The sequence below is a fragment of the Pseudophryne corroboree genome, chromosome 8 (assembly GCF_028390025.1).
Source record: "Pseudophryne corroboree isolate aPseCor3 chromosome 8, aPseCor3.hap2, whole genome shotgun sequence".
In the NCBI taxonomy this organism is placed as follows: Eukaryota; Metazoa; Chordata; class Amphibia; order Anura; family Myobatrachidae; genus Pseudophryne; species Pseudophryne corroboree.
Window position 1 is genome coordinate 173,893,948 of NC_086451.1, and position 67,281 is coordinate 173,961,228.

General features: G+C 41.6%; 7 non-coding genes and 2 pseudogenes across 7 annotated transcripts; all 9 read left to right on the plus strand.

Moving 5' to 3' along the window:
* The first annotated feature begins 45,365 nt into the window (after positions 1 to 45,365).
* LOC134950546 (U1 spliceosomal RNA) lies at positions 45,366 to 45,529 on the plus strand. The gene has a single exon (XR_010183446.1). It is a non-coding gene; the product is annotated as a U1 spliceosomal RNA (small nuclear RNA).
* A 152-nt stretch (positions 45,530 to 45,681) lies between these two features.
* On the plus strand, positions 45,682 to 45,843 carry LOC134952390 (U1 spliceosomal RNA). Its single transcript, XR_010184926.1, has one exon. It is a non-coding gene; the product is annotated as a U1 spliceosomal RNA (small nuclear RNA).
* Positions 45,844 to 46,517: 674 nt separating this feature from the next.
* LOC134951100 (U1 spliceosomal RNA) lies at positions 46,518 to 46,681 on the plus strand. Its single transcript, XR_010183901.1, has one exon. It is a non-coding gene; the product is annotated as a U1 spliceosomal RNA (small nuclear RNA).
* Positions 46,682 to 46,833: 152 nt separating this feature from the next.
* Positions 46,834 to 46,996, plus strand: LOC134952546 (U1 spliceosomal RNA). The gene has a single exon (XR_010185046.1). It is a non-coding gene; the product is annotated as a U1 spliceosomal RNA (small nuclear RNA).
* Positions 46,997 to 47,667: 671 nt separating this feature from the next.
* On the plus strand, positions 47,668 to 47,822 carry LOC134953167 (U1 spliceosomal RNA; annotated as a pseudogene).
* A 145-nt stretch (positions 47,823 to 47,967) lies between these two features.
* LOC134953407 (U1 spliceosomal RNA) lies at positions 47,968 to 48,109 on the plus strand (annotated as a pseudogene).
* Positions 48,110 to 48,804: 695 nt separating this feature from the next.
* Positions 48,805 to 48,968, plus strand: LOC134951390 (U1 spliceosomal RNA). The gene has a single exon (XR_010184139.1). It is a non-coding gene; the product is annotated as a U1 spliceosomal RNA (small nuclear RNA).
* A 152-nt stretch (positions 48,969 to 49,120) lies between these two features.
* On the plus strand, positions 49,121 to 49,281 carry LOC134952116 (U1 spliceosomal RNA). The gene has a single exon (XR_010184721.1). It is a non-coding gene; the product is annotated as a U1 spliceosomal RNA (small nuclear RNA).
* A 672-nt stretch (positions 49,282 to 49,953) lies between these two features.
* Positions 49,954 to 50,117, plus strand: LOC134951655 (U1 spliceosomal RNA). The gene has a single exon (XR_010184355.1). It is a non-coding gene; the product is annotated as a U1 spliceosomal RNA (small nuclear RNA).
* Positions 50,118 to 67,281: the final 17,164 nt, after the last annotated feature.

Genomic DNA, 67,281 nt, shown 5'->3' on the forward strand with positions numbered 1-67,281 from the left:
CTCGCATTTGTTAAGCACGGTGTTTTCCTCCGCCTCCTGCTAGCCTGTTGCCCTTCCCCCATGGGAGCCTGCACAGATCATGCAGTAGACAGGGAGGGAATGCAGGTCATGTGCAATACACAAACGCCCACTGTAGTACTATTTTGCTCACTTACAGTACCGTACTGTACTGTAGGTTGCATTTAGCGTAAAGAATCGCTCCTGCAGATGTACTTTGATTTATGTGAAACCTGTGTGCATCCTTCCATTGGATGTACTGTATTGGAGAGAATTTTTTTTTTTTTAAAGTGAATGTCACGGGAACACATTAAAAATAAGGTTGGCACTTCCTTCCCATTGGTGTTGGTTTACAGTATGCCGCAGTGTACTCGGACGCTCATGTAATTGCATTTCAAAGGCACAGTATTTTCCATCGTCTCCCCCCTACCCCCATCGCCCTTCCCCCCTGGGGGCCTGCACAGGGAGGAAATTCAGGTCCTGTGCAATACACAAACACTGAAGATCTACTGTACAGTACTGTTTTGCTCAGTTGGTAGCGTCAGAATACACTCATTTCATTCCCGCTGTTTAGGTGCATTTAGCGTAAAGAATCGCTCCTGCAGATGTACTTTGATTTATGTGAAACCTGTGTGCATCCTTCCATTGACTGTCTTACAATGTAAATAAAATAATACAGTGCATTATCACAGAAAAAAAAAAAAAAAAGAAAGAAAGCACATCAGGTCTCGAACCCTGGACTCCCAGCGAGGGAGGTGGGAGCCTTCACCCCTAGCCCACGACGCCTCATGAGAGATTTCCAATTTCATGTGTGAAAGTACTGCAAACAGCGCCCGGCCCCCGCCCCATTGCTGTTGGTTTATGCCTTAGAGGACTCGGACGCTCGCATTTGCTAGTCCTCCATTCCCATTATGCATTAGCGAACTCAGACGCTCATATATTTTAAAAGCACGGTGTTTATACATTGTACTGTACATTCTTCCTTTTACACAATTACTGTAGTTGCGTCTCCATACACATACTGTACAGTACTCCATACTTTTTTCCACCGCCTCCCGTTACGCCTACAGTATTGCCAGAGCTGTAGATCAATCCGCCGCTATACTGTACGATCGAAAGTACTGGATTAGTGGAGCATTAGCGACACAGTGGTGGAGATGTGTAATGCATGATGAGTATCTAGATCGTCTCAACGCGCCTGCCTGTGATGAAACTCAGCTATCGCATTAGCGTGGCTAGACGCCCGTCTCGGCGGAGAAACAGTCAAGATAAAGGTGGCTACATCTGTACCTAGACTATTCAAACATGAAATTCATTTGGCATAATCAGCAAATGCAGTACAACTTGCTGGGATGTGTAGTTCAACGAATCATACCTAGACTATTCAAACATGAAATTCATTTGGCATAATCAGCAAATGCAGTACAACTTGCTGGGATGTGTAGTTCAACGAATCATACCTAGACTATTCAAACATGAAATTCATTTGGCATAATCAGCAAATGCAGTACAACTTGCTGGGATGTGTAGTTCAACGAATCATACCTGTTGAGCACAAAGAGTGATGAGGAGTTGGTTCACAAGTTCACAATTGACAACAGCTGATGATATAACTTGACGCAGGTATAACGCTATTTTTATAATAACACTTTTATGTCAGCACTTCTATGGAAGCACGACCAGCCGACGACTATCCAGCCGTATACTAGACTTCAAATAGGAACAATATCCATGTGAATGCAATGATTGCAAACTCCACCCAAGACCATCCCCCTTTAAACTAAGGCCATAAATTAGCTTAGAAAAACAGACATTACATGCCAATAAGGCAGCCAACTATATCTCTACAAAGAGAAAAACATACAAGAAAAAAAAACAAAAAAACCCATATTCAATATACCTAGACTATTCAAACATGAAATTCATTTGGCATAATCAGCAAATGCAGTACAACTTGCTGGGATGTGTAGTTCAACGAATCATACCTAGACTATTCAAACATGAAATTCATTTGGCATAATCAGCAAATGCAGTACAACTTGCTGGGATGTGTAGTTCAACGAATCATACCTAGACTATTCAAACATGAAATTCATTTGGCATAATCAGCAAATGCAGTACAACTTGCTGGGATGTGTAGTTCAACGAATCATACCTGTTGAGCACAAAGAGTGATGAGGAGTTGGTTCACAAGTTCACAATTGACAACAGCTGATGATATAACTTGACGCAGGTATAACGCTATTTTTATAATAACACTTTTATGTCAGCACTTCTATGGAAGCACGACCAGCCGACGACTATCCAGCCGTATACTAGACTTCAAATAGGAACAATATCCATGTGAATGCAATGATTGCAAACTCCACCCAAGACCATCCCCCTTTAAACTAAGGCCATAAATTAGCTTAGAAAAACAGACATTACATGCCAATAAGGCAGCCAACTATATCTCTACAAAGAGAAAAACATACAAGAAAAAAAAACAAAAAAACCCATATTCAATATACCTAGACTATTCAAACATGAAATTCATTTGGCATAATCAGCAAATGCAGTACAACTTGCTGGGATGTGTAGTTCAACGAATCATACCTAGACTATTCAAACATGAAATTCATTTGGCATAATCAGCAAATGCAGTACAACTTGCTGGGATGTGTAGTTCAACGAATCATACCTAGACTATTCAAACATGAAATTCATTTGGCATAATCAGCAAATGCAGTACAACTTGCTGGGATGTGTAGTTCAACGAATCATACCTAGACTATTCAAACATGAAATTCATTTGGCATAATCAGCAAATGCAGTACAACTTGCTGGGATGTGTAGTTCAACGAATCATACCTGTTGAGCACAAAGAGTGATGAGGAGTTGGTTCACAAGTTCACAATTGACAACAGCTGATGATATAACTTGACGCAGGTATAACGCTATTTTTATAATAACACTTTTATGTCAGCACTTCTATGGAAGCACGACCAGCCGACGACTATCCAGCCGTATACTAGACTTCAAATACTGTAGGAACAATATCCATGTGAATGCAATGATTGCAAACTCCACCCAAGACCATCCCCCTTTAAACTAAGGCCATAAATTAGCTTAGAAAAACAGACATTACATGCCAATAAGGCAGCCAACTATATCTCTACAAAGAGAAAAACATACAAGAAAAAAAAACAAAAAAACCCATATTCAATATACCTAGACTATTCAAACATGAAATTCATTTGGCATAATCAGCAAATGCAGTACAACTTGCTGGGATGTGTAGTTCAACGAATCATACCTAGACTATTCAAACATGAAATTCATTTGGCATAATCAGCAAATGCAGTACAACTTGCTGGGATGTGTAGTTCAACGAATCATACCTAGACTATTCAAACATGAAATTCATTTGGCATAATCAGCAAATGCAGTACAACTTGCTGGGATGTGTAGTTCAACGAATCATACCTGTTGAGCACAAAGAGTGATGAGGAGTTGGTTCACAAGTTCACAATTGACAACAGCTGATGATATAACTTGACGCAGGTATAACGCTATTTTTATAATAACACTTTTATGTCAGCACTTCTATGGAAGCACGACCAGCCGACGACTATCCAGCCGTATACTAGACTTCAAATAGGAACAATATCCATGTGAATGCAATGATTGCAAACTCCACCCAAGACCATCCCCCTTTAAACTAAGGCCATAAATTAGCTTAGAAAAACAGACATTACATGCCAATAAGGCAGCCAACTATATCTCTACAAAGAGAAAAACATACAAGAAAAAAAAAACAAAAAAACCCATATTCAATATACCTAGACTATTCAAACATGAAATTCATTTGGCATAATCAGCAAATGCAGTACAACTTGCTGGGATGTGTAGTTCAACTAATCATACCTAGACTATTCAAACATGAAATTCATTTGGCATAATCAGCAAATGCAGTACAACTTGCTGGGATGTGTAGTTCAACGAATCATACCTGTTGAGCACAAAGAGTGATGAGGAGTTGGTTCACAAGTTCACAATTGACAACAGCTGATGATATAACTTGACGCAGGTATAACGCTATTTTTATAATAACACTTTTATGTCAGCACTTCTATGGAAGCACGACCAGCCGACGACTATCCAGCCGTATACTAGACTTCAAATAGGAACAATATCCATGTGAATGCAATGATTGCAAACTCCACCCAAGACCATCCCCCTTTAAACTAAGGCCATAAATTAGCTTAGAAAAACAGACATTACATGCCAATAAGGCAGCCAACTATATCTCTACAAAGAGAAAAACATACAAGAAAAAAAAACAAAAAAACCCATATTCAATATACCTAGACTATTCAAACATGAAATTCATTTGGCATAATCAGCAAATGCAGTACAACTTGCTGGGATGTGTAGTTCAACGAATCATACCTAGACTATTCAAACATGAAATTCATTTGGCATAATCAGCAAATGCAGTACAACTTGCTGGGATGTGTAGTTCAACGAATCATACCTAGACTATTCAAACATGAAATTCATTTGGCATAATCAGCAAATGCAGTACAACTTGCTGGGATGTGTAGTTCAACGAATCATACCTGTTGAGCACAAAGAGTGATGAGGAGTTGGTTCACAAGTTCACAATTGACAACAGCTGATGATATAACTTGACGCAGGTATAACGCTATTTTTATAATAACACTTTTATGTCAGCACTTCTATGGAAGCACGACCAGCCGACGACTATCCAGCCGTATACTAGACTTCAAATACTGTAGGAACAATATCCATGTGAATGCAATGATTGCAAACTCCACCCAAGACCATCCCCCTTTAAACTAAGGCCATAAATTAGCTTAGAAAAACAGACATTACATGCCAATAAGGCAGCCAACTATATCTCTACAAAGAGAAAAACATACAAGAAAAAAAAACAAAAAAACCCATATTCAATATACCTAGACTATTCAAACATGAAATTCATTTGGCATAATCAGCAAATGCAGTACAACTTGCTGGGATGTGTAGTTCAACGAATCATACCTAGACTATTCAAACATGAAATTCATTTGGCATAATCAGCAAATGCAGTACAACTTGCTGGGATGTGTAGTTCAACGAATCATACCTAGACTATTCAAACATGAAATTCATTTGGCATAATCAGCAAATGCAGTACAACTTGCTGGGATGTGTAGTTCAACGAATCATACCTGTTGAGCACAAAGAGTGATGAGGAGTTGGTTCACAAGTTCACAATTGACAACAGCTGATGATATAACTTGACGCAGGTATAACGCTATTTTTATAATAACACTTTTATGTCAGCACTTCTATGGAAGCACGACCAGCCGACGACTATCCAGCCGTATACTAGACTTCAAATACTGTAGGAACAATATCCATGTGAATGCAATGATTGCAAACTCCACCCAAGACCATCCCCCTTTAAACTAAGGCCATAAATTAGCTTAGAAAAACAGACATTACATGCCAATAAGGCAGCCAACTATATCTCTACAAAGAGAAAAACATACAAGAAAAAAAAACAAAAAAACCCATATTCAATATACCTAGACTATTCAAACATGAAATTCATTTGGCATAATCAGCAAATGCAGTACAACTTGCTGGGATGTGTAGTTCAACGAATCATACCTAGACTATTCAAACATGAAATTCATTTGGCATAATCAGCAAATGCAGTACAACTTGCTGGGATGTGTAGTTCAACGAATCATACCTGTTGAGCACAAAGAGTGATGAGGAGTTGGTTCACAAGTTCACAATTGACAACAGCTGATGATATAACTTGACGCAGGTATAACGCTATTTTTATAATAACACTTTTATGTCAGCACTTCTATGGAAGCACGACCAGCCGACGACTATCCAGCCGTATACTAGACTTCAAATAGGAACAATATCCATGTGAATGCAATGATTGCAAACTCCACCCAAGACCATCCCCCTTTAAACTAAGGCCATAAATTAGCTTAGAAAAACAGACATTACATGCCAATAAGGCAGCCAACTATATCTCTACAAAGAGAAAAACATACAAGAAAAAAAAACAAAAAAACCCATATTCAATATACCTAGACTATTCAAACATGAAATTCATTTGGCATAATCAGCAAATGCAGTACAACTTGCTGGGATGTGTAGTTCAACGAATCATACCTAGACTATTCAAACATGAAATTCATTTGGCATAATCAGCAAATGCAGTACAACTTGCTGGGATGTGTAGTTCAACGAATCATACCTAGACTATTCAAACATGAAATTCATTTGGCATAATCAGCAAATGCAGTACAACTTGCTGGGATGTGTAGTTCAACGAATCATACCTAGACTATTCAAACATGAAATTCATTTGGCATAATCAGCAAATGCAGTACAACTTGCTGGGATGTGTAGTTCAACGAATCATACCTGTTGAGCACAAAGAGTGATGAGGAGTTGGTTCACAAGTTCACAATTGACAACAGCTGATGATATAACTTGACGCAGGTATAACGCTATTTTTATAATAACACTTTTATGTCAGCACTTCTATGGAAGCACGACCAGCCGACGACTATCCAGCCGTATACTAGACTTCAAATAGGAACAATATCCATGTGAATGCAATGATTGCAAACTCCACCCAAGACCATCCCCCTTTAAACTAAGGCCATAAATTAGCTTAGAAAAACAGACATTACATGCCAATAAGGCAGCCAACTATATCTCTACAAAGAGAAAAACATACAAGAAAAAAAAACAAAAAAACCCATATTCAATATACCTAGACTATTCAAACATGAAATTCATTTGGCATAATCAGCAAATGCAGTACAACTTGCTGGGATGTGTAGTTCAACGAATCATACCTAGACTATTCAAACATGAAATTCATTTGGCATAATCAGCAAATGCAGTACAACTTGCTGGGATGTGTAGTTCAACGAATCATACCTAGACTATTCAAACATGAAATTAATTTGGCATAATCAGCAAATGCAGTACAACTTGCTGGGATGTGTAGTTCAACGAATCATACCTGTTGAGCACAAAGAGTGATGAGGAGTTGGTTCACAAGTTCACAATTGACAACAGCTGATGATATAACTTGACGCAGGTATAACGCTATTTTTATAATAACACTTTTATGTCAGCACTTCTATGGAAGCACGACCAGCCGACGACTATCCAGCCGTATACTAGACTTCAAATAGGAACAATATCCATGTGAATGCAATGATTGCAAACTCCACCCAAGACCATCCCCCTTTAAACTAAGGCCATAAATTAGCTTAGAAAAACAGACATTACATGCCAATAAGGCAGCCAACTATATCTCTACAAAGAGAAAAACATACAAGAAAAAAAAACAAAAAAAACCATATTCAATATACCTAGACTATTCAAACATGAAATTCATTTGGCATAATCAGCAAATGCAGTACAACTTGCTGGGATGTGTAGTTCAACGAATCATACCTAGACTATTCAAACATGAAATTCATTTGGCATAATCAGCAAATGCAGTACAACTTGCTGGGATGTGTAGTTCAACGAATCATACCTAGACTATTCAAACATGAAATTCATTTGGCATAATCAGCAAATGCAGTACAACTTGCTGGGATGTGTAGTTCAACGAATCATACCTAGACTATTCAAACATGAAATTCATTTGGCATAATCAGCAAATGCAGTACAACTTGCTGGGATGTGTAGTTCAACGAATCATACCTGTTGAGCACAAAGAGTGATGAGGAGTTGGTTCACAAGTTCACAATTGACAACAGCTGATGATATAACTTGACGCAGGTATAACGCTATTTTTATAATAACACTTTTATGTCAGCACTTCTATGGAAGCACGACCAGCCGACGACTATCCAGCCGTATACTAGACTTCAAATAGGAACAATATCCATGTGAATGCAATGATTGCAAACTCCACCCAAGACCATCCCCCTTTAAACTAAGGCCATAAATTAGCTTAGAAAAACAGACATTACATGCCAATAAGGCAGCCAACTATATCTCTACAAAGAGAAAAACATACAAGAAAAAAAAACAAAAAAACCCATATTCAATATACCTAGACTATTCAAACATGAAATTCATTTGGCATAATCAGCAAATGCAGTACAACTTGCTGGGATGTGTAGTTCAACGAATCATACCTAGACTATTCAAACATGAAATTCATTTGGCATAATCAGCAAATGCAGTACAACTTGCTGGGATGTGTAGTTCAACGAATCATACCTAGACTATTCAAACATGAAATTCATTTGGCATAATCAGCAAATGCAGTACAACTTGCTGGGATGTGTAGTTCAACGAATCATACCTGTTGAGCACAAAGAGTGATGAGGAGTTGGTTCACAAGTTCACAATTGACAACAGCTGATGATATAACTTGACGCAGGTATAACGCTATTTTTATAATAACACTTTTATGTCAGCACTTCTATGGAAGCACGACCAGCCGACGACTATCCAGCCGTATACTAGACTTCAAATAGGAACAATATCCATGTGAATGCAATGATTGCAAACTCCACCCAAGACCATCCCCCTTTAAACTAAGGCCATAAATTAGCTTAGAAAAACAGACATTACATGCCAATAAGGCAGCCAACTATATCTCTACAAAGAGAAAAACATACAAGAAAAAAAAACAAAAAAACCCATATTCAATATACCTAGACTATTCAAACATGAAATTCATTTGGCATAATCAGCAAATGCAGTACAACTTGCTGGGATGTGTAGTTCAACGAATCATACCTAGACTATTCAAACATGAAATTCATTTGGCATAATCAGCAAATGCAGTACAACTTGCTGGGATGTGTAGTTCAACGAATCATACCTAGACTATTCAAACATGAAATTCATTTGGCATAATCAGCAAATGCAGTACAACTTGCTGGGATGTGTAGTTCAACGAATCATACCTGTTGAGCACAAAGAGTGATGAGGAGTTGGTTCACAAGTTCACAATTGACAACAGCTGATGATATAACTTGACGCAGGTATAACGCTATTTTTATAATAACACTTTTATGTCAGCACTTCTATGGAAGCACGACCAGCCGACGACTATCCAGCCGTATACTAGACTTCAAATAGGAACAATATCCATGTGAATGCAATGATTGCAAACTCCACCCAAGACCATCCCCCTTTAAACTAAGGCCATAAATTAGCTTAGAAAAACAGACATTACATGCCAATAAGGCAGCCAACTATATCTCTACAAAGAGAAAAACATACAAGAAAAAAAAACAAAAAAACCCATATTCAATATACCTAGACTATTCAAACATGAAATTCATTTGGCATAATCAGCAAATGCAGTACAACTTGCTGGGATGTGTAGTTCAACGAATCATACCTAGACTATTCAAACATGAAATTCATTTGGCATAATCAGCAAATGCAGTACAACTTGCTGGGATGTGTAGTTCAACGAATCATACCTAGACTATTCAAACATGAAATTCATTTGGCATAATCAGCAAATGCAGTACAACTTGCTGGGATGTGTAGTTCAACGAATCATACCTGTTGAGCACAAAGAGTGATGAGGAGTTGGTTCACAAGTTCACAATTGACAACAGCTGATGATATAACTTGACGCAGGTATAACGCTATTTTTATAATAACACTTTTATGTCAGCACTTCTATGGAAGCACGACCAGCCGACGACTATCCAGCCGTATACTAGACTTCAAATAGGAACAATATCCATGTGAATGCAATGATTGCAAACTCCACCCAAGACCATCCCCCTTTAAACTAAGGCCATAAATTAGCTTAGAAAAACAGACATTACATGCCAATAAGGCAGCCAACTATATCTCTACAAAGAGAAAAACATACAAGAAAAAAAAACAAAAAAACCCATATTCAATATACCTAGACTATTCAAACATGAAATTCATTTGGCATAATCAGCAAATGCAGTACAACTTGCTGGGATGTGTAGTTCAACGAATCATACCTAGACTATTCAAACATGAAATTCATTTGGCATAATCAGCAAATGCAGTACAACTTGCTGGGATGTGTAGTTCAACGAATCATACCTAGACTATTCAAACATGAAATTCATTTGGCATAATCAGCAAATGCAGTACAACTTGCTGGGATGTGTAGTTCAACGAATCATACCTAGACTATTCAAACATGAAATTCATTTGGCATAATCAGCAAATGCAGTACAACTTGCTGGGATGTGTAGTTCAACGAATCATACCTGTTGAGCACAAAGAGTGATGAGGAGTTGGTTCACAAGTTCACAATTGACAACAGCTGATGATATAACTTGACGCAGGTATAACGCTATTTTTATAATAACACTTTTATGTCAGCACTTCTATGGAAGCACGACCAGCCGACGACTATCCAGCCGTATACTAGACTTCAAATAGGAACAATATCCATGTGAATGCAATGATTGCAAACTCCACCCAAGACCATCCCCCTTTAAACTAAGGCCATAAATTAGCTTAGAAAAACAGACATTACATGCCAATAAGGCAGCCAACTATATCTCTACAAAGAGAAAAACATACAAGAAAAAAAAACAAAAAAACCCATATTCAATATACCTAGACTATTCAAACATGAAATTCATTTGGCATAATCAGCAAATGCAGTACAACTTGCTGGGATGTGTAGTTCAACGAATCATACCTAGACTATTCAAACATGAAATTCATTTGGCATAATCAGCAAATGCAGTACAACTTGCTGGGATGTGTAGTTCAACGAATCATACCTAGACTATTCAAACATGAAATTCATTTGGCATAATCAGCAAATGCAGTACAACTTGCTGGGATGTGTAGTTCAATGAATCATACCTGTTGAGCACAAAGAGTGATGAGGAGTTGGTTCACAAGTTCACAATTGACAACAGCTGATGATATAACTTGACGCAGGTATAACGCTATTTTTATAATAACACTTTTATGTCAGCACTTCTATGGAAGCACGACCAGCCGACGACTATCCAGCCGTATACTAGACTTCAAATAGGAACAATATCCATGTGAATGCAATGATTGCAAACTCCACCCAAGACCATCCCCCTTTAAACTAAGGCCATAAATTAGCTTAGAAAAACAGACATTACATGCCAATAAGGCAGCCAACTATATCTCTACAAAGAGAAAAACATACAAGAAAAAAAAACAAAAAAACCCATATTCAATATACCTAGACTATTCAAACATGAAATTCATTTGGCATAATCAGCAAATGCAGTACAACTTGCTGGGATGTGTAGTTCAACGAATCATACCTAGACTATTCAAACATGAAATTCATTTGGCATAATCAGCAAATGCAGTACAACTTGCTGGGATGTGTAGTTCAACGAATCATACCTAGACTATTCAAACATGAAATTCATTTGGCATAATCAGCAAATGCAGTACAACTTGCTGGGATGTGTAGTTCAACGAATCATACCTGTTGAGCACAAAGAGTGATGAGGAGTTGGTTCACAAGTTCACAATTGACAACAGCTGATGATATAACTTGACGCAGGTATAACGCTATTTTTATAATAACACTTTTATGTCAGCACTTCTATGGAAGCACGACCAGCCGACGACTATCCAGCCGTATACTAGACTTCAAATAGGAACAATATCCATGTGAATGCAATGATTGCAAACTCCACCCAAGACCATCCCCCTTTAAACTAAGGCCATAAATTAGCTTAGAAAAACAGACATTACATGCCAATAAGGCAGCCAACTATATCTCTACAAAGAGAAAAACATACAAGAAAAAAAAACAAAAAAACCCATATTCAATATACCTAGACTATTCAAACATGAAATTCATTTGGCATAATCAGCAAATGCAGTACAACTTGCTGGGATGTGTAGTTCAACGAATCATACCTAGACTATTCAAACATGAAATTCATTTGGCATAATCAGCAAATGCAGTACAACTTGCTGGGATGTGTAGTTCAACGAATCATACCTAGACTATTCAAACATGAAATTCATTTGGCATAATCAGCAAATGCAGTACAACTTGCTGGGATGTGTAGTTCAACGAATCATACCTAGACTATTCAAACATGAAATTCATTTGGCATAATCAGCAAATGCAGTACAACTTGCTGGGATGTGTAGTTCAACGAATCATACCTAGACTATTCAAACATGAAATTAATTTGGCATAATCAGCAAATGCAGTACAACTTGCTGGGATGTGTAGTTCAACGAATCATACCTGTTGAGCACAAAGAGTGATGAGGAGTTGGTTCACAAGTTCACAATTGACAACAGCTGATGATATAACTTGACGCAGGTATAACGCTATTTTTATAATAACACTTTTATGTCAGCACTTCTATGGAAGCACGACCAGCCGACGACTATCCAGCCGTATACTAGACTTCAAATAGGAACAATATCCATGTGAATGCAATGATTGCAAACTCCACCCAAGACCATCCCCCTTTAAACTAAGGCCATAAATTAGCTTAGAAAAACAGACATTACATGCCAATAAGGCAGCCAACTATATCTCTACAAAGAGAAAAACATACAAGAAAAAAAAACAAAAAAACCCATATTCAATATACCTAGACTATTCAAACATGAAATTCATTTGGCATAATCAGCAAATGCAGTACAACTTGCTGGGATGTGTAGTTCAACGAATCATACCTAGACTATTCAAACATGAAATTCATTTGGCATAATCAGCAAATGCAGTACAACTTGCTGGGATGTGTAGTTCAACGAATCATACCTAGACTATTCAAACATGAAATTCATTTGGCATAATCAGCAAATGCAGTACAACTTGCTGGGATGTGTAGTTCAACGAATCATACCTAGACTATTCAAACATGAAATTCATTTGGCATAATCAGCAAATGCAGTACAACTTGCTGGGATGTGTAGTTCAACGAATCATACCTGTTGAGCACAAAGAGTGATGAGGAGTTGGTTCACAAGTTCACAATTGACAACAGCTGATGATATAACTTGACGCAGGTATAACGCTATTTTTATAATAACACTTTTATGTCAGCACTTCTATGGAAGCACGACCAGCCGACGACTATCCAGCCGTATACTAGACTTCAAATAGGAACAATATCCATGTGAATGCAATGATTGCAAACTCCACCCAAGACCATCCCCCTTTAAACTAAGGCCATAAATTAGCTTAGAAAAACAGACATTACATGCCAATAAGGCAGCCAACTATATCTCTACAAAGAGAAAAACATACAAGAAAAAAAAACAAAAAAACCCATATTCAATATACCTAGACTATTCAAACATGAAATTCATTTGGCATAATCAGCAAATGCAGTACAACTTGCTGGGATGTGTAGTTCAACGAATCATACCTAGACTATTCAAACATGAAATTCATTTGGCATAATCAGCAAATGCAGTACAACTTGCTGGGATGTGTAGTTCAACGAATCATACCTAGACTATTCAAACATGAAATTCATTTGGCATAATCAGCAAATGCAGTACAACTTGCTGGGATGTGTAGTTCAACGAATCATACCTGTTGAGCACAAAGAGTGATGAGGAGTTGGTTCACAAGTTCACAATTGACAACAGCTGATGATATAACTTGACGCAGGTATAACGCTATTTTTATAATAACACTTTTATGTCAGCACTTCTATGGAAGCACGACCAGCCGACGACTATCCAGCCGTATACTAGACTTCAAATAGGAACAATATCCATGTGAATGCAATGATTGCAAACTCCACCCAAGACCATCCCCCTTTAAACTAAGGCCATAAATTAGCTTAGAAAAACAGACATTACATGCCAATAAGGCAGCCAACTATATCTCTACAAAGAGAAAAACATACAAGAAAAAAAAACAAAAAAACCCATATTCAATATACCTAGACTATTCAAACATGAAATTCATTTGGCATAATCAGCAAATGCAGTACAACTTGCTGGGATGTGTAGTTCAACGAATCATACCTAGACTATTCAAACATGAAATTCATTTGGCATAATCAGCAAATGCAGTACAACTTGCTGGGATGTGTAGTTCAACGAATCATACCTAGACTATTCAAACATGAAATTCATTTGGCATAATCAGCAAATGCAGTACAACTTGCTGGGATGTGTAGTTCAACGAATCATACCTAGACTATTCAAACATGAAATTCATTTGGCATAATCAGCAAATGCAGTACAACTTGCTGGGATGTGTAGTTCAACGAATCATACCTGTTGAGCACAAAGAGTGATGAGGAGTTGGTTCACAAGTTCACAATTGACAACAGCTGATGATATAACTTGACGCAGGTATAACGCTATTTTTATAATAACACTTTTATGTCAGCACTTCTATGGAAGCACGACCAGCCGACGACTATCCAGCCGTATACTAGACTTCAAATAGGAACAATATCCATGTGAATGCAATGATTGCAAACTCCACCCAAGACCATCCCCCTTTAAACTAAGGCCATAAATTAGCTTAGAAAAACAGACATTACATGCCAATAAGGCAGCCAACTATATCTCTACAAAGAGAAAAACATACAAGAAAAAAAAACAAAAAAACCCATATTCAATATACCTAGACTATTCAAACATGAAATTCATTTGGCATAATCAGCAAATGCAGTACAACTTGCTGGGATGTGTAGTTCAACGAATCATACCTAGACTATTCAAACATGAAATTCATTTGGCATAATCAGCAAATGCAGTACAACTTGCTGGGATGTGTAGTTCAACGAATCATACCTAGACTATTCAAACATGAAATTCATTTGGCATAATCAGCAAATGCAGTACAACTTGCTGGGATGTGTAGTTCAACGAATCATACCTAGACTATTCAAACATGAAATTCATTTGGCATAATCAGCAAATGCAGTACAACTTGCTGGGATGTGTAGTTCAACGAATCATACCTGTTGAGCACAAAGAGTGATGAGGAGTTGGTTCACAAGTTCACAATTGACAACAGCTGATGATATAACTTGACGCAGGTATAACGCTATTTTTATAATAACACTTTTATGTCAGCACTTCTATGGAAGCACGACCAGCCGACGACTATCCAGCCGTATACTAGACTTCAAATAGGAACAATATCCATGTGAATGCAATGATTGCAAACTCCACCCAAGACCATCCCCCTTTAAACTAAGGCCATAAATTAGCTTAGAAAAACAGACATTACATGCCAATAAGGCAGCCAACTATATCTCTACAAAGAGAAAAACATACAAGAAAAAAAAACAAAAAAACCCATATTCAATATACCTAGACTATTCAAACATGAAATTCATTTGGCATAATCAGCAAATGCAGTACAACTTGCTGGGATGTGTAGTTCAACGAATCATACCTAGACTATTCAAACATGAAATTCATTTGGCATAATCAGCAAATGCAGTACAACTTGCTGGGATGTGTAGTTCAACGAATCATACCTAGACTATTCAAACATGAAATTCATTTGGCATAATCAGCAAATGCAGTACAACTTGCTGGGATGTGTAGTTCAACGAATCATACCTAGACTATTCAAACATGAAATTCATTTGGCATAATCAGCAAATGCAGTACAACTTGCTGGGATGTGTAGTTCAACGAATCATACCTGTTGAGCACAAAGAGTGATGAGGAGTTGGTTCACAAGTTCACAATTGACAACAGCTGATGATATAACTTGACGCAGGTATAACGCTATTTTTATAATAACACTTTTATGTCAGCACTTCTATGGAAGCACGACCAGCCGACGACTATCCAGCCGTATACTAGACTTCAAATAGGAACAATATCCATGTGAATGCAATGATTGCAAACTCCACCCAAGACCATCCCCCTTTAAACTAAGGCCATAAATTAGCTTAGAAAAACAGACATTACATGCCAATAAGGCAGCCAACTATATCTCTACAAAGAGAAAAACATACAAGAAAAAAAAACAAAAAAACCCATATTCAATATACCTAGACTATTCAAACATGAAATTCATTTGGCATAATCAGCAAATGCAGTACAACTTGCTGGGATGTGTAGTTCAACGAATCATACCTAGACTATTCAAACATGAAATTCATTTGGCATAATCAGCAAATGCAGTACAACTTGCTGGGATGTGTAGTTCAACGAATCATACCTAGACTATTCAAACATGAAATTCATTTGGCATAATCAGCAAATGCAGTACAACTTGCTGGGATGTGTAGTTCAACGAATCATACCTAGACTATTCAAACATGAAATTCATTTGGCATAATCAGCAAATGCAGTACAACTTGCTGGGATGTGTAGTTCAACGAATCATACCTGTTGAGCACAAAGAGTGATGAGGAGTTGGTTCACAAGTTCACAATTGACAACAGCTGATGATATAACTTGACGCAGGTATAATGCTATTTTTATAATAACACTTTTATGTCAGCACTTCTATGGAAGCACGACCAGCCGACGACTATCCAGCCGTATACTAGACTTCAAATAGGAACAATATCCATGTGAATGCAATGATTGCAAACTCCATCCAAGACCATCCCCCTTTAAACTAAGGCCATAAATTAGCTTAGAAAAACAGACATTACATGCCAATAAGGCAGCCAACTATATCTCTACAAAGAGAAAAACATACAAGAAAAAAAAACAAAAAAACCCATATTCAATATACCTAGACTATTCAAACATGAAATTCATTTGGCATAATCAGCAAATGCAGTACAACTTGCTGGGATGTGTAGTTCAACGAATCATACCTAGACTATTCAAACATGAAATTCATTTGGCATAATCAGCAAATGCAGTACAACTTGCTGGGATGTGTAGTTCAACGAATCATACCTAGACTATTCAAACATGAAATTCATTTGGCATAATCAGCAAATGCAGTACAACTTGCTGGGATGTGTAGTTCAACGAATCATACCTGTTGAGCACAAAGAGTGATGAGGAGTTGGTTCACAAGTTCACAATTGACAACAGCTGATGATATAACTTGACGCAGGTATAACGCTATTTTTATAATAACACTTTTATGTCAGCACTTCTATGGAAGCACGACCAGCCGACGACTATCCAGCCGTATACTAGACTTCAAATAGGAACAATATCCATGTGAATGCAATGATTGCAAACTCCACCCAAGACCATCCCCCTTTAAACTAAGGCCATAAATTAGCTTAGAAAAACAGACATTACATGCCAATAAGGCAGCCAACTATATCTCTACAAAGAGAAAAACATACAAGAATAAAAAACAAAAAAACCCATATTCAATATACCTAGACTATTCAAACATGAAATTCATTTGGCATAATCAGCAAATGCAGTACAACTTGCTGGGATGTGTAGTTCAACGAATCATACCTAGACTATTCAAACATGAAATTCATTTGGCATAATCAGCAAATGCAGTACAACTTGCTGGGATGTGTAGTTCAACGAATCATACCTAGACTATTCAAACATGAAATTCATTTGGCATAATCAGCAAATGCAGTACAACTTGCTGGGATGTGTAGTTCAACGAATCATACCTAGACTATTCAAACATGAAATTCATTTGGCATAATCAGCAAATGCAGTACAACTTGCTGGGATGTGTAGTTCAACGAATCATACCTAGACTATTCAAACATGAAATTCATTTGGCATAATCAGCAAATGCAGTACAACTTGCTGGGATGTGTAGTTCAACGAATCATACCTGTTGAGCACAAAGAGTGATGAGGAGTTGGTTCACAAGTTCACAATTGACAACAGCTGATGATATAACTTGACGCAGGTATAACGCTATTTTTATAATAACACTTTTATGTCAGCACTTCTATGGAAGCACGACCAGCCGACGACTATCCAGCCGTATACTAGACTTCAAATAGGAACAATATCCATGTGAATGCAATGATTGCAAACTCCACCCAAGACCATCCCCCTTTAAACTAAGGCCATAAATTAGCTTAGAAAAACAGACATTACATGCCAATAAGGCAGCCAACTATATCTCTACAAAGAGAAAAACATACAAGAAAAAAAAACAAAAAAACCCATATTCAATATACCTAGACTATTCAAACATGAAATTCATTTGGCATAATCAGCAAATGCAGTACAACTTGCTGGGATGTGTAGTTCAACGAATCATACCTAGACTATTCAAACATGAAATTCATTTGGCATAATCAGCAAATGCAGTACAACTTGCTGGGATGTGTAGTTCAACGAATCATACCTAGACTATTCAAACATGAAATTCATTTGGCATAATCAGCAAATGCAGTACAACTTGCTGGGATGTGTAGTTCAACGAATCATACCTAGACTATTCAAACATGAAATTCATTTGGCATAATCAGCAAATGCAGTACAACTTGCTGGGATGTGTAGTTCAACGAATCATACCTGTTGAGCACAAAGAGTGATGAGGAGTTGGTTCACAAGTTCACAATTGACAACAGCTGATGATATAACTTGACGCAGGTATAACGCTATTTTTATAATAACACTTTTATGTCAGCACTTCTATGGAAGCACGACCAGCCGACGACTATCCAGCCGTATACTAGACTTCAAATAGGAACAATATCCATGTGAATGCAATGATTGCAAACTCCACCCAAGACCATCCCCCTTTAAACTAAGGCCATAAATTAGCTTAGAAAAACAGACATTACATGCCAATAAGGCAGCCAACTATATCTCTACAAAGAGAAAAACATACAAGAAAAAAAAACAAAAAAACCCATATTCAATATACCTAGACTATTCAAACATGAAATTCATTTGGCATAATCAGCAAATGCAGTACAACTTGCTGGGATGTGTAGTTCAACGAATCATACCTAGACTATTCAAACATGAAATTCATTTGGCATAATCAGCAAATGCAGTACAACTTGCTGGGATGTGTAGTTCAACGAATCATACCTAGACTATTCAAACATGAAATTCATTTGGCATAATCAGCAAATGCAGTACAACTTGCTGGGATGTGTAGTTCAACGAATCATACCTGTTGAGCACAAAGAGTGATGAGGAGTTGGTTCACAAGTTCACAATTGACAACAGCTGATGATATAACTTGACGCAGGTATAACGCTATTTTTATAATAACACTTTTATGTCAGCACTTCTATGGAAGCACGACCAGCCGACGACTATCCAGCCGTATACTAGACTTCAAATAGGAACAATATCCATGTGAATGCAATGATTGCAAACTCCACCCAAGACCATCCCCCTTTAAACTAAGGCCATAAATTAGCTTAGAAAAACAGACATTACATGCCAATAAGGCAGCCAACTATATCTCTACAAAGAGAAAAACATACAAGAAAAAAAAACAAAAAAACCCATATTCAATATACCTAGACTATTCAAACATGAAATTCATTTGGCATAATCAGCAAATGCAGTACAACTTGCTGGGATGTGTAGTTCAACGAATCATACCTAGACTATTCAAACATGAAATTCATTTGGCATAATCAGCAAATGCAGTACAACTTGCTGGGATGTGTAGTTCAACGAATCATACCTAGACTATTCAAACATGAAATTCATTTGGCATAATCAGCAAATGCAGTACAACTTGCTGGGATGTGTAGTTCAACGAATCATACCTAGACTATTCAAACATGAAATTCATTTGGCATAATCAGCAAATGCAGTACAACTTGCTGGGATGTGTAGTTCAACGAATCATACCTAGACTATTCAAACATGAAATTCATTTGGCATAATCAGCAAATGCAGTACAACTTGCTGGGATGTGTAGTTCAACGAATCATACCTGTTGAGCACAAAGAGTGATGAGGAGTTGGTTCACAAGTTCACAATTGACAACAGCTGATGATATAACTTGACGCAGGTATAACGCTATTTTTATAATAACACTTTTATGTCAGCACTTCTATGGAAGCACGACCAGCCGACGACTATCCAGCCGTATACTAGACTTCAAATAGGAACAATATCCATGTGAATGCAATGATTGCAAACTCCACCCAAGACCATCCCCCTTTAAACTAAGGCCATAAATTAGCTTAGAAAAACAGACATTACATGCCAATAAGGCAGCCAACTATATCTCTACAAAGAGAAAAACATACAAGAAAAAAAAACAAAAAAACCCATATTCAATATACCTAGACTATTCAAACATGAAATTCATTTGGCATAATCAGCAAATGCAGTACAACTTGCTGGGATGTGTAGTTCAACGAATCATACCTAGACTATTCAAACATGAAATTCATTTGGCATAATCAGCAAATGCAGTACAACTTGCTGGGATGTGTAGTTCAACGAATCATACCTAGACTATTCAAACATGAAATTCATTTGGCATAATCAGCAAATGCAGTACAACTTGCTGGGATGTGTAGTTCAACGAATCATACCTAGACTATTCAAACATGAAATTCATTTGGCATAATCAGCAAATGCAGTACAACTTGCTGGGATGTGTAGTTCAACGAATCATACCTAGACTATTCAAACATGAAATTCATTTGGCATAATCAGCAAATGCAGTACAACTTGCTGGGATGTGTAGTTCAACGAATCATACCTGTTGAGCACAAAGAGTGATGAGGAGTTGGTTCACAAGTTCACAATTGACAACAGCTGATGATATAACTTGACGCAGGTATAACGCTATTTTTATAATAACACTTTTATGTCAGCACTTCTATGGAAGCACGACCAGCCGACGACTATCCAGCCGTATACTAGACTTCAAATAGGAACAATATCCATGTGAATGCAATGATTGCAAACTCCACCCAAGACCATCCCCCTTTAAACTAAGGCCATAAATTAGCTTAGAAAAACAGACATTACATGCCAATAAGGCAGCCAACTATATCTCTACAAAGAGAAAAACATACAAGAAAAAAAAACAAAAAAACCCATATTCAATATACCTAGACTATTCAAACATGAAATTCATTTGGCATAATCAGCAAATGCAGTACAACTTGCTGGGATGTGTAGTTCAACGAATCATACCTAGACTATTCAAACATGAAATTCATTTGGCATAATCAGCAAATGCAGTACAACTTGCTGGGATGTGTAGTTCAACGAATCATACCTAGACTATTCAAACATGAAATTCATTTGGCATAATCAGCAAATGCAGTACAACTTGCTGGGATGTGTAGTTCAACGAATCATACCTGTTGAGCACAAAGAGTGATGAGGAGTTGGTTCACAAGTTCACAATTGACAACAGCTGATGATATAACTTGACGCAGGTATAACGCTATTTTTATAATAACACTTTTATGTCAGCACTTCTATGGAAGCACGACCAGCCGACGACTATCCAGCCGTATACTAGACTTCAAATAGGAACAATATCCATGTGAATGCAATGATTGCAAACTCCACCCAAGACCATCCCCCTTTAAACTAAGGCCATAAATTAGCTTAGAAAAACAGACATTACATGCCAATAAGGCAGCCAACTATATCTCTACAAAGAGAAAAACATACAAGAAAAAAAAACAAAAAAACCCATATTCAATATACCTAGACTATTCAAACATGAAATTAATTTGGCATAATCAGCAAATGCAGTACAACTTGCTGGGATGTGTAGTTCAACGAATCATACCTAGACTATTCAAACATGAAATTCATTTGGCATAATCAGCAAATGCAGTACAACTTGCTGGGATGTGTAGTTCAACGAATCATACCTAGACTATTCAAACATGAAATTCATTTGGCATAATCAGCAAATGCAGTACAACTTGCTGGGATGTGTAGTTCAACGAATCATACCTGTTGAGCACAAAGAGTGATGAGGAGTTGGTTCACAAGTTCACAATTGACAACAGCTGATGATATAACTTGACGCAGGTATAACGCTATTTTTATAATAACACTTTTATGTCAGCACTTCTATGGAAGCACGACCAGCCGACGACTATCCAGCCGTATACTAGACTTCAAATAGGAACAATATCCATGTGAATGCAATGATTGCAAACTCCACCCAAGACCATCCCCCTTTAAACTAAGGCCATAAATTAGCTTAGAAAAACAGACATTACATGCCAATAAGGCAGCCAACTATATCTCTACAAAGAGAAAAACATACAAGAAAAAAAAACAAAAAAACCCATATTCAATATACCTAGACTATTCAAACATGAAATTCATTTGGCATAATCAGCAAATGCAGTACAACTTGCTGGGATGTGTAGTTCAACGAATCATACCTAGACTATTCAAACATGAAATTCATTTGGCATAATCAGCAAATGCAGTACAACTTGCTGGGATGTGTAGTTCAACGAATCATACCTAGACTATTCAAACATGAAATTCATTTGGCATAATCAGCAAATGCAGTACAACTTGCTGGGATGTGTAGTTCAACGAATCATACCTAGACTATTCAAACATGAAATTCATTTGGCATAATCAGCAAATGCAGTACAACTTGCTGGGATGTGTAGTTCAACGAATCATACCTGTTGAGCACAAAGAGTGATGAGGAGTTGGTTCACAAGTTCACAATTGACAACAGCTGATGATATAACTTGACGCAGGTATAATGCTATTTTTATAATAACACTTTTATGTCAGCACTTCTATGGAAGCACGACCAGCCGACGACTATCCAGCCGTATACTAGACTTCAAATAGGAACAATATCCATGTGAATGCAATGATTGCAAACTCCACCCAAGACCATCCCCCTTTAAACTAAGGCCATAAATTAGCTTAGAAAAACAGACATTACATGCCAATAAGGCAGCCAACTATATCTCTACAAAGAGAAAAACATACAAGACAAAAAAACAAAAAAACCCATATTCAATATACCTAGACTATTCAAACATGAAATTCATTTGGCATAATCAGCAAATGCAGTACAACTTGCTGGGATGTGTAGTTCAACGAATCATACCTAGACTATTCAAACATGAAATTCATTTGGCATAATCAGCAAATGCAGTACAACTTGCTGGGATGTGTAGTTCAACGAATCATACCTAGACTATTCAAACATGAAATTCATTTGGCATAATCAGCAAATGCAGTACAACTTGCTGGGATGTGTAGTTCAACGAATCATACCTGTTGAGCACAAAGAGTGATGAGGAGTTGGTTCACAAGTTCACAATTGACAACAGCTGATGATATAACTTGACGCAGGTATAACGCTATTTTTATAATAACACTTTTATGTCAGCACTTCTATGGAAGCACGACCAGCCGACGACTATCCAGCCGTATACTAGACTTCAAATAGGAACAATATCCATGTGAATGCAATGATTGCAAACTCCACCCAAGACCATCCCCCTTTAAACTAAGGCCATAAATTAGCTTAGAAAAACAGACATTACATGCCAATAAGGCAGCCAACTATATCTCTACAAAGAGAAAAACATACAAGAAAAAAAAACAAAAAAACCCATATTCAATATACCTAGACTATTCAAACATGAAATTCATTTGGCATAATCAGCAAATGCAGTACAACTTGCTGGGATGTGTAGTTCAACGAATCATACCTAGACTATTCAAACATGAAATTCATTTGGCATAATCAGCAAATGCAGTACAACTTGCTGGGATGTGTAGTTCAACGAATCATACCTAGACTATTCAAACATGAAATTCATTTGGCATAATCAGCAAATGCAGTACAACTTGCTGGGATGTGTAGTTCAACGAATCATACCTGTTGAGCACAAAGAGTGATGAGGAGTTGGTTCACAAGTTCACAATTGACAACAGCTGATGATATAACTTGACGCAGGTATAACGCTATTTTTATAATAACACTTTTATGTCAGCACTTCTATGGAAGCACGACCAGCCGACGACTATCCAGCCGTATACTAGACTTCAAATAGGAACAATATCCATGTGAATGCAATGATTGCAAACTCCACCCAAGACCATCCCCCTTTAAACTAAGGCCATAAATTAGCTTAGAAAAACAGACATTACATGCCAATAAGGCAGCCAACTATATCTCTACAAAGAGAAAAACATACAAGAAAAAAAAACAAAAAAACCCATATTCAATATACCTAGACTATTCAAACATGAAATTCATTTGGCATAATCAGCAAATGCAGTACAACTTGCTGGGATGTGTAGTTCAACGAATCATACCTAGACTATTCAAACATGAAATTCATTTGGCATAATCAGCAAATGCAGTACAACTTGCTGGGATGTGTAGTTCAATGAATCATACCTAGACTATTCAAACATGAAATTCATTTGGCATAATCAGCAAATGCAGTACAACTTGCTGGGATGTGTAGTTCAACGAATCATACCTAGACTATTCAAACATGAAATTCATTTGGCATAATCAGCAAATGCAGTACAACTTGCTGGGATGTGTAGTTCAACGAATCATACCTGTTGAGCACAAAGAGTGATGAGGAGTTGGTTCACAAGTTCACAATTGACAACAGCTGATGATATAACTTGACGCAGGTATAACGCTATTTTTATAATAACACTTTTATGTCAGCACTTCTATGGAAGCACGACCAGCTGACGACTATCCAGCCGTATACTAGACTTCAAATAGGAACAATATCCATGTGAATGCAATGATTGCAAACTCCACCCAAGACCATCCCCCTTTAAACTAAGGCCATAAATTAGCTTAGAAAAACAGACATTACATGCCAATAAGGCAGCCAACTATATCTCTACAAAGAGAAAAACATACAAGAAAAAAAAACAAAAAAACCCATATTCAATATACCTAGACTATTCAAACATGAAATTCATTTGGCATAATCAGCAAATGCAGTACAACTTGCTGGGATGTGTAGTTCAACGAATCATACCTAGACTATTCAAACATGAAATTAATTTGGCATAATCAGCAAATGCAGTACAACTTGCTGGGATGTGTAGTTCAACGAATCATACCTAGACTATTCAAACATGAAATTCATTTGGCATAATCAGCAAATGCAGTACAACTTGCTGGGATGTGTAGTTCAACGAATCATACCTAGACTATTCAAACATGAAATTCATTTGGCATAATCAGCAAATGCAGTACAACTTGCTGGGATGTGTAGTTCAACGAATCATACCTGTTGAGCACAAAGAGTGATGAGGAGTTGGTTCACAAGTTCACAATTGACAACAGCTGATGATATAACTTGACGCAGGTATAACGCTATTTTTATAATAACACTTTTATGTCAGCACTTCTATGGAAGCACGACCAGCCGACGACTATCCAGCCGTATACTAGACTTCAAATAGGAACAATATCCATGTGAATGCAATGATTGCAAACTCCACCCAAGACCATCCCCCTTTAAACTAAGGCCATAAATTAGCTTAGAAAAACAGACATTACATGCCAATAAGGCAGCCAACTATATCTCTACAAAGAGAAAAACATACAAGAAAAAAAAACAAAAAAACCCATATTCAATATACCTAGACTATTCAAACATGAAATTAATTTGGCATAATCAGCAAATGCAGTACAACTTGCTGGGATGTGTAGTTCAACGAATCATACCTAGACTATTCAAACATGAAATTCATTTGGCATAATCAGCAAATGCAGTACAACTTGCTGGGATGTGTAGTTCAACGAATCATACCTAGACTATTCAAACATGAAATTCATTTGGCATAATCAGCAAATGCAGTACAACTTGCTGGGATGTGTAGTTCAACGAATCATACCTGTTGAGCACAAAGAGTGATGAGGAGTTGGTTCACAAGTTCACAATTGACAACAGCTGATGATATAACTTGACGCAGGTATAACGCTATTTTTATAATAACACTTTTATGTCAGCACTTCTATGGAAGCACGACCAGCCGACGACTATCCAGCCGTATACTAGACTTCAAATAGGAACAATATCCATGTGAATGCAATGATTGCAAACTCCACCCAAGACCATCCCCCTTTAAACTAAGGCCATAAATTAGCTTAGAAAAACAGACATTACATGCCAATAAGGCAGCCAACTATATCTCTACAAAGAGAAAAACATACAAGAAAAAAAAACAAAAAAACCCATATTCAATATACCTAGACTATTCAAACATGAAATTCATTTGGCATAATCAGCAAATGCAGTACAACTTGCTGGGATGTGTAGTTCAACGAATCATACCTAGACTATTCAAACATGAAATTCATTTGGCATAATCAGCAAATGCAGTACAACTTGCTGGGATGTGTAGTTCAACGAATCATACCTAGACTATTCAAACATGAAATTCAATTGGCATAATCAGCAAATGCAGTACAACTTGCTGGGATGTGTAGTTCAACGAATCATACCTAGACTATTCAAACATGAAATTCATTTGGCATAATCAGCAAATGCAGTACAACTTGCTGGGATGTGTAGTTCAACGAATCATACCTGTTGAGCACAAAGAGTGATGAGGAGTTGGTTCACAAGTTCACAATTGACAACAGCTGATGATATAACTTGACGCAGGTATAACGCTATTTTTATAATAACACTTTTATGTCAGCACTTCTATGGAAGCACGACCAGCCGACGACTATCCAGCCGTATACTAGACTTCAAATAGGAACAATATCCATGTGAATGCAATGATTGCAAACTCCACCCAAGACCATCCCCCTTTAAACTAAGGCCATAAATTAGCTTAGAAAAACAGACATTACATGCCAATAAGGCAGCCAACTATATCTCTACAAAGAGAAAAACATACAAGACAAAAAAACAAAAAAACCCATATTCAATATACCTAGACTATTCAAACATGAAATTCATTTGGCATAATCAGCAAATGCAGTACAACTTGCTGGGATGTGTAGTTCAACGAATCATACCTAGACTATTCAAACATGAAATTCATTTGGCATAATCAGCAAATGCAGTACAACTTGCTGGGATGTGTAGTTCAACGAATCATACCTAGACTATTCAAACATGAAATTCATTTGGCATAATCAGCAAATGCAGTACAACTTGCTGGGATGTGTAGTTCAACGAATCATACCTGTTGAGCACAAAGAGTGATGAGGAGTTGGTTCACAAGTTCACAATTGACAACAGCTGATGATATAACTTGACGCAGGTATAACGCTATTTTTATAATAACACTTTTATGTCAGCACTTCTATGGAAGCACGACCAGCCGACGACTATCCAGCCGTATACTAGACTTCAAATAGGAACAATATCCATGTGAATGCAATGATTGCAAACTCCACCCAAGACCATCCCCCTTTAAACTAAGGCCATAAATTAGCTTAGAAAAACAGACATTACATGCCAATAAGGCAGCCAACTATATCTCTACAAAGAGAAAAACATACAAGAAAAAAAAACAAAAAAACCCATATTCAATATACCTAGACTATTCAAACATGAAATTCATTTGGCATAATCAGCAAATGCAGTACAACTTGCTGGGATGTGTAGTTCAACGAATCATACCTAGACTATTCAAACATGAAATTCATTTGGCATAATCAGCAAATGCAGTACAACTTGCTGGGATGTGTAGTTCAACGAATCATACCTAGACTATTCAAACATGAAATTCATTTGGCATAATCAGCAAATGCAGTACAACTTGCTGGGATGTGTAGTTCAACGAATCATACCTAGACTATTCAAACATGAAATTCATTTGGCATAATCAGCAAATGCAGTACAACTTGCTGGGATGTGTAGTTCAACGAATCATACCTGTTGAGCACAAAGAGTGATGAGGAGTTGGTTCACAAGTTCACAATTGACAACAGCTGATGATATAACTTGACGCAGGTATAACGCTATTTTTATAATAACACTTTTATGTCAGCACTTCTATGGAAGCACGACCAGCCGACGACTATCCAGCCGTATACTAGACTTCAAATAGGAACAATATCCATGTGAATGCAATGATTGCAAACTCCACCCAAGACCATCCCCCTTTAAACTAAGGCCATAAATTAGCTTAGAAAAACAGACATTACATGCCAATAAGGCAGCCAACTATATCTCTACAAAGAGAAAAACATACAAGAAAAAAAAACAAAAAAACCCATATTCAATATACCTAGACTATTCAAACATGAAATTCATTTGGCATAATCAGCAAATGCAGTACAACTTGCTGGGATGTGTAGTTCAACGAATCATACCTAGACTATTCAAACATGAAATTCATTTGGCATAATCAGCAAATGCAGTACAACTTGCTGGGATGTGTAGTTCAACGAATCATACCTAGACTATTCAAACATGAAATTCATTTGGCATAATCAGCAAATGCAGTACAACTTGCTGGGATGTGTAGTTCAACGAATCATACCTAGACTATTCAAACATGAAATTCATTTGGCATAATCAGCAAATGCAGTACAACTTGCTGGGATGTGTAGTTCAACGAATCATACCTGTTGAGCACAAAGAGTGATGAGGAGTTGGTTCACAAGTTCACAATTGACAACAGCTGATGATATAACTTGATGCAGGTATAACGCTATTTTTATAATAACACTTTTATGTCAGCACTTCTATGGAAGCACGACCAGCCGACGACTATCCAGCCGTATACTAGACTTCAAATAGGAACAATATCCATGTGAATGCAATGATTGCAAACTCCACCCAAGACCATCCCCCTTTAAACTAAGGCCATAAATTAGCTTAGAAAAACAGACATTACATGCCAATAAGGCAGCCAACTATATCTCTACAAAGAGAAAAACATACAAGAAAAAAAAACAAAAAAACCCATATTCAATATACCTAGACTATTCAAACATGAAATTCATTTGGCATAATCAGCAAATGCAGTACAACTTGCTGGGATGTGTAGTTCAACGAATCATACCTAGACTATTCAAACATGAAATTCATTTGGCATAATCAGCAAATGCAGTACAACTTGCTGGGATGTGTAGTTCAACGAATCATACCTAGACTATTCAAACATGAAATTCATTTGGCATAATCAGCAAATGCAGTACAACTTGCTGGGATGTGTAGTTCAACGAATCATACCTGTTGAGCACAAAGAGTGATGAGGAGTTGGTTCACAAGTTCACAATTGACAACAGCTGATGATATAACTTGACGCAGGTATAACGCTATTTTTATAATAACACTTTTATGTCAGCACTTCTATGGAAGCACGACCAGCCGACGACTATCCAGCCGTATACTAGACTTCAAATAGGAACAATATCCATGTGAATGCAATGATTGCAAACTCCACCCAAGACCATCCCCCTTTAAACTAAGGCCATAAATTAGCTTAGAAAAACAGACATTACATGCCAATAAGGCAGCCAACTATATCTCTACAAAGAGAAAAACATACAAGAAAAAAAAACAAAAAAACCCATATTCAATATACCTAGACTATTCAAACATGAAATTCATTTGGCATAATCAGCAAATGCAGTACAACTTGCTGGGATGTGTAGTTCAACGAATCATACCTAGACTATTCAAACATGAAATTCATTTGGCATAATCAGCAAATGCAGTACAACTTGCTGGGATGTGTAGTTCAACGAATCATACCTAGACTATTCAAACATGAAATTCATTTGGCATAATCAGCAAATGCAGTACAACTTGCTGGGATGTGTAGTTCAACGAATCATACCTAGACTATTCAAACATGAAATTCATTTGGCATAATCAGCAAATGCAGTACAACTTGCTGGGATGTGTAGTTCAACGAATCATACCTAGACTATTCAAACATGAAATTCATTTGGCATAATCAGCAAATGCAGTACAACTTGCTGGGATGTGTAGTTCAACGAATCATACCTGTTGAGCACAAAGAGTGATGAGGAGTTGGTTCACAAGTTCACAATTGACAACAGCTGATGATATAACTTGACGCAGGTATAACGCTATTTTTATAATAACACTTTTATGTCAGCACTTCTATGGAAGCACGACCAGCCGACGACTATCCAGCCGTATACTAGACTTCAAATAGGAACAATATCCATGTGAATGCAATGATTGCAAACTCCACCCAAGACCATCCCCCTTTAAACTAAGGCCATAAATTAGCTTAGAAAAACAGACATTACATGCCAATAAGGCAGCCAACTATATCTCTACAAAGAGAAAAACATACAAGAAAAAAAAACAAAAAAACCCATATTCAATATACCTAGACTATTCAAACATGAAATTCATTTGGCATAATCAGCAAATGCAGTACAACTTGCTGGGATGTGTAGTTCAACGAATCATACCTAGACTATTCAAACATGAAATTCATTTGGCATAATCAGCAAATGCAGTACAACTTGCTGGGATGTGTAGTTCAACGAATCATACCTAGACTATTCAAACATGAAATTCATTTGGCATAATCAGCAAATGCAGTACAACTTGCTGGGATGTGTAGTTCAACGAATCATACCTGTTGAGCACAAAGAGTGATGAGGAGTTGGTTCACAAGTTCACAATTGACAACAGCTGATGATATAACTTGACGCAGGTATAACGCTATTTTTATAATAACACTTTTATGTCAGCACTTCTATGGAAGCACGACCAGCCGACGACTATCCAGCCGTATACTAGACTTCAAATAGGAACAATATCCATGTGAATGCAATGATTGCAAACTCCACCCAAGACCATCCCCCTTTAAACTAAGGCCATAAATTAGCTTAGAAAAACAGACATTACATGCCAATAAGGCAGCCAACTATATCTCTACAAAGAGAAAAACATACAAGAAAAAAAAACAAAAAAACCCATATTCAATATACCTAGACTATTCAAACATGAAATTCATTTGGCATAATCAGCAAATGCAGTACAACTTGCTGGGATGTGTAGTTCAACGAATCATACCTAGACTATTCAAACATGAAATTCATTTGGCATAATCAGCAAATGCAGTACAACTTGCTGGGATGTGTAGTTCAACGAATCATACCTAGACTATTCAAACATGAAATTCATTTGGCATAATCAGCAAATGCAGTACAACTTGCTGGGATGTGTAGTTCAACGAATCATACCTGTTGAGCACAAAGAGTGATGAGGAGTTGGTTCACAAGTTCACAATTGACAACAGCTGATGATATAACTTGACGCAGGTATAACGCTATTTTTATAATAACACTTTTATGTCAGCACTTCTATGGAAGCACGACCAGCCGACGACTATCCAGCCGTATACTAGACTTCAAATACTGTAGGAACAATATCCATGTGAATGCAATGATTGCAAACTCCACCCAAGACCATCCCCCTTTAAACTAAGGCCATAAATTAGCTTAGAAAAACAGACATTACATGCCAATAAGGCAGCCAACTATATCTCTACAAAGAGAAAAACATACAAGAAAAAAAAACAAAAAAACCCATATTCAATATACCTAGACTATTCAAACATGAAATTCATTTGGCATAATCAGCAAATGCAGTACAACTTGCTGGGATGTGTAGTTCAACGAATCATACCTAGACTATTCAAACATGAAATTCATTTGGCATAATCAGCAAATGCAGTACAACTTGCTGGGATGTGTAGTTCAACGAATCATACCTAGACTATTCAAACATGAAATTCATTTGGCATAATCAGCAAATGCAGTACAACTTGCTGGGATGTGTAGTTCAACGAATCATACCTAGACTATTCAAACATGAAATTCATTTGGCATAATCAGCAAATGCAGTACAACTTGCTGGGATGTGTAGTTCAACGAATCATACTGTACCTAGACTATTCAAACATGAAATTCATTTGGCATAATCAGCAAATGCAGTACAACTTGCTGGGATGTGTAGTTCAACGAATCATACCTGTTGAGCACAAAGAGTGATGAGGAGTTGGTTCACAAGTTCACAATTGACAACAGCTGATGATATAACTTGACGCAGGTATAACGCTATTTTTATAATAACACTTTTATGTCAGCACTTCTATGGAAGCACGACCAGCCGACGACTATCCAGCCGTATACTAGACTTCAAATAGGAACAATATCCATGTGAATGCAATGATTGCAAACTCCACCCAAGACCATCCCCCTTTAAACTAAGGCCATAAATTAGCTTAGAAAAACAGACATTACATGCCAATAAGGCAGCCAACTATATCTCTACAAAGAGAAAAACATACAAGAAAAAAAAACAAAAAAACCCATATTCAATATACCTAGACTATTCAAACATGAAATTCATTTGGCATAATCAGCAAATGCAGTACAACTTGCTGGGATGTGTAGTTCAACGAATCATACCTAGACTATTCAAACATGAAATTCATTTGGCATAATCAGCAAATGCAGTACAACTTGCTGGGATGTGTAGTTCAACGAATCATACCTAGACTATTCAAACATGAAATTCATTTGGCATAATCAGCAAATGCAGTACAACTTGCTGGGATGTGTAGTTCAACGAATCATACCTAGACTATTCAAACATGAAATTCATTTGGCATAATCAGCAAATGCAGTACAACTTGCTGGGATGTGTAGTTCAACGAATCATACCTGTTGAGCACAAAGAGTGATGAGGAGTTGGTTCACAAGTTCACAATTGACAACAGCTGATGATATAACTTGACGCAGGTATAACGCTATTTTTATAATAACACTTTTATGTCAGCACTTCTATGGAAGCACGACCAGCCGACGACTATCCAGCCGTATACTAGACTTCAAATAGGAACAATATCCATGTGAATGCAATGATTGCAAACTCCACCCAAGACCATCCCCCTTTAAACTAAGGCCATAAATTAGCTTAGAAAAACAGACATTACATGCCAATAAGGCAACCAACTATATCTCTACAAAGAGAAAAACATACAAGAAAAAAAAAAAAAAAAACCCATATTCAATATACCTAGACTATTCAAACATGAAATTCATTTGGCATAATCAGCAAATGCAGTACAACTTGCTGGGATGTGTAGTTCAACGAATCATACCTAGACTATTCAAACATGAAATTCATTTGGCATAATCAGCAAATGCAGTACAACTTGCTGGGATGTGTAGTTCAACGAATCATACCTAGACTATTCAAACATGAAATTCATTTGGCATAATCAGCAAATGCAGTACAACTTGCTGGGATGTGTAGTTCAACGAATCATACCTAGACTATTCAAACATGAAATTCATTTGGCATAATCAGCAAATGCAGTACAACTTGCTGGGATGTGTAGTTCAACGAATCATACCTAGACTATTCAAACATGAAATTCATTTGGCATAATCAGCAAATGCAGTACAACTTGCTGGGATGTGTAGTTCAACGAATCATACCTAGACTATTCAAACATGAAATTCATTTGGCATAATCAGCAAATGCAGTACAACTTGCTGGGATGTGTAGTTCAACGAATCATACCTAGACTATTCAAACATGAAATTCATTTGGCATAATCAGCAAATGCAGTACAACTTGCTGGGATGTGTAGTTCAACGAATCATACCTGTTGAGCACAAAGAGTGATGAGGAGTTGGTTCACAAGTTCACAATTGACAACAGCTGATGATATAACTTGACGCAGGTATAACGCTATTTTTATAATAACACTTTTATGTCAGCACTTCTATGGAAGCACGACCAGCCGACGACTATCCAGCCGTATACTAGACTTCAAATAGGAACAATATCCATGTGAATGCAATGATTGCAAACTCCACCCAAGACCATCCCCCTTTAAACTAAGGCCATAAATTAGCTTAGAAAAACAGACATTACATGCCAATAAGGCAGCCAACTATATCTCTACAAAGAGAAAAACATACAAGAAAAAAAAACAAAAAAACCCATATTCAATATACCTAGACTATTCAAACATGAAATTCATTTGGCATAATCAGCAAATGCAGTACAACTTGCTGGGATGTGTAGTTCAACGAATCATACCTAGACTATTCAAACATGAAATTCATTTGGCATAATCAGCAAATGCAGTACAACTTGCTGGGATGTGTAGTTCAACGAATCATACCTAGACTATTCAAACATGAAATTCATTTGGCATAATCAGCAAATGCAGTACAACTTGCTGGGATGTGTAGTTCAACGAATCATACCTAGACTATTCAAACATGAAATTCATTTGGCATAATCAGCAAATGCAGTACAACTTGCTGGGATGTGTAGTTCAACGAATCATACCTGTTGAGCACAAAGAGTGATGAGGAGTTGGTTCACAAGTTCACAATTGACAACAGCTGATGATATAACTTGACGCAGGTATAACGCTATTTTTATAATAACACTTTTATGTCAGCACTTCTATGGAAGCACGACCAGCCGACGACTATCCAGCCGTATACTAGACTTCAAATAGGAACAATATCCATGTGAATGCAATGATTGCAAACTCCACCCAAGACCATCCCCCTTTAAACTAAGGCCATAAATTAGCTTAGAAAAACAGACATTACATGCCAATAAGGCAGCCAACTATATCTCTACAAAGAGAAAAACATACAAGAAAAAAAAACAAAAAAACCCATATTCAATATACCTAGACTATTCAAACATGAAATTCATTTGGCATAATCAGCAAATGCAGTACAACTTGCTGGGATGTGTAGTTCAACGAATCATACCTAGACTATTCAAACATGAAATTCATTTGGCATAATCAGCAAATGCAGTACAACTTGCTGGGATGTGTAGTTCAACGAATCATACCTAGACTATTCAAACATGAAATTCATTTGGCATAATCAGCAAATGCAGTACAACTTGCTGGGATGTGTAGTTCAACGAATCATACCTGTTGAGCACAAAGAGTGATGAGGAGTTGGTTCACAAGTTCACAATTGACAACAGCTGATGATATAACTTGACGCAGGTATAACGCTATTTTTATAATAACACTTTTATGTCAGCACTTCTATGGAAGCACGACCAGCCGACGACTATCCAGCCGTATACTAGACTTCAAATAGGAACAATATCCATGTGAATGCAATGATTGCAAACTCCACCCAAGACCATCCCCCTTTAAACTAAGGCCATAAATTAGCTTAGAAAAACAGACATTACATGCCAATAAGGCAGCCAACTATATCTCTACAAAGAGAAAAACATACAAGAAAAAAAAACAAAAAAACCCATATTCAATATACCTAGACTATTCAAACATGAAATTCATTTGGCATAATCAGCAAATGCAGTACAACTTGCTGGGATGTGTAGTTCAACGAATCATACCTAGACTATTCAAACATGAAATTCATTTGGCATAATCAGCAAATGCAGTACAACTTGCTGGGATGTGTAGTTCAACGAATCATACCTAGACTATTCAAACATGAAATTCATTTGGCATAATCAGCAAATGCAGTACAACTTGCTGGGATGTGTAGTTCAACGAATCATACCTGTTGAGCACAAAGAGTGATGAGGAGTTGGTTCACAAGTTCACAATTGACAACAGCTGATGATATAACTTGACGCAGGTATAACGCTATTTTTATAATAACACTTTTATGTCTGCACTTCTATGGAAGCACGACCAGCCGACGACTATCCAGCCGTATACTAGACTTCAAATAGGAACAATATCCATGTGAATGCAATGATTGCAAACTCCACCCAAGACCATCCCCCTTTAAACTAAGGCCATAAATTAGCTTAGAAAAACAGACATTACATGCCAATAAGGCAGCCAACTATATCTCTACAAAGAGAAAAACATACAAGAAAAAAAAACAAAAAAACCCATATTCAATATACCTAGACTATTCAAACATGAAATTCATTTGGCATAATCAGCAAATGCAGTACAACTTGCTGGGATGTGTAGTTCAACGAATCATACCTAGACTATTCAAACATGAAATTCATTTGGCATAATCAGCAAATGCAGTACAACTTGCTGGGATGTGTAGTTCAACGAATCATACCTAGACTATTCAAACATGAAATTCATTTGGCATAATCAGCAAATGCAGTACAACTTGCTGGGATGTGTAGTTCAACGAATCATACCTAGACTATTCAAACATGAAATTCATTTGGCATAATCAGCAAATGCAGTACAACTTGCTGGGATGTGTAGTTCAACGAATCATACCTAGACTATTCAAACATGAAATTCATTTGGCATAATCAGCAAATGCAGTACAACTTGCTGGGATGTGTAGTTCAACGAATCATACCTGTTGAGCACAAAGAGTGATGAGGAGTTGGTTCACAAGTTCACAATTGACAACAGCTGATGATATAACTTGACGCAGGTATAACGCTATTTTTATAATAACACTTTTATGTCAGCACTTCTATGGAAGCACGACCAGCCGATGACTATCCAGCCGTATACTAGACTTCAAATAGGAACAATATCCATGTGAATGCAATGATTGCAAACTCCACCCAAGACCATCCCCCTTTAAACTAAGGCCATAAATTAGCTTAGAAAAACAGACATTACATGCCAATAAGGCAGCCAACTATATCTCTACAAAGAGAAAAACATACAAGAAAAAAAAACAAAAAAACCCATATTCAATATACCTAGACTATTCAAACATGAAATTCATTTGGCATAATCAGCAAATGCAGTACAACTTGCTGGGATGTGTAGTTCAACGAATCATACCTAGACTATTCAAACATGAAATTCATTTGGCATAATCAGCAAATGCAGTACAACTTGCTGGGATGTGTAGTTCAACGAATCATACCTAGACTATTCAAACATGAAATTCATTTGGCATAATCAGCAAATGCAGTACAACTTGCTGGGATGTGTAGTTCAACGAATCATACCTAGACTATTCAAACATGAAATTCATTTGGCATAATCAGCAAATGCAGTACAACTTGCTGGGATGTGTAGTTCAACGAATCATACCTAGACTATTCAAACATGAAATTCATTTGGCATAATCAGCAAATGCAGTACAACTTGCTGGGATGTGTAGTTCAACGAATCATACCTGTTGAGCACAAAGAGTGATGAGGAGTTGGTTCACAAGTTCACAATTGACAACAGCTGATGATATAACTTGACGCAGGTATAACGCTATTTTTATAATAACACTTTTATGTCAGCACTTCTATGGAAGCACGACCAGCCGACGACTATCCAGCCGTATACTAGACTTCAAATAGGAACAATATCCATGTGAATGCAATGATTGCAAACTCCACCCAAGACCATCCCCCTTTAAACTAAGGCCATAAATTAGCTTAGAAAAACAGACATTACATGCCAATAAGGCAGCCAACTATATCTCTACAAAGAGAAAAACATACAAGAAAAAAAAACAAAAAAACCCATATTCAATATACCTAGACTATTCAAACATGAAATTCATTTGGCATAATCAGCAAATGCAGTACAACTTGCTGGGATGTGTAGTTCAACGAATCATACCTAGACTATTCAAACATGAAATTCATTTGGCATAATCAGCAAATGCAGTACAACTTGCTGGGATGTGTAGTTCAACGAATCATACCTAGACTATTCAAACATGAAATTCATTTGGCATAATCAGCAAATGCAGTACAACTTGCTGGGATGTGTAGTTCAACGAATCATACCTAGACTATTCAAACATGAAATTCATTTGGCATAATCAGCAAATGCAGTACAACTTGCTGGGATGTGTAGTTCAACGAATCATACCTAGACTATTCAAACATGAAATTCATTTGGCATAATCAGCAAATGCAGTACAACTTGCTGGGATGTGTAGTTCAACGAATCATACCTGTTGAGCACAAAGAGTGATGAGGAGTTGGTTCACAAGTTCACAATTGACAACAGCTGATGATATAACTTGACGCAGGTATAACGCTATTTTTATAATAACACTTTTATGTCAGCACTTCTATGGAAGCACGACCAGCCGACGACTATCCAGCCGTATACTAGACTTCAAATAGGAACAATATCCATGTGAATGCAATGATTGCAAACTCCACCCAAGACCATCCCCCTTTAAACTAAGGCCATAAATTAGCTTAGAAAAACAGACATTACATGCCAATAAGGCAGCCAACTATATCTCTACAAAGAGAAAAACATACAAGAAAAAAAAACAAAAAAACCCATATTCAATATACCTAGACTATTCAAACATGAAATTCATTTGGCATAATCAGCAAATGCAGTACAACTTGCTGGGATGTGTAGTTCAACGAATCATACCTAGACTATTCAAACATGAAATTCATTTGGCATAATCAGCAAATGCAGTACAACTTGCTGGGATGTGTAGTTCAACGAATCATACCTAGACTATTCAAACATGAAATTCATTTGGCATAATCAGCAAATGCAGTACAACTTGCTGGGATGTGTAGTTCAACGAATCATACCTAGACTATTCAAACATGAAATTCATTTGGCATAATCAGCAAATGCAGTACAACTTGCTGGGATGTGTAGTTCAACGAATCATACCTAGACTATTCAAACATGAAATTCATTTGGCATAATCAGCAAATGCAGTACAACTTGCTGGGATGTGTAGTTCAACGAATCATACCTGTTGAGCACAAAGAGTGATGAGGAGTTGGTTCACAAGTTCACAATTGACAACAGCTGATGATATAACTTGACGCAGGTATAACGCTATTTTTATAATAACACTTTTATGTCAGCACTTCTATGGAAGCACGACCAGCCGACGACTATCCAGCCGTATACTAGACTTCAAATAGGAACAATATCCATGTGAATGCAATGATTGCAAACTCCACCCAAGACCATCCCCCTTTAAACTAAGGCCATAAATTAGCTTAGAAAAACAGACATTACATGCCAATAAGGCAGCCAACTATATCTCTACAAAGAGAAAAACATACAAGAAAAAAAAACAAAAAAACCCATATTCAATATACCTAGACTATTCAAACATGAAATTCATTTGGCATAATCAGCAAATGCAGTACAACTTGCTGGGATGTGTAGTTCAACGAATCATACCTAGACTATTCAAACATGAAATTCATTTGGCATAATCAGCAAATGCAGTACAACTTGCTGGGATGTGTAGTTCAACGAATCATACCTAGACTATTCAAACATGAAATTCATTTGGCATAATCAGCAAATGCAGTACAACTTGCTGGGATGTGTAGTTCAACGAATCATACCTAGACTATTCAAACATGAAATTCATTTGGCATAATCAGCAAATGCAGTACAACTTGCTGGGATGTGTAGTTCAACGAATCATACCTAGACTATTCAAACATGAAATTCATTTGGCATAATCAGCAAATGCAGTACAACTTGCTGGGATGTGTAGTTCAACGAATCATACCTGTTGAGCACAAAGAGTGATGAGGAGTTGGTTCACAAGTTCACAATTGACAACAGCTGATGATATAACTTGACGCAGGTATAACGCTATTTTTATAATAACACTTTTATGTCAGCACTTCTATGGAAGCACGACCAGCCGACGACTATCCAGCCGTATACTAGACTTCAAATAGGAACAATATCCATGTGAATGCAATGATTGCAAACTCCACCCAAGACCATCCCCCTTTAAACTAAGGCCATAAATTAGCTTAGAAAAACAGACATTACATGCCAATAAGGCAGCCAACTATATCTCTACAAAGAGAAAAACATACAAGAAAAAAAAACAAAAAAACCCATATTCAATATACCTAGACTATTCAAACATGAAATTAATTTGGCATAATCAGCAAATGCAGTACAACTTGCTGGGATGTGTAGTTCAACGAATCATACCTAGACTATTCAAACATGAAATTCATTTGGCATAATCAGCAAATGCAGTACAACTTGCTGGGATGTGTAGTTCAACGAATCATACCTAGACTATTCAAACATGAAATTCATTTGGCATAATCAGCAAATGCAGTACAACTTGCTGGGATGTGTAGTTCAACGAATCATACCTAGACTATTCAAACATGAAATTCATTTGGCATAATCAGCAAATGCAGTACAACTTGCTGGGATGTGTAGTTCAACGAATCATACCTGTTGAGCACAAAGAGTGATGAGGAGTTGGTTCACAAGTTCACAATTGACAACAGCTGATGATATAACTTGACGCAGGTATAACGCTATTTTTATAATAACACTTTTATGTCAGCACTTCTATGGAAGCACGACCAGCCGACGACTATCCAGCCGTATAGCTTCATATAATGTTCACAATTTTTATGCAGGATCAAATAGCTCAATAGGTAGGGTGTTTGATTAGAATTCAACAGGTTATAGGTTTGAATCCTGGGTATGGTAGTTTGAGATGTGTTATTTAATAAAGTATGTTGTTCTAACTGCCGGCATCCTATCACCTGGGATATCATACTAAATAAATGGAGTTGATCAATTTTTTTTAATTTTTTTTTTAAACTAGGGACAATTTCCAGATACTTTTCTTTATAACTGAGATTGCCCACTGGAACTTCACATCAGTTGACAACTATGCATGAGTGGGCAGTGCTTGCTCTGGATCTGCCCACCCATTTATGTGCCGTCATAAAAGAAAGCACAACTGACAGTTATCCTGGGCGTACACTACACAATTATCTGTCAGGCTATCTATCCAGTCTGGATGGATGGAATGAAAATCTGGTAATGTATTGGAGCAAATGTCAATTAACCATTTGCTCCCAAACACTAGAAAAGTGGTCAAAAATGGTCATTACACAAATTGGTTAAACCCAAAATTTAACCAATTTGTTTAGGGGACCATTTTTGTCCATTTTCTAGTGTTTGAGAGTAAATCGTTGATGGTCATTTGCTCACATAGATAACCGGATTTCTATTCCAACCAGCCAGTGTTGGAGATATGGTCTGCCAGAATGCATAATGCATACCAGAGCCATAACTAGACTTTTTGGTGCCCTGTGACAGATAATTATATGCCCCCCCCCCCCTCCTCCTCCCCATTTTTGCAATATGGACAAAAGGCGCATGCCTTGTGGGGAAGGGGCATAACAAGATTGGTCTCAGAGAAAGCACATGAGATATGAAGATATATCTAGTATACTTGACACTCAATGGTTTGTGGTATTGCCGGGGTGCCCTCCTTAAATGCATATATAGTCACACATGGCGTGTTTGTGCAAATGGCATATCAGCAGTCAGCACTAACTGGTGACATGCCATTTGTACAAGTAAACCATGTGTGACTAATATATAAACATACTTTATTAAATAACACCTCAAACTATCATACCCAGGATTCAAACCTATAACCTGTTGAATTCTAATCAAATACCCTACCCATTGAGCTACTTGATCCTGCATCTATTCTAACCTCCAAAAACAGATTCAGTTGCATTTTCCAGCGTGTTTTGTTTGCGCCTTTGCAAATGTCTTACATCGACAAACTTATTTAGTACTATTTTGCAAATAGGGTTACATTGTCGCAACATTGTGTTCCCTAATTGCTTGATTTTTTTAAATGCAACAATTGATAAAGACACCTGATAATTGCTCTATGGAGTCTTATTTTGTGTCTACTTCTTATCTACATTTAATTCCCTACCTCTAATCAAGGCATTTTTAAATGCTGGGGGCTGCCAGGACGTGAGGCCTACCTAGACTTTAGATCTGAATTTGAATGTACTTGTGAACTAACTTAATTTCCTACTTCTAAATTCATTCCTAAATTCACTACTTATATTAATCCTGTAGTTGGGCATTTTGAGCCTTCAATTGTGGGCATTGTTTTGTGTCCAGACCAGCAGCTGGTGGTGTGCATTTTGCTGGAAAGGCATCGAAGACCTCCGATATGCTGCATCTCCTGATGTGTGTCTCCCTCAAGTGGCTGTCAGCAAATGCATGCTAGACACCCCATTCCAAGCTGATTGTGACATCACGGAACATGCATCATAGAACAGGCATGCTAGAATATGGGTCTTCAACCTGCGACCCTCCAGCTGCTGTGGAACTACATATACCAGCATGCCCTTCCTCAGTTTTAGCATACCTTAATAGCAAAACTGTGGCAGGGCATGCTGGGATGTGTAGTTTCACAGCAGCTGGAGGGCCACAGGATGAAGACCCATGTGCTAGAGCCAAGCCGCAGGTACATTGAATGCTAGCAAGCTGAATGTTTAAATCATTTTTGTTCCGCAGCATTCCAATGCGGAAGATTCCATGGAACCAGAGATTATTCCATTGAGAAGGACATGCTGCCTGGATGACTGCACTGTGCAAATTAAATCACGGAGGCAGTTGGCTTGTGGGTGGCTCTGGTGACTGGGTGGTTGGGTGGGCGGTGTGTCGGAGGTGGAGCACATGCAAATGAATGTGTATCATCCAGCTAGTGAGAGTGAAAACTCATGCAGGAGTGTGCCTGCTTGTCAGTGGGTTATGCACCTTGCCAGGCGTCAAATCTACATGGAGCAGCTGGAGGGGACAAGAGCAGGTTTGCAAAATATAGATAGAAGAGCATATATGCTGGCGCATTCTCCATGATTGTGTCAGCTTATGTTTTGGTGCACTGCACTTTCCTTCACTAAGTTTTAGCCATTTTGGTTAAACGCAAGTGTAGTTGCTTCTCGCCCTTTTGGCTGTGATCTTGTATCGTGGTTGAAGAGTCTTCTGGAGGGATTGTTTTCTTCATTGGCGAGAGACTGAAGATATTCCAGAATGGAAGGCTTGGGAACACTATCCGTTTTTCAGTTGTGGAAGAGTTGAAAGACCGGATTGGACTACATTCTATAGTAAAGGATATCTTTGTATTTATTAATCCTCCCTTTATATGTGTCTGTCTTTCAATAAAGCTTCGGGCTTGTGATTCCTTCACCCTCTTACACTCCACACCCATAGCCTTATTAACTGTTGTATTATTGTATTGTTTAAATGTATAGTGCAGTTCATGATTTATAGTGTAGGCTGGCCTGTGCTGTAGTTCTTGAACTGTACTATACCGACAGCATTTGTATTGTGTTTTGGCTGTGCTGCAACACGGTACTTATGTGTGTAATGTTTATGTATGTTTTTTTGCTTCTTTATGTCAATAAAGACTGCTTTTTCAATCCAATATCTGAAAACAATCAATGTTTATCTTTGATGGCAATAGAAGTGGTATGATATTTGCTGCTTTTGAAAGGCAATATCTGATATGTCCCCTATCTGGGAACCATATATTAAATGGCTTTTCAGAAAAGGGAGATGGGAGAAGAGCTTTCAGTACTTGTAGGACCAATGCTCATTTCCTATTCTAGCCTCCAAAAACAGATTCAGTTGCATTTTCCAGCGTGTTTTGGATGCGCCTTTGCAAATGTCTTACATCGACAAACTTATTTAGTACTATTTTGCAAATAGGGTTACATTGTTGCAACATTGTGTTCCCTAATTGCTTGATTTTTTAAATGCAACAATTGATAAAGACACCTGATAACTGCTCTGTGGAGTCTTATTTTGTGTCTACTTCTTATCTACATTTAATTCTCTACCTCTAATCAAGGCATTTTTAAATGCTGGGGGCTGCCAGGACGTGAGGCCTACCTAGACTTTAGATCTGAATTTGAATGTACAAAGGGAGATGGTAGAAGAGCTTTCAGTACTTGTAGGACCGATGCACATTTCCTATTCTAGCCTCCAAAAACAGATTCAGTTGCATTTTCCAGCGTGTTTTGGATGCGCCTTTGCAAATGTCTTACATCGACAAACTTATTTAGTACTATTTTGCAAATAGGGTTACATTGTTGCAACATTGTGTTCCCTAATTGCTTGATTTTTTAAATGCAACAATTGATAAAGACACCTGATAACTGCTCTGTGGAGTCTTATTTTGTGTCTACTTTTTATCTACATTTAATTCTCTACCTCTAATCAAGGCATTTTTAAGTGCTGGGGGCTGCCAGGACGTGAGGCCTACCTAGACTTTAGATCTGAATTTGAATGTACTTGTGAACTAACTTAATTTCCTACTTCTAAATTCATTCCTAAATTCACTACTTACATGAATCCTGTAGTTGGGCATTTTGGGACTTCGATTGTGGGCATTGTTTTGTGTCCAGACCAGCAGCAGGTGGTGTGCATTTGCTGGAAAGGCATCGAAGACCTCCGATATGCTGCATCTCCTGATGTGTGTCTCCCTCAAGTGGCTGTCAGAAAATGCCTGCTAGACACCCCATTCCAAGCTGATTGTGACATCACGGTACATGCATCATAGAACAGGCATGCTAGAACATGGGTCTTCAACCTGCGACCCTCCAGCTGCTGTGGAACTACACATCCCAGCATGCCCTGCCTCAGTTTTAGCATACCTTAATAGCAAAACTGTGGCAGGGCATGCTGGGATGTGTAGTTTCACAGCAGCTGGAGGGCCACAGGATGAAGACCCATGTGCTAAAGCCAAGCCGCAGGTACATTGAATGCTAGCAAGCTGAATATTTAAATCCTTTTTATTCCGCAGCATTCCAATGTGGAAGATTCCATGGAACCAGAGATCCTTCCATTGAGAAGGACATGCTGCCTGGATGACTACACTGTGCAAATTAAATCACGGAGCCAGTTGGCTTGTGGGTGGCTCTGGTCACTGGGTGGTTGGGTGGGTGGTGTGTCAGAGGTGGAGCACATGCAAATGATTGTGTATCATCCAGCTAGTGAGAGAGAAAACTCATGCAGGAGTGTGCCTGCTTGTCAGTGGGTTATGCACCTTTCCAGACGTCAAATCTACATGGAGCAGCTGGAGAGGACAAGAGCAGGTTTGCAAAATATAGACAGAAGAGCTCTCCAGCCTAGTTTGCTGTCTGTTTCCACTTCTCTTTTCTTGAGCCGCTCCCTTCTATGCCCTTGCGCACTATCCTGACTTCTCCCATCTGCTTACTTTGTGCCTTCCAACGCACAATGCGAACTACAGGTAGTGCTGCAGGGCCCACACCCTTTTACTTGCCATACAGAGCAGCTCTGGAGCTGTTACAGTGCCCAGCTTCTGCAAGAAATCAGCTTGAATGCTTCAGGGGCTGGGGCATAGCCAACATGAGCCCCACACCGAAGGAGGGTGGAGGTGTTTAATGCGAACTAGGGGTCATCCAAGCGCCGCAAAAGGCCGCCATGCCCTGCACGCCCCTTTTCTCTTTTCATATGCAGACGAGGGTTGAAGCCAACTTTGACCCACTGCTTGGATGACATCACCATATGCAAATCCATCTGCTGCAGGCCTTCCCCCAGGAATGCTTGCACTAGTTGTTGCATTTGGTTTGTTGTTTGGGGGTGCTTCAGTATTAGGCAGCCTTCTGCCCTCCCATGTTCATCTGAAAATATGTGTTCTCCCTGCAGTTGTTGTCCCCAGATGAGAGTTCCCTTGTGCTGCCTCAGTTGAATCTTCTTAACTTGACAGAGATGTGCCTGAGCAGCGGCCCTCCCCAGCCCTATCCCAAATCATACTTATTTTGCATAGGAGATACCATGGTCATGAAGATTGTTCTCCCAGGGTGAGGTTCATTCATTGCATTCTGGGTATGCTGACCCCTGTGATTTCCCCAAATGTGGGAAACTTGACTGCATTATTTGTGGTAGTGGGGGACTGTGTTTGTGCTTTCCTCTGGTCAGCTCTGGTAAAAGTCAGATTTCTTTGTCTCAGATCTTCCTCTAGCCTTGTTCTTCTTTCGAGAGTTCCCTTGTGCTGCCTCAGTTGGATCTCCTTCACTTGACAGGGGGGTGCCCAAGCAGCGACCCTCCCCAGCTCTAGCCCAACTCCTACTTACCTGCCAGGTGAGATACTATGATCATGAAGGTGCTTCTCCCAGGGCAAGGCTCACCCATTGCACTCTGGGTGTGCTGCCCCTGTGATTTCCCCAAATGTGGGAAACTTGACTGCATAATTTGTGTTTCCACTGGTCGCTTTCATATAATTCAGATCTCTTTGTCTCAGGTCTCTCTCCAGCCTAGTTTGCAGTCTGTTTCCACTTCTTTTTTTTTGAGCCCCTCCCTTCTATACCCTTGTGCACTATCCTGATTTCTCCTCCTGTCTGCTTACTTTGTGCCTTCCAATGCACAATGCAAACTACAGGTAGTGCTGCAGGGCCCACAAACTTTTACTTGCATTACAGAGCAGCTCTGGAGCTGTTACACTGCCAAGCTGCTGCAAGAAATCAGCTTGAATGCTTCAGGGGCTGGGGCATTGCCAACATGAGCCCCACACCGAAGGAGGGTGGGGGTGTTTAATGCGAACTAAGGGTCATCCAAGCGCCGCAAAAGGCCGCCATTCCCTGCATACCCCTTTTCTCTTTTCATATGCAGATGAGGGTTCCAGCCAACTTTGGCCCACTGCTTGGATGACATCACCATATGCAAATCCATCTGCTGCAGGCCTTCCCCCAGGAATGCTTGCACTAGTTGTTGCATTTGGTTTGTTGTTTGGGGGTGCTTCAGTATTAGGCAGCCTTCTGCCCTCCCATGTTCATCTGAAAATATGTGTTCTCCCTGCAGTTGTTGTCCCCAGATGAGAGTTCCCTTGTGCTGCCTCAGTTGAATCTCCTTTACTTGACAGAGATGTGCCTGAGCAGCGGCCCTCCCCAGCTCTATCCCAAATCATACTTATTTTGCATAGGAGATACCATGGTCATGAAGATTGTTCTCCCAGGTTGAGGTTCATTCATTGCATTCTGGGTATGCTGACCCCTGTGATTTCCCCAAATGTGGGAAACTTGACTGCATTATTTGTGGTAGTGGGGGACTGTGTTTGTGCTTTCCTCTGGTCAGCTCTGGTAAAAGTCAGATTTCTTTGTCTCAGATCTTCCTCTAGCCTTGTTCTTCTTTCGAGAGTTCCCTTGTGCTGCCTCAGTTGGATCTCCTTCACTTGACAGGGGGGTGCCCGAGCTGCGACCCTCCCCAGCTCTAGCCCAACTCCTACTTACCTGCCAGGTGAGATACTATGATCATGTAGGTGCTTCTCCCAGGGCAAGGCTCACCCATTGCACTCTGGGTGTGCTGCCCCTGTGATTTCCCCAAATGTGGGAAACTTGACTGCATAATTTGTGTTTCCCCTGGTCGGCTCTCGTATAATTCAGATCTCTTTGTCTCAGGTCTCTCTCCAGCCTAGTTTGCTGTCTGTTTCCACTTCTCTTTTCTTGAGCCGCTCCCTTCTATGCCCTTGCGCTCTATTCTGACCTCTCCCGTCTGCTTACTTTGTGCCTTCCAACGCACAATGCAAACTACAGGTAGTGCTGCAGGGCCCACACCCTTTTACATGCTTTACAGAGCAGCTCTGGAGCTGTTACAGTGCCCAGCTGCTGCAAGAAATCAGCTTGAATGCTTCAGGGGCTGGGGCATAGCCAACATGAGCCCCATACCGAAGGAGGGTGGAGATGTTTAATGCGAATTAGGGGTCATCCAAGCGCCGCAAAAGGCCGCCATGCCCTGCACATCCCTTTTTTCTTTTCATATGCAGACGAGGGTTGAAGCCAACTTTGACCCACTGCTTGGATGACATCACCATATGCAAATCCATCTGCTGCAGGCCTTCCCCCAGGAATGCTTGCACTAGTTGTTGCATTTGGTTTGTTGTTTGGGGGTGCTTCAGTATTAAGCAGCCTTCTGCCCTCCCATGTTCATCTGAAAATATGTGTTCTCCCTGCAGTTGTTGTCCCCAGATGAGAGTTCCCTTGTGCTGCCTCAGTTGAATCTCCTTTACTTGACAGAGATGTGCCTGAGCAGCGGCCCTCCCCAGCCCTATCCCAAATCATACTTATTGTGCATAGGCGATACCATGGTCATGAAGATTGTTCTCTCAGGGTGAGGTTCATTCATTGCATTCTGGGTATGCTGACCCCTGTGATTTCCCTAAATGTGGGAAACTCGACTGCATTATTTGTGGTAGTGCTTTCCTCTGGTCAGCTCTGGTAAAAGTCAGATTTCTTTGTCTCAGATTTTCCTCTAGCCTTGTTCTTCTTTCGAGAGTTCCCTTGTGCTGCCTCAGTTGGATCTCCTTCACTTGACAGGGGGGTGCCCGAGCAGCGACCCTCCCCAGCTCTAGCCCAACTCCTACTTACCTGCCAGGTGAGATACTATGATCATGAAGTTGCTTCTCCCTGGGCAAGGATCACCCATTGCACTCTGGGTGTGCTGCCCCTGTGATTTCCCCAAATGTGGGAAACTTGACTGCGAAATTTGTGTTTCCCCTGGTCGGCTCTCATATAATTCAGATCTCTTTGTCTCAGGTCTCTCTCCAGCCTAGTTTACTGTCTGTTTCCACTTCTTTTTTCTTGAGCCCCTCCCTTCTATACCCTTGTGCACTATCCTGACTTCTCCTCCCGTCTGTTTACTTTGTGCCTTACAATGCACAATGCAAACTACAGGTAGTGCTGCAGGGCCCACACCCTTTTACTTGCCTTACAGAGCAGCTCTGGAGCTGTTACAGTGCCCAGCTGCTGCAAGAAATCAGCTTGAATGCTTCAGGGGCTGGGGCATGGCCAACATGAGCCCCACACAGAAGGAGGGTGGGGGTATTTAATGCGAACTAGGGGTCATCCAAGCGCCGCAAAAGGCCGCCATGCCCTGCATACCCCTTTTCTCTTTTCATATGCAGATGAGGGTTCCAGCCAACTTTGGCCCACTGCTTGGATGACATCACCGTATGCAAATCCGTCTTCTGCAGACCTTCCCCCAGGAATGCTTGTACTAGTTGTTGCATTTGGTTTGTTGTTTGGGGGTGCTTCAGTATTAGGCAGCCTTCTGCCCTCCCATGTTCATCTGAAAATATGTGTTCTCCCTGCAGTTGTTGTCCCCAGATGAGAGTTCCCTTGTGCTGCCTCAGTTGAATCTCCTTTACTTGACAGAGATGTGCCTGAGCAGCGGCCCTCCCCAGCCCTATCCCAAATCATACTTATTTTGCATAGGAGATACCATGGTCATGAAGATTGTTCTCCCAGGGTGAGGTTCATTCATTGCATTCTGGGTATGCTGACCCCTGTGATTTCCCCAAATGTGGGAAACTTGACTGCATTATTTGTGGTAGTGAGTGACTGTGTTTGTGCTTTCCTCTGGTCAGCTCTGGTAAAAGTCAGATTTCTTTGTCTCAGATCTTCCTCTAGCCTTGTTCTTCTTTCGAGAGTTTCCTTGTGCTGCCTCAGTTGGATCTCCTTCACTTGAGAAGGGGGTGCCCGAGCAGCGACCCTCCCCAGCTCTAGCCCAACTCCTACTTACCTGCCAGGTGAGATACTATGATCATGAAGGTGCTTCTCCCAGGGCAAGGCTCACCCATTGCACTCTGGGTGTGCTGCTCCTGCGATTTCCCCAAATGTGGGAAACTTGACTGCATAATTTGTGTTCCCCTGGTCGGCTCTCGTATAATTCAGATCTCTTTGTCTCAGGTCTCTCTCCAGCCTAGTTTGCTGTCTGTTTCCACTTCTCTTTTCTTGAGCCCCTCCCTTCTATGCCCTTGCGCACTATCCTGACTTCTCCCGTCTGCTTACTTTTTGCCTTCCAACGCACAATGCGAACTACAGGTAGTGCTGCAGGTCCCACACCCTTTTATTTGCCTTACAGAGCAGCTCTGGAGCTGTTACAGTGCCCAGCTGCTGCAAGAAATCAGCTTGAATGCTTCAGGGGCTGGGGCATAGCCAACATGAGCCCCACACCGAAGGAGGGTGGAGGTGTTTAATGCGAGCTAGGGGTCATCCAAGCGCCGCAAAAGGCTGCCATGCCCTGCACGCCCCTTTTCTCTTTTCATATGCAGACGAGGGTTGAAGCCAACTTTGACCCACTGCTTGGATGACATCACCATATGCAAATCCATCTGCTGCAGGCCTTCCCCCAGGAATGCTTGCACTAGTTGTTGCATTTTGTTTGTTGTTTGGGGGTGCTTCAGTATTAGGTAGCCTTCTGCCCTCCCATGTTCATCTGAAAATATGTGTTCTCCCTGCAGTTGTTGTCCCCAGATGAGAGTTCCCTTGTGCTGCCTCAGTTGAATCTCCTTTACTTGACAGAGATGTGCCTGAGCAGCGGCCCTCCCCAGCCCTATCCCAAATCATACTTATTTTGCATAAGAGATACCATGGTCATGAAGATTGTTCTCCCAGGGTGAGGTTCATTCATTGCATTCTGGGTATGCTGACCCCTGTGATTTCCACAAATGTGGGAAACTCGACTGCATTATTTGTGGTAGTGGGGGGCTGTGTTTGTGCTTTCCTCTGGACAGCTCTGGTAAAAGTCAGATTTCTTTGTCTCAGATTTTCCTCTAGCCTTGTTCTTCTTTCGAGAGTTCCCTTGTGCTGCCTCAGTTGGATCTCCTTCACTTGACAGGGGGCTGCCCGAGCAGCGACCCTCCCTAGCTCTAGCACATGTAAGTTTGTTTTTATTTTACTACATTGTGGTTTGTGGCTCTATACCATGTAATGCATGTCTTTTAACAGTAGTCAAGTCTTCCAATGTGCTTGTTAGTGAAACCCAATACATAGCTTTATTTTATTTTGTTTCTTCAAATATTGAATGCATATGTCTTATAACTTTTTTTTTCAATATATAAACATTTTTATTATAAGATTTTCAATGACACAAGTACATCCAAGTTGCAGATTATGGGTTGTGAAGGACAAATCAACCATATAAACAATTTAAGCAATTTAAATTGCATGCAGGTAGTAGAATATCAAACTCCTTGGATGAGAGTTGGTCGTAATAAACTAGGATAGAAAAGAATAAAGTAGAAAATAAGATTTTAAACCTACCGGTAAATCTTTTTCTCGTAGTCCGTAGAGGGTGTTGGGGACTCCGAAAGGACCATGGGGATAGACGGGCTCCACAGGAGACATGGGCACTTTAAGAAAGACTTTAGTTCTGGGTGTGCACTGGCTCCTCCCTCTATGCGCCTCTATGCCACAGTTAGAGAAACTGTGCCCAGAGGAGACTGACAGTATGAGGAAAGGATTTTGTTAATCCAGGGCAAGATTTTTTGTTAATTAAAGTAATCCAAAACTGGGATTGATATGTTGGCTCTTTTATTTTTACTTACAGTACAATAACTTTTACCATTTTAATTTGTTTTAATAGTATATTGACAGTATTGTTTTCTTTCAAAAATCCACTTAATTTTCTTTACCCTATTATTAAAATGGTAATTGACAAAAAAGGGCCAAGGAAAAGTACTTTTAGCCTTCTGCGTGGTAGGAGTCATACTAGGTAGGCAAGTTGTTTTAGCAGTAGCCAGATCAGCTACAATCTTATTGAGGTCTTCTCCAAAGAGAGTGTCTCCCTTGAAAGGAAGCACCTCCAGGGTTTTCTTGGAATCCATATCCACCGACCAGGATCTCAACCAGCTGTATAAAGTATTACCTTGGAACTGGTGATATGCCATTTGCACAAGCAAGCCATGTGTGACTGTATATGCATTTAAGGAGGGCCCCCCGGCAATACCACAAACCATTGAGTGTCAAGTATACTAGATATATCTTCATATCTCATGTGCTTTCTCTGAGACCAATCTTGTTATGCCCCTTCCCCACGAGGCATGCGCCTTTTGTCCATATTGCAAAAATAGTGGGGGGGGGGGGGGCATATAATTCTCTGTCACAGGGCACTAAGAAGTCTAGTTATGGCTCTGGTATGCATTATGTAATCTGGCAGACCATCTCTCCAACACTGGCTGATTGGAATAGAAATCCGGTTATCTATTAGCATTGCAACTCAGCAGATCAATGCAGTGTGCAGCCACACACTCCATATATCTGCTCAGCCACAATGCTGATTATTTCTTCACAAAGTACAAGGTGAGCTCCAAATAGAATTCTCTAGCTTAGATTATACCTTTCTATGCAAGGGTAAATAGCTCAATTGTTTGACTGCAATGCCACAGGAAATGGTTTGGATCCAAGACAGTGTGACTGAGTAATAAAGAAACCTTAAGATGAGTTCATGAATGTTGTAAAAGTATTAGTGAGAGAAGGGGTCAGGAGCATGCTAGGCTGCAAAAAATAAGGTAGGCTGCAAGTGAAAGTAATGATCTCCTATATATTTTCCCAGATCTGTCACTCTGTGTGGCTAACTCTGGGGGAAGTCACAGCAATGGGCGGAGACGGCATCTGCAGGACGATACACCAGTGCCAGCAGCAGACCGTAACAAAGTGACAGATTAGGGAGAATATATAGGAGGTAGGGAGGTGGCCATGGTACATGGCTGACCAAGGGACACTAGCTCATGTACCCCTTTACCACTGAGGCTAGCCACCAAGGATGGACCTGTCACCAGTGCACATGCAATAACCTCTTCTGCTGCCCTCTTTGCAACTCAGATTGCCCAGTGCTCCCCTTCGCTAACAGTCCACAAAGTTTCCCCATCTCACGATCTGCCTCCTCACCGCCACTTTCATCTCTACAGCACACGCGCATATCATACAAGATCCCATCATGCGTACGTAGGTCTGAAATGCCAGAGGGAGGTTGGGGGGAGATTGGCATGCGCCAGCAACACCACACAGCTCACTGTGACCACAGTGGAGAGGCGCTGCAACAGGACAATACACCAACCTCGGAGCAAGGAACTGCGTCGGTCAGGAGGAGAACTATTTCAATAGCATAAAAAGGTTAGTGCGTCCCACCCTATGAACACCAGACTCATCAAGTCACTGTTGCCAGAGTCTCATACAATGACTCTGAACCTCTAAGCACACTATTTGACTGTCCACACCCTGCTGTGCCTATTACCCATCTCCTCCACCACCCTCAACACTGACCCACACATCATTCACCCACAAAGATACAATAAAGGTAGTTTGGATAAATTAGCTAAATGAAATGGATTTAACCAATTTATCTAAATGACCATTTTTGGATGTTTTCCAGTGTTTGTGAGCAAATGGTCAATTGTCATTTGCTGCCACATATTAGCATAATTTTGTTTCAACTAGAAAAAAAAAATTGGACAGATAATCTAAGTGTGGATCCAGTTTAAAGGTCCGTATTCACGGCCCGATTTTGGGGAGAGATGTGTGCTGAGCGAACTGCTCAGCACACATCTCTCCCCCCGCTCAGCACAGCGTGATGTGTACTGAGCGTACGGGGGGTGGGGGGCGCTCATTTCACCCCCTGTGTAGGGCATTCTGTGTGTATCCAGCTTAACAGGTGTGAGCATCATACAACTACTGACTTGCGAGTAACTATACAGCAGCTCCATACCTTGTGACTTGAAGAAACACCAGTTAACCCTGGGAATGCTGCAGTCAAAGCAACAATTCCTCTTCTTACATTCCGCTGCACTTATTGTGGGGTAGCCGCAATTCCTTCTTCTGTACGGTTCCACATTACATTGTTTCTTGTCACTTCCTGTTGATGCAGTAAGGAAACATCCAGGAATTACAGCAGCTTAGTTTTTTTTTTTTTTTTTAACTGGTGCAATTTAGCTAAAACAGCTAACAGGAAATTTCCACTTAAATGGTATTTTCTAATCTTATCTGACCATGACTAAGAATAAAGGATACACAAGATAAACTCTTATAGATATGGACCTTATCCATGTTTAAGCTCCATCAAATCTGTAATCAATAGCACTACATGCTCCCACTCTACCACTGTACTGTATACTCTACCTGTGTTTTTAAGGTAAAAACACCATTTAACCCCAGTGACACTTGAATTAAAGCAGCAGCCTCTATAATAGCATTCTTTAGCATTAATCCCAGGAAATCTGCAATCTTCACGCTCTTTGATAGCCACGCTACATCGCTGTTTACTTGGATGGAGCAGAGAGCACAACATCAGGACATAGGAAATATTACAATGCATGATAAGAAAGGTGTGAGCTCTACAGCAAGGCCTCTAACCCTTTGCCAGTGCCAAATACATAGGGCTTAACTCAGATCTGATCACAGCAGCAAATTTATTAGCTAAAACCATGTACACTGCAGGGGGGGGGTGTATAATATGTGCAGAGAGAGTTAGATTTTGGTGCGGTGTGTTCAAACTGAAATCTAAATTGCAGTGTAAAAACAAAACAGCCAGTATTTACCCTGCACACAAACAATATAACCCACCTAAATCTCTCTGCAAATGTTATATCTGCCCCCCCCCCCCATCCCTGCAGTGCACATGGTTTTGCCCACTAGCTAACAAATTTGCTGCATCTGGGAATTACAGCATCTTAATATTTCTTTTTACAGAAGGTTCAGCAAATTCAATTATTTAGTGAAATACTGTAATCATAACAGTTACAGGGATATTGTAGGTAGATTTATTGTCAGTGGATAAATGTAAAAATTAAACCCTTAGGCATAGTTCCCAAATGCTGTCATTGCAATCCAGATTTTAAGGATATCATGCTTGAGCACAGGTGACTTAATTAGAACTTCGGTCAATGTGAATTAACCATTGGACTCAACCATGGTTATCCTTAAAACCCAGGGGTCTATTTAAGATCGATCTTAAATAAGCTGAAGGCTGCATATGCCTGAAGCAATATAAGAGTCCTATTTTTTGTGATTGGTTGTTGGTGACTAAGCAGTTGCTAGGCAGATCAGTGTGTTCTTGGGTATTTTTTCTATAGGATTATAGGGCTGTCCATCAAGAGGGTAGGGGTTGGTCTTGGAATAATATATAAGCCATGGTCATATGACTCAGCTTCCTCTTGCCATTTTGGAATGTACTGAGGTGCAGGTGTGTGTTAAGTCTGGGTTGCTGTATGTATTACTTTCTGCACACTGTTGGTATTTTATTGGTACTTGTTTATTCCCACTGTAGTTGTATTGCACTTGCTATTCCCCCCTCCCCTTTTTTCCTGCTCTCCCCCCATCCCGGGCTGTGCTTTAGATTATTCCCAGCGTTAGGTTACATCCCGCCCACGTAGATCTGCTCCCCCCCGCCACCTAGCCGAGGCCGCGGGCCCGCTTACCTCAGCGGATTATCGCTGGCCTCGGGTTCGGTTGGTCCCTGCTGCTGGCGCCCTGCCTGCGCCGCCCGCCGGACTGCTCCCTTTTATCGCTGATGGTGGCCGATTCCTCCGTCACGGCTGCAGCGTCCGGCATCCCTTAGCTTCAGCCTGAAAGCGTCCATGGCCTGCTGCGCCTCACGGAGCGCGGCTGTATCGGACCGCTGCGGCCACGCTTCTCCCCCTGCTGCTCGTCCGTGCGAGGGACACGGTACCCCTACTGCAGCGGTCGAGGATGTTTGGTTTGGCCGCGCTCCTGGCTGGGGTCTCCCCTGCCCCTGGATCCCGCTCTGGACGGCGGGTCCCTGGGGGTTTGCTATGCTGCGGTCCGCGCCTCTCCTCAGTCGTGCCGGTCTAGTGGAGGACGGGCGCCCCTGCGGCTGCGGGTGTGGTACGGGCGGGGGTGGTTTTCCCAGCGCCCGCGATGCTGCGGGGTCCCCTTTCCGGGCGCGTCGCTTTCCCCTCACCGCCGGCGGCTCCGGCGCCCACGTGGGCCTGGCGGCTCTGGGTTGTATGCGGGGGGGTGACGGGCATTGGCTTGTGCGGGCTGGAGCGGCGCGTGGGAAGCAGCCGCTCCCTGCCCTCATGGTGGACGGTGCATGGGTTGGGGTTTACAGCTCCCCTATGCGGGGGGGGGGGGGGGCATGCTATGATGGCCGAGGGCGGGTAAGGGGGGCCAGACGCTCTGGGTTTGGTGGACGGGTGTCCACGTTTTTTCCTCCCGGGCCCGCGGGGTGTTGGCGACTTCGTGTCGGGGTCACCTGCTGCGGTCCCACCTGGGGGCCCCTGCTCCCTGGGGCTGCGTGGTTCGTTTCCCCCTCCCACCATGTGACACGGTTCACGGGCCTGCCTGTTGCCCCTTTCACAATTTGCGCCATGTGCGGCGGTTCCGGGTCCGGAGCATTTACCCGGGGGTTGCTTCAAGGGGCCTCGGGTCAGCCACCCCTCCTCCCCCCGGCCTTTACGGATCATAGTTCGTTAATCCTCAGTGGCCGCGTACCCACGTGCACGGTTTTTGGCCTCCTGGCTACCGGGCTACACCATTGGTCATCCCGTTAGCCGGGCTTCCCCTCCTGCCGGGTGTTCCTTCCTCCCATCTAGGTGTTTTCCCCCCTCCTCAGCCCACTGTCCATGGGTCGCAGCGTTACTTTGCCCCTGCTTATGCCTCCTGTTTGCTGTCTTTATGCGCGGGCGCTGCCGGCGCTTGTTGTCCCCTCTGTTTTGTCCGCACAGGTGCCTGCGAGTCCAGGGAGTCTGTGGATTCATCGTGGAGGGATCGGTGACAAAGTAGGGATGCGGCTGCAACGACAGTGGATGATGCAATGACCGGGTCGGTGGCGTTGGAGCCGGCTGATGATATGCCACGTCATCCAGACACGGTGAGCATGCTGTTGTTTATTATTACTTTGCAGTTCTTGTACTTTCTTGTAGCGTTTTACTCTGGTTATCCTGGGCGCCCGCGTTAGTTGGCTAGGCTCATGGCGCTGCACGTGGCGTTAGGCTTCTCGGAAAGGCAAGGCGTCGGCGGTTACCGTTTTCCCCGCCCCTTCGGTTCGCGGAGAAAGCGGACGGTGGGGGGAGATTGGGTAGACGGCTTTCCATAATTTTCAGTTGTGGTTACGATTTTCTCGGGGTGATTATGACGTGAAGTCCATCGGGTTCGGGGGTGTGACGTCAATTTCTTGGGTTTATGTTTGGGGGTCGCGCGGCGGGCCGGACCGCCCAGTGGGGTCCCAGACCGCAGGTGCCTTGCAGTTTGGCGTTGCTGTTTTTTGCGCTCCTTGGTAGAAAAGGGGGGTGTCGCTTATGGCAGGGGCTAGTACACCATAGGTCCACTCCCGTGTTCGTCACTCCTGCGAATTTGCTAGGCCTGTCTCCCGTATAATGACGGTGCCCCAGCCGGGAACGGGTGTTTGGAGGTCCGCGCACGCTTTCCTGCATCAGGTCCGGCGGAGGGTGGTCGCCGACCCGGCTTAGGGCTCGTGCGAGCCCTATGACGTTTTTGTTTTTTCATCTCTTCCCGGCTTGTGCTTCTTCCCTGGGGGGTTATGGCCAGGGACCCCGGGCGGGGGCCGCCTTAGCCTACATTTGTCGTATCCTCGAGGGGTTTTTTCTTTGCACGCTATGCTGACAGGTCTATTTCCGATACCTCGCGCGGGGTGAGATTAGTCTTTCAGCGACTCTGCGTTTTTGTTCCAGGAATATGGGCCGGGTACCTCAATTTTGGTAACTTATACGTTGGGTAGTGTTTGCGCTGCTTCCCCTGCGTCCCTATCACCTCTAATTTTTCGGGCCTCGGATAGGGGCCTGTTATGCTGACAGGTTGGTGCCCCCGAATTTTTTCTGGCTCATGTGCCTTTTTTGGAGGAATTCTGCACTTTCTTGAGTTGAGGCACACGGTCCGGATCCGGCCCTTTCGGGGTTTCTCGCTACAGGGACTATTTTCTCTTCATGGGTCTGGGAGGCATTTTGGTTTGCAGGTATCCTGCAGTAGGTTGCCAGGTTTTTGTCAGGATCCTGGAATATCCCGTTGCCCCTGTATACGGCTAGGGCCTTACCGGTTGCCTGAGGTTTCAGGGGTTGGCGCTGGGCACAAATGCGGGTTGCTGTCGCCTCCCCGCTGACAAGGTACCGACTCTGTTGGGGTTTTTATTAACGACGGCTGGGGTCGACGTGAAGTCGGTTTAAGTGGGTGCGGTTGTTAGCTCCTCCCCGTTGGCGAGCAGGTTTATCCTCATGGGTGGCATAGGTTTCAAGGATACTACGGGCCCCCGCGGGGTCGACCAGGTAGCATACCGCGGTTTCCCTTCCCGTGGGATCAGAGATGTTTGGGTGGAATTGGTCTTCATTCCTATAGTTTTTTTTTACGGGGAGGTGGTTGTGGTCTCCTCCTCCTGGTCCCCTACGGTCCCCCTAGGCTTTGCGGCTGTTGCGACAGCTGCGTGGCTGCTGGCGGTGCATTTTTTGCCATCCCGCTCCGGAGTCGGATTGGTTTGGTGGATGCTTTGTCTCTTTGCAGTTTGATGAGTGCCGCGAGTGTGTTCCGGGGTAGCGTCATAAGGTTTCCTCATGCCCGTCTTCTGGCGGGTGGATTGTCCGGGTGGGTTGGCTACTCGGACTGGTCATGCGTTGGCTCTTTCCTCGTTTTTGGCGTCTGCTACGTCCCGGTGTTTTTTCAGTAGGTTGAATACAGCGGGTGTGTCCCTGGTAGACGGTTTGCTGGTTTTCCTGTTCGAGCGTTATTTGGGAGGGAGGGCCTAGGCGGCCAGGTATCCTGCCTTTGCGGGCATTTCCTTCCGTTCTAGACTGCGCAGGCTGGTGGACCCCTCCTGGTCTGTCGTTAGCACTTTGGGGTGGGGGCTAGGGTGCGCCCCGCGCCTGTGGACACACGTAGGCCTGTTACGTGGCAAATTTTGGCAGAGTGCTGGGTGTGCTGCCTCCTGTCGCCAAGTTGGTGTGGGAGGCGGCCCCGGTTTAGATTAGCCTTTGCTTTGGCTTCATTCTGGTTTTGCGGGTGAGCGAAGGGTGGCGAGCAGCAGGCAGTTTCGGAATGCCGGGACCTTTATCTGTAACGCGGGTTGCAGGGTGGTCGGTTGCGCGGCAGGATGGTGTGATCCACATCGGATCAAGCAGCTGGGGGTCGCTGGGTGTCCTTGGAGGCCCAGGAGGTTGTGAGTGTCGGCCCGCTGCGCCTGGCGCAGGAGTATGGATGGGCCTCCGAAGGGGCGACCAGTTGCTGATACAGGCGCTCGCTGGTTATCTCACTAAGGTACAGGGTTGCTGCGGTGTTTTGGGCTGCTGTTCAGGTGCTGGCCCGTTGGCGGTATACTGCTTGGGTCCTATTCCTTACGGATGGGGGAGGCTGCAGTTTGGCAGCCACAGGGGCCTCCACAGCAGCTATTCAGGAGCTGAGCCATTGGGGGTATACTTCTTAGATCCTATTCCTTGCGGTTTGGGGTGGCTACCTTGCGGCAGCCTCAGGGTCATCCTCGGCAACTGTTGAGGAGCAGAGCTTTTGGGGGTGTGCTTATATTAGGTCCTATCCCCGGCGAGCTGGGGAGGCGGACCATGCGCAGCCACAGGGTTCTCCACGACAGTGGTTTCAGGAGCAGGGTCGCTGGGGGGATGCTTGTCGCAGGTCCTATTTCCTGGCCGATTGGGGTGGCTGCTATGCGGCGGCCGCGGGGTCCCCCTCGGCAGCGGTTCCAGTGTTGGGATGTTTGGAGGTATACTTTTTAGGTCCTGTTCCTTGCAGAGGGGGGAGTCTGCCAGGCGGCAACCACAGGGTCCTCCCCGGCGGTTGTTCAGGAACTAGGGAGTTGGAGGTTTACTCCTTATAGGTCCTGTTCCGTTGGATTGGGGTGGCTGCTAGGCGGCAGTCACAGGGTCTCCCGCGGCAGCGGTCCAGGATCTGGGGCGTTGGGGGTGTACTTCTTAGGCCTATTCCTTGCGGATGGGGGTGGCGACCATGCGGCAGCCATGGGGTCCACCGCGGCAGCTATTCAGGGGTCTGCTGGAGGTATATTTGTTTTTTAGATCCATTCCTTGTGGAGGGGGGGTGACTGCCGTGCGGCAGACATAGGGTCCCCCTCGGGAGCTATTCAAGGGGTGTTTCATTGGGGATATACTTCTTAGGTCCTATTCCATAGGGATGGGGGTGGCTACCATGCGGAAGCCACAGGTTCCTCCATGGCAGCGTTGCAGGACGTGGTCCGTTGGAGGTATACTTTTGGGTCCTATTCCTTGCGGATGGGGGTGGCTACCGTGCGGCAGCCACAGGGTCCTCCACGGCAGCTATTCAGGAGGTGCTCCGTGGAGGGAGGCTTACTATAAGCCTTCTGCATGTGGATAATGTTTAGTTGTGCCTGTTGTGCTAACCCAAAAACTTGTTTACCCGTCGGTTTTTGAACAAGTAGCGTTCAGGAATCGAGGGTGTGAAGTGAATTTTTAAATTTTCCTCCGAGGGGGCCTAATTACAATTGGCTCAACACAGGTCCACGGGAGGTTTTTTGAGTTTTCTCCTTCACTTGGGTTAGTTCTGCTATCTGTCACTTGGTTTTCTATGTGATGTCGGTCATTGATGATTTCAGGGTGTTTTTCTTTTGCAGCCGTCAAAGGTTGAATGGGAATGGCTGGTTTGGCCACTCTTACATTTTGGGCGGCAGGGCATTACTTGGCGCATAGGACAGCTGATGTTTTGGGTTACGGCTTTTAGGTGGTCAGGCATCCTCTGCTGGTACTGCGTCAGCCGCAGTTTTGGCAAGGGGGGAAGGCGTTTCGTCTTCTCCGGCTGAAATTTTGCAGGTTTTGTCTTACCTGGGGTTCTGGTCCTTTTAGTTAGCTTTCTCCTTTCCTGGTTTCTATTGGTTTGGATGGCGGGGCGGTTTGTTAAACCTCTGTGGCGGGAAGTCGCTACCAACCAGCGGTCAGATGGGCATAAGTGGTCATTGTGGGGCACCCTCTTTAGAAGGACGGCAGGTGTGTCCTTCTCTTGCGGTTGGACATTTAGACGTTCCCCTGCGGGAACCGAACGTTTGCCAGAGAAAAGAGGGGTGAGGCCTGCACAATGCGGGTTATGCAGGTAGGAGGCGGGGTTTGGTGTACTCCCCTCCTTGGTGGTTGGATTTCATCCAACGGACCGGAGCTGGTGTCTGGTAGCGACTGGTCCTTTTGCCATCCTCCAATATAAAATCAATTCAATTACAATTATAGTTTAAAGAACAGGTCAGCGATCAATAAATATCGTCTGGCCTTTAACTACAGCTAACCGTGTCCGTGTCGTTATTTTAGTGTGTCGTTATTTTAGTGATAAGCTAGCTTAAAGAAGTGTTTATGTCAATCGCAATAAAATTATGGGCGCCTTAAATAAGCTGAAGGCTGCATAAGCCTGAAGCAATATAAGAGTCCTATTTTTTGTGATTGGTTGTTGGTGACTAAGCAGTTGCTAGGCAGATCAGTGTGTTCTTGGGTATTTTTCCTATAGGATTATAGGGCTGTCCATCAAGAGGGTAGGGGTTGGTCTTGGAATAATATATAAGCCATGGTCATATGACTCAGCTTCCTCTTGCCATTTTGGAATGCCCTCCCGCCCGCCCTGACCATAATTTTATGTTCTTTTTAATTTTCTACATCTTGTTTTTCTCGGTGGGCTATTGACAGCCAGACTGGCGGGAAGTCGCTACCAACCAGCGGTCAGATGGGCATAAGTGGTCATTGTGGGGCACCCTCTTTGGAAGGACGGCAGGTGTGTCCTTCTCTTGCGGTTGGACATTTAGACGTTCCCCTGCGGGAACCGAACGTTTGCCAGAGAAAAGAGGGGTGAGGCCTGCACAATGCGGGTTATGCAGGTAGGAGGCGGGGTTTGGTGTACTCCCCTCCTTGGTGGTTGGATTTCATCCAACGGACCGGAGCTGGTGTCTGGTAGTGACTGGTCCTTTTGCCATCCTCCAATATAAAATCAATTCAATTACAATTATAGTTTAAAGAACAGGTCAGCGATCAATAAATATCGTCTGGCCTTTAACTACAGCTAACCGTGTCCGTGTCGTTATTTTAGTGTGTCGTTATTTTAGTGATAAGCTAGCTTAAAGAAGTGTTTATGTCAATCGCAATAAAATTATGGGCGCCTTAATCGATGTTGGGCTTCCAGGTTGAAAAAAAAACACACATTTACTAACATTTTAAAATTTATATAAAAAATCATCTGTTCGTAAATGCAGTGCACATGGTTTTGCCCAACTGCTAACAAAAATCCTGCTGCGATCAACTCAGAATTACCCCCCATGGCCCTCATTCCGAGTTGTTCGCTCGCAAGCTGCTTTTAGCAGCATTGCACACGCTAAGCCGCCGCCTACTGGGAGTGAATCTTAGCATCTTAAAATTGCGAACGAAAGATTTGCAATATTGCGATAAGACATCTCTGTGCAGTTTCTGAGTAGCTCGAGACTTACTCTGCCAGTGCGATCAGTTCAGTGCTTGTCGTTCCTGGTTTGACGTCACAAACACACCCAGCGTTCGCCCAGACACTCCTCCGTTTCTCCAGCCATTACCGCGTTTTTCCCAGAAACGGTAGCATTTTTCCCACACGCCCCTAAAACGGTCTGTTTCCGCCCAGAAACACCCACTTCCTGTCAATCACAATACGATCACCAGAACGATGAAAAAACCGTGAGTAATATTCCTAACTGCATAGCAAATTTACTTGGCGCAGTCGCAGTGCGAACATTGCGCATGCGCATTAAGCGGAAAATCGCTGCGATGCGAAGAAAATTACCGAGCGAACAACTCGGAATGACCACCTATGTGCACTGCAGGGAAGGCAGATTTAACATGTGCAGAGAGAGTTAGATTTGGGTGTGGTGTGTTCAATCTGCAATCTAATTTGCAGTGTAAAAATAAAGCAGTCAGTATTTACCCTGCACAGAAACAAAATAACTCACCCAAATCTAACTCTTTCTGCACATGTTATATCTGCCTCCCCTGCAGTACACATGGTTTTGCCCAACTGCAAACAAAATTCCTGCTGTGATCAACTTGGAATTACCCCATCGAATTACCCCCATTGTCACACTGCTCGTGTATATAAGACATAGTTTGGATCGTAACACGCGTTCCAACCGCAAAAACTATGAAGAGGATGGGGGCATATACGCAGGGTCCATCCTGTGCGTGTGCCTACATTTTCTCCGGGTGCCCCGCAGAAAATGCGAATGCCTCTGCCTGTCAATCAGTAGAGGGCGTACCTTCGCAGGTATATCGCGATCATGAGCCATGTCTCCCATTTTTGTCATTATAGGTGCTCTGTGAGCTGCTGGCCATGCCCCAGCCCCTCTGTCTCCCGTGAATAGACATTGAGGCTTATTCAGACCAGATCGCTTCAATTTATTTTCACCCAGCGGGCAATCAGGTCTGCACTGCACATGCGTATGCGCCACAATGCGTAAGTGCGACGGTCCGGAGATCACAAGAAGATTGACAAGAAGAGGGTGTTTGTGTGGGTGGCAACTGAATGTTTCTAGGGAGTGTCCGGAAAAACACTGGAGGGACCCGGCGTTTTGTGGGAGGATTTGTGACGTCACCTCAATGGCTGAGTAAGTGCTGAGCTGTGCAGCTCTTGTGCACATGTGATCACACACCTGCACAGCAAATTTTCCCTTCCGCTGTAGGCGGCAACTACCTGATTACAGGGATGCAAAAAACACACCCTAGCGATCAGGTCTGAATTACCCACAATGTGCATATTTGCAGAGCAACAAGCTACAGGGAGCCTTCCACCCCCCCCCCCCCCTTCCCCATGACTATGGGACACTGCGGCCCCCACAGGGGGGGGGGGGGGGTTGTTTGGGTTAGCTGGACATTCCCAAAAAAAGTGTCCTGCAAAAATTGGTATAGTTGGGAAGTATGTTCAAATACATTTATTGTTTTGCATGCAGGGTAAATACTGGCTTCTTTGACATTTAGCCACAAATGCTGCACAGCTGAATTACAGTATTACACTGCAATTAACAGTTATGCTAGGACATTCCCCCTCCCAAATCTACCTCTCTCTGCATGTTACATCTGTCCCACAGTGGCGTGCGGTGAGGTCAGTGGCTAGTGAGGCACTACAGCCATAATTTCCGCCGAATCCTGCCGATGACCCTTAGCCAATGCCCGCTACTGCCTCTGAGCCGATACCGAAACAGACAAAATCAGCTGCGCAAAGTATCAGGGAAAGGACAGTACAATTTTAGGAGAACCGATGTATGTATATAAATTGATTTATTAATGAAAAAGCATAAAATAGCAGTAAAAGATGACATTAAATTGTTGGATATAAAAGGCACACCTTGACTCAGTTTATCCGTTTAAACAGACACCAAATTGTGTCAGTTCTCTATATAGAAGTCCACAAAAGGAAATAAAGTCCAGCTGTTTGTTGGAAAGCAATAGATGGTAGTAGCCGTAAGGTTAATATTGGAAGTGAATGATCAGTGCAGTAGACATCCCATAATAAATTGAGGGAGTGATCCAGTGTTATTTATTGTTCAATTACCTCTCCTTAGGTGGGCTGGTCCAAAGCCGAGCGTCCTCGGCGATGTGTCCTGCAATGCCCACTGTGCGAATGCCGCAGGGGAGAGGGAGCCGTGGATTCACTGTAAAGTATAAGCCGTGTCTGCACACCTGCCGAGGTATCCGATTTGAAAGCATCAGCGGGTTTGTTCTCCCCGCAAGCCGTCCTTCATCTCCACAGAGATCCCAGAATAGCCGCGGATCTGAATTCTTGAGCCGCCCGTATCAACATACGGCTCCCCGTCAGCCGGATAAACCAGGACACGGCTTATACTTTACAGTGAATCCACGGCTCCCTCTCCCCTGCGGCATTCGCACAGTGGGCATTGCAGGACACATCGCCGAGGACGCTCGGCTTTGGACCAGCCCACCTAAGGAGAGGTAATTGAACAATAAATAACACTGGATCACTCCCTCAATTTATTATGGGATGTCTACTGCACTGATCATTCACTTCCAATATTAACCTTACGGCTACTACCATCTATTGCTTTCCAACAAACAGCTGGACTTTATTTCCTTTTGTGGACTTCTATATAGAGAACTGACACAATTTGGTGTCTGTTTAAACGGATAAACTGAGTCAAGGTGTGCCTTTTATATCCAACAATTTAATGTCATCTTTTACTGCTATTTTATGCTTTTTCATTAATAAATCAATTTATATACATACATCGGTTCTCCTAAAATTGTACTGTCCTTTCCCTGATACTTTGCGCAGCTGATTTTGTCTGTTTCTATATTCTCCAACCAAACACCCACATAGTGTTTTTCAGCCGCGCATGTATCAGGGTAATTTGATTATTAGCCTCCTGCAATTGAGGCGCTGTAGAAGCAGTCTTCGTTTTTTTCTCTTCTGAGCCGATACCCGCTGCCACCGCCAATGGCTTACAAACTCTCCCACAATCAACTGACCCAGCCCTCCACCACTAATTTCTATCTCAGTCCGATGCCGCCAATGCCCGCTGCCTGCCTGCTCATTGTTCTTGTTATGTATTATACATTTTTAAAGAAAAAAAAAATGAGTGTTTGGGACTGGGAAGGGTGAGGGAGGAGGACATGAATGCAATTTTGTTGTCCAGGGCTTCCATTAACTTAAAGGAGAAGGGTCTGAATGGGTTAAAAAAAAATGCGTGAGGTCCCCCCTCCTTAGTATAACCAGCCTCGGGCTCTTTGAGCCGGTCCTGGTTATTTAAATACTGGGGGAAAAATTGGACAGGGGTTCCCCGTATTTAGACAACCAGCACCGGGCTCTTAGAACGGTCCAGGTTCCAAAAATACGTGGGACAAAAGATGTAGGGGTCCCCCATATTTTTAAAACCAGCACCGGGCTCCACTAGCCAGAGAGATAATGCCACAGCCGGGGGACACTTTTATGTAGGTCCCTGCGGCCCTGGCATTACCCCTCCAACTAGTCACCCCTGGCCGGGGTTCCCTGGAGGAGTGGGGACCCCTTAAATCAAGAGGTTCCTCCCCTCGAGGCACCCAAGGGCCAGAGGTGAAGCCCGAGGCTGTCCCCAGCACCCCTGGGTGGTGGGTGCCGGGCTGATAGCCATGTGTGTAAAAAAAGAATATTGTTTTTTTTGTTGTGGAACTACAAGGCCCAGCAAGCCTCCCCCGCTTGCTGGTACTTGGAGAACCTCAAGTACCAGCAGGCGGGGAAATAACGGGCTTGCTGGTACCTGTAGTTCTACAACAACAAAAAATACCCAAATAAAAACACAAACACACACAGCGTGACAGTAAAATTATTGAGACAGGCTGTAGCATGTGGGTGCATGTAACCCTATAAAAGTGATGGATTGGGTGACTATTACAATACCCACTGTTGCTGTCTGAAAAATTATGGATTTATAGATTGCTCTGCCGAGACATGTTTTTTTCTAAAATGCACCACAGGTATGGATGGATAGTATACTTGACGACACAGAGGTAGGTAGAGCAGTGGCCTACTGTACCGTACTGCTATATATTATATTATTTATTATTATTATTATCCTTTATTTATATGGCGCCACAAGGGTTCCGCAGTGCCCAATTACAGAGTACATAAACAAATAATCAAACAGGAAAACAGCAACTTACAGTTGACGACAATATAGGACAAGTACAGGGTAAATAAACATAGCTACATCAGCAGATGACACTGGAATAAGTATAAGGTGGCAGAAGACTGCTGGATTTGGTGCAGCTGAAGATTATTAAAGTAAGAAAAGAGTAAGCACATGAGGGAAGAGGGCCCTGCTCGTGAGAGCTTACATTCTAAAAGGGAGGGGTAGACAGACAGGGGTGAGACAGATGGGGTACATAGAGAGCGTGGAACAGAGGTTTAGGATGAGATTTGGCTGGGTTTGGTGAAGAAGTGGGTCTTGAGAGCCCGTTTGAAGTTTTGTAGAGAGGTGGAGAGTCTGCGGGGGAGAGGTAGGGAATTCCAGAGAAGTGGTGCAGCACATGAAAAATCTTGGAGGTAGGAGTGGGAGGAAGTAATCCGTAGGCAGGAGTCGGTGTGCATTAGCAGAGCGAAGAGGACGGGTGGGAGTGTAAAGCGAGATAAGATCAGAGATGTAGATGGGAGAGGAGTGGGTGAGGGCTTTGTAAGCAAGTGTGAGAAGCTTGAAATGGATTCTGAAAGGGAAGGGGAGACAGTGAAGGACTAGTAAGAGAGGAGAGGTGGACGTAGTGCGTTTGGTGAGGAAAATGAGCCGGGAAGCAGCATTGAAGATAGATTGGAGTGGAGAGAGGTATTTGTCAGGAATGCCAGTCAGGAAGAGATTACAGCAGTCCAGTCTGGAGATGACCAGTGAGTGGATAAGAGTCTTAGTAGCATCCTGGGTCAGAAAGGGTCTGATCCTGGAAATATTTTTTAGATGAAAACGGCAGGTTTGTGAAAGGTGCTGAATGTGTGGTTTGAAGGAGAGGGAGGAGTCAAGGATTACTCCAAGACAGCGCACTTGGGGGGTAGAGGAGATAGTAGTGCCATCAATAGATAATGAGATTGTAGGAGGTGAGGTTATGCGGGAGGGAGGGAAGATGATCAGCTCAGTCTTAGACATGTTAAGTTTAAGAAAGAGCTGGGACATCCAGGAAGAGATAGCAGAGAGACAGTTGGAGATACGAGTGAGGAGAGTAGGGGAGAGGTCTGGAGAGGAAAGATAGATTTGAGTGTCATCAGCATAGAGATGATATTGGAAACCAAAAGAACTAATGAGCTTACTTAGTGAGGACGTATAGAGAGAGAAGAGAAGAGGACCAAGGACAGAACCTTGGGGTACCCCTACAGTTAGTGGAAGTGAGGGGGAGGTGGAGTCATGAGAGGAGACAGAGAATGAACGGTCAGAAAGGTAGGACGACAACCAAGAGAGGGCTGTGTTACGCAGACCAATGGAGTGAAG